Genomic DNA, 72,089 nt, shown 5'->3' on the forward strand with positions numbered 1-72,089 from the left:
ATAATCAAGGTAAGGACAATTATTTCATAATAACATAGATCGCATACTCTTGGGTTTCTACTTTAAGAAACTCGAGTTTAACTACCTGTTCTTGTATTTTATATTTCTGATGTACTACTGTAAGTACAGTAGCACTTCACTTGTTCATTCTTTTTCATTATTCAAATTTATATAAAATGCTTATTACTATATATTGATTAATGATTTGATTATGCTTTTATATTCTTTTCTTTTTTTTGTATGATGAGTTGTTGATTATGTATGTCATGACTGATCTGAGAATGTGTTTGATTAAGTATGGTTTGGGATTGAGAGGTGTCCTTTTGACACTTCTGTCCTTGGACATTATCGAAAATAGTATGGGATGTTTCCGGGGTTGCCCATTGACACTTTCCCGAATCATTGGTTGTCATACCTAGGATTGTCTAGTAGTGTTTGAAAAGGATGTCCCCATTATATCAAACCCGAATCGGAAGGGTATTGAGACCGAACGACCCGTGGCAGCAATGGGGATTCACGGGCGCTCAAGACCGGTAACCAACTTGTGAGAGGACGGGAATCACATTGTGGGGGCCATTTATTGGAGGGTTGCATATGGATAGACTTGGGCTCATGGGGCGCTCAAGACCGGTAACCAACCCGTGAGGGGACATGAGAGCTTCCCGTTTACCATATGTGGATAACCAATAGGGTTAATGAGTCCGTAGTCCGAGTTGGTTGTAGCCATAGGATACGCTGACTCTAGTGGAACCGGAAAGGATTGCCAGGGCAAGGAATGGACGTATCTGGACCTGAGTTGATGTAACTAAGTAGATGACTTGCATTGGGCTAGGCTTAACCCTGACATGCGCCAGTACTTAGACCAATGGTGATGTGAGAGAGCGGTGACTTAACCCCCAACCATGGAATGTCCCGAGGGATGCCGGACCCATTACCAATCGATGATGAGTGATTTGAGACCTTCCCAAAGAAGTATGGTGCTATGAGTTAAAGCATGTCTGCTAATAGAGACCAGCATGCATACATTATCTGTTTCATATTGCATTGCATCTTGTTATGATCTGCTGTATGTTATTCATGTTGTTATGAGTTAACTTGCCTTGCTGAGTTCATTTAAACTCACTCCTTTTTGTCCAATCTTTTTGATAGATTATTCTACAGGTACTAGCTACTATGAAAGACAGTACGATAAAGCACAAACCGATGAAGCGTTCTACACGCAAGGTACTGGCAACTATGAAGATAACCCTGATGATTCCTCGGGCGATCAAGTTGTGTACTATGATTAGGCGTAATGTAGAGTTAGAACATCTCTGTTGGATTGATGAAGTCCATTATTTTGAGGATGTTATCTATAGGATAGAAAACTTGTAGTTCAGTTTGATTTTCTTTCCTTAATTCTTTAGAAACAGTTGTAATTCTTTTTAGACTTACGTACTACATTTCCGCTGTAGCTGTGGAGTGAATTTCCACCTCACTCTACTTCTTTTTTATGTGATTATATCTGATATCATTTTCCACACTCTGATTATATTGATATTCATTTCCTGATTAGATCTTTTGTTTATAATATTATACTTGATTTTATCTGTTCATAATTATGTTATTGCATATGTGGGAGGATGATTTCCTCGATACTTGATCTTCAAGGCTGTGGATCACACACCCGGGTATGCTAGTTAGGGTACCGGCTGAGGGGATGTGGCAGTATGAAACGGACAATGCAGATATGCTTCTAACTCTATGTATGCTGGTCTCTATTGGCAGACATGCATTAAGTTATAACACCATACTCCTCTAGGTAGTCTCAGTCACTCTTCCCTCACAGCTCTGATGCACGTTTGTTGGGTTCTCCGCTGTAATTGGGTCAAGGCATCCATCCCGGACATTCCATGGTTGGGGTTTAGGTCAACACTCTCTCATGCCTCCATTGGTATGAGTACTGGCACGTGTTAGGGTTAAGCCTAGCCAAATGCAAGTCTTCTACTTAATTATATCAACTTAGATCCAGATACTTCCATTCCTCCCATCCCGGGATCCTTTCTAGTATTCTTCTCCCTAGAGTCAGCATATCTTTATGGAATCCACCAAGTCAGACTACGGACTCATCAACCCTATTGGTCAGTTACATCAAGCTAACAGGTATTTCAATTTTCCTCTCACGGATCATTTCACAGGTCTTGATTTCAGGGGCCCACGTTCCACTTCTGCAACCGTACCAATAAATGGCCTCTCACAAGTACCGGTAATGTGATCCAAGTCCTCTCACGGATGTAACTAACCGGTATTCGGAGGGCCCACAAATCCCCATTACTACCACGGGTTGCTCGGTCTCAATTCCCTTCCGATCGGGTCTGATATAACAGGGACATCCTAGCCGAACACTTCTAGACATGCCCTAGGTATGTCAACCAGTAATCGGGGAGAGCGCCAAAGGGCACCATAGGAAAATGTCCCATACCACCTCCATTGGTGTCCCAAGGCAGGAACACCAAAAGGGCATTCCCCAATCCTCAATCACAACCTAGGCAATCACATTCCCAATCAGTCATTCACAAGCACAACCGATAATACAACACATAATCTGTCACATCCACCCAGCCGGTACCCCATCGGGCATACCCGGGTATGTGATCCACAGCCCCAAGGATCAAGTATTGAGCAACCATGCCTCCCACATACGCGATAACACAATCATGAACAATAATAATCAAGGTAAAAGCATATAGTAAAAGAATCATGAATAAGATAAAGCAAGATAATCGAGTGCGGAATAAAGATGATACCAAGATAGATATATATATATATATATATATATATATATATATATATATATATATATATATATATATATATATATATATATATATATATATATATATATATATATATATATATATATATATATAATCCAAAAAGGAGAGAGAGAGAGAGTGATCAAAAGTCACTTCCTCAATGGTAGCGGAAAGTAGTCAAATCTAGCTAAGTTACAAAACCAACTTCTAAAGAGTATATAAGTATATTAAAGAGACTGATGGCACATCCTTCAAGGAAGATCTCGGTGAGGGTACCGTCCTTACCTTAATCGGATCGAAAATAATAGCAAGTACCACTTAGAATAGTCCCCAACTTAGTGCTTAAACCCTAGACAACATACATGCAACATTAGAGAAGGAAACAATCAAATCGGAGACCAAACGGAGCAAAACGAGCAAGTATAGAGTTGATGTCCTCATCTGGTCAACCAGCTGGTTGACTGACTCAGTCAACCAAGCAGTCGACCAAGATAAACAATAAAGGGGTTGAATAGTGAATTTGGCCTGAAACCAATCTTCCGGAGCTCGGATCGATCCGAAACTTGGAGGGAATGATGGTAACAGTATAAGGACACTATACAACAAGTATTATCATGATCCAATGGTCCAATTTTTTTTTTGGTAGAAATCCAATGGTCCAATTAGGAATACCCAAATTGAAACCCTACGCTGTATATGCTAAACATCAAGAATTGAATTGGAAATTGTTGCAATGGCAAGGGATGATGGGGAATTAGCTAAGGAAGTGATAAGAACTAGATTAGAATCATAAACCAATAGTAAATCAGACCTAGCATACATCTACACATCAGTTTAGATCAAAGAATAAGTTGAAATGAAGGGAATCAAGGAAATGCAATGCTAGTCATTGTAATAGAATTATAGCATAGCACGAATGAGAGGAAAACAATGGAAATGAAAGGGGAAACACATGACCAAGTGTTTGCAAGGTTGCAACACTTTAGCCAAGGTCTCAATAGCATGAAAGAGTAGAGGAATGAGTAGAATAGAGGATGAGAGAGAAATCATACCTTGAGTAAACAATGGAGATGGAATGCAATGATTGAGACCAAGAATCTTCACCAACTTCAAGGAAAGGCTTTGGGAAGGTCACTCCTCATTCTCTGGAGTCCCAATGATTAGAATAGGGTTCTATTCACGAGGTCCCAATAAGTAGGCTTAAAATAATAAATAATTTTGTGATTTTCGGATTTAGTAATCTGCTGGTCGACTGGTCAGCCGACCAAGCAGTCGACCAAGCCTGAACAGCAACTTCAGACAGGGAATTGGAAGGCCAAACAGATCCAAATTGAGTTGGGTTTTCTCCTCCAAGTAAATCAACAAGTCTAGATTATAGAATTACCTTCGGAACGAGATCGGAAATGCATCACACACTTCAACTAAGCTTCCCCCTTTCCAGGTGCAGTTTCTCACTGAACACTGACAGTGCATCCAAGTAAGGGGCATCACTGTCAATATCCATAGGCTCTGAGTCATACATCGAATCTTCAACTATGAGGGCCCACAAGTCTCTTCTTCCACAACTCCGGGTCTTCGAACCTACAAACAACAGGGGATCCGGGTCGGGTCAGGGTTAGGAAAGGGCTAGATTTCACATAATCATTCATAATTGAAATAACAATTGAATTATAAGAACAAATACTACTGTAGTTGAAGAACTATAGCAGCAATATAATTATAAGAAACTAATTACAGCAGTGATATGATCATGTAATTCTAAAACAAATACACGTAGACATGCATATTAGGTTATTAGGAATCAACCATCCTTACCTTAAACAAACGTCGAAGAAATTCCGAAGAATAAAGACGAGAGGTCCAAGACTAGCAAATAAACCCTAAACAAGCATATAACAATCATTAGGAATAAGACCTAGAAGTTTAGAAGTCAAACGAAAGCAAACAGAGCAGATTTAAGGCTACTGACTCTATTGGTCGATTGGTTGGTCTACTGGCCCAGTCGACCAATGGAACAATACGGGGTTGCAAACGCTAATTTGGTCATAACTTCTTCGTTTGAAGTTCGATTGGTCCGAAATTCGAAGGGGAGCTTCCTAGAACATATTAGGACTATCTAAGAAGGTCAAAGCATCAAATAATAATCAAAAGATAGGATCTTGATTGAGCATCAAAATTTAGGGTTTCATCATATATAGTCCAAGGCTCTCATGGAGAGGCTAGGGAGAATAAAGATTCACCCTAGGGGAAGAAAATAAGAGTTTATAATCAAAAAAGGTGTTGGGAAGGATCCATCGAAGTAAAAGAGGATTAGGGTATCATTGCATATAGCCCATGGCTCTTATGGAAAGGCTAGGGAGAATAAAGATTCATCCTAGAAAATAAAGAATAATAAATCATAATTAAGAAAGCTTTGGGGATGATCCAACAATTACTAAAGGATTAGGGTTTCCAATTGAATATCATCTCTTGAAGGTTCCCCTATATTGGTTCTCAAAATAACCCAAGGTAGATTCACAGAGGGTAAGGGAAACATAGGTTTAGTAATTCAAAATTAAGAATGGCATTGGGGAGGATCAGAAATAATAGGATTCCCAATTGGTTAACCTTTCTTGAAGATAACCCAAAGTTTCTTTAACAACGTGCACAGGGTAGCTCACAAAAGAGCAAAGGGAAAGATAGGGATCCATCCAACAATCATGGGACACAAGGGGAGGTCATGGTAGTGGTATGAGATGTAAAACCCAGCCCTAACCTTGACCCGGAAACCTTGTTATTTGTAGGTCCGATGACCCGAAGTAAAGTAAGAAGTCAGCTTTGGGCCATCCCAGTGGAGGACTTGGTGTCTGGCTTTGAATCCATGAGAGTTGATGATGAAGTTCTATTTATGGAAACTGAATCTTGATGAAGATCGGATTAGTTGATGGACTTGGAATGCTCTCTATCTTGGTTTGAAGGCATTTCTACCTATTAGGTAAGTCACTTGACATATGTGCAAAACCCCTTTAAGATTGGATTTGATCTGGGTCTTCAATTCCCTGTTTTGGAATTGCTGTCAGCATTGGTCGACTGATTGGTCGACTGGACCAGTCGACCAATCCACTCGACCAATGAGTGTTGTCTTTGGCAATTAGGTTTTTCTTGCTCTATTTAAGTCCAACCTCGAGTCTACTTCGTATTTGCTGCCTCCAAACTCTTTGGAACGAACCAAAGACCTCTGCAAGTCATCTCTCTTGCATCCTTGGTGATTTTCTTGACGGATCTTCGTCAAAACTCTTCCTTTTCATCAAAAGGTATGTCTACACTCTCTTCTTCTCCTCTATCTCTTATTTTCTTTCCTTTTTGAGTTGAGACAGTAGAGGAGATGCTGCATTCTCTGTTGCAAACATCTCTGGACTTGTCTCTCATGATCATCCTAAGGATTAAAGGCTAGAACAATGATCTTAACCATGATCATTGCAAGCTTTTGAAGGAATCATGATCAAACCATGATCTAATCTTTGTTAAACTTCTGATTTGAATTCTGATCTCCTTGGATCTTCTATATTGATCATGTTAGTAGTTAATTGCTGTGTTTTCTTTTCATGATCCATGATCTATCAATCTCTAGTTGTTCTCTTCTACCATACTATGTGTTCTTCATGAATCATGATAGTTACATATATGGTAGGTTTTGTTTCCTTATTTAGATTTATGCTTTTAAGCCTATTTCCTTGAAGATCTAAGTATGTCCATCCTCCTATTGTTCTTGTCTTTGATTTCTATTTTGAATTCATCAAGATCCATGGTTGATCTAATTATGGTAACTTTTTGTTTCCTAATTTGGATCTTGATGTCTTGTTTGGATTAATGTTTTGAGGTCCCCTATATGTTAGGATACTACTGATGTAGTTTACCCCTTGATTAGTACCCTTTTGAACCACCAAATTCGGATTTCATATCTTAAAACTCTGTTTTTTTTTTAGGCTACTGTCTGCATTGGTCGACTGATTGGTCGACTGGACCACTCGACCAATCCACTCGACCAATGAATACAGCAACTCCAGAATTGGTCTGTGTTGGATGTTTTGGTATCTTTTCTGTTAGGGATCTTTCCTAATATGTTGTATACACTTGTTTAGGACCTTCTTCTCAAGTTTGCCAAGATCTTACTTGATTTCTTAGGATTCCTTTGCGAGTTATAAAAGGTAAGGATGGTTACTTCTTTAACAACATAGATAGCATGAATCTAGTTTCTATATTTGAATATCATTGATTTGTTTCCTTAATTAGATTCTTACAATGATATTTTACTGTTGCATAATCTTGATAACAGTAGCATTACTTATTCATATTGAATTGACTCATGTATGATTTACTTACCAATTATATACAAAGTGATTGTAATTATTGATTTCTTTCCATATATGAAGTTACCATATATGTGATGATATGAATTGATGCATGTGTATGCTTAAGTATGGTTTGGAAAGGAGAGGTGTCCTTTTGACACTTCTGTCCTTGGACTACTACGGGAATATTATGGGATGTTTCCGGAGATGCCCTCTAGACACCTTCCTAAACTGTTGGATGACATATCTAGGACTGTCTAGTAGTGTTTGGCTAGGATGTCCCGTTATGTCGGACCCTAATCGGAGGGGTATTGAGACCGAACGACCCGTGGTAGCAATGGGGATTCATGGGCGCTCAAGACCGGTAACCAACCCGTGAGAGGACAGGAATCACATTGTGGGGGCCATTTATTGGTAGGGTTGCATATGGTTAGACTTGGGCTCACGGGCGCTTAAGACCGATAACCAACCCGTGACAGGACGTGAGAGCTTCCCGTTTACCATATGTGGATGATCAATAGGGTTGATGAGTCCGTAGTCAGGGACTATGAGGACTCTAGTGTGAAGGATACCGGAAAGGATCGTCGGGGACGAGGAATGGACGTATCTGGATCTCGACTTGATGTAACTAAGTAGAAGACTTGCATTTGGCTAGGTTTTACCCCGACATGCGCCGGTACTTAGACCAATGGTGATGTGAGAGAGTGGTGACTTAACCCCCAGCCATGGAATGTCCCGAGGGATGCCGGACCCATTACCAACTGATGATGAGTGATTGAGACCTTCCTAAAGAAGTACGGTGCTATGACTTAAAGCATGTCCGCCAATAGAGACCAGCATACATAGAGTTAGATTCATTCATTCATTGCTTGTCTCATATCATATTGCATTTATGTTTGTTCCGAAATCCTGCCATTTATGTTATTATGGATTTAAGCGCCTTCTTGAGTTTCTTTGAAACTCATTCCTTTATTGTACAATGTTTGTTAGACTATTCTCCAGTGCCTGAGTATTATGACGGTCCCTACGAAGAAGCGCAAGGCGAAGAGGCATATCTCCAGGAAGGTGATTGCGGTTACCACAATTACACTGAAGATCCCGCGAGTGGTTATGCTTCGTACGATGCTTAGTCCGACCATTGAGTGGAAGCGTCCTTGTGCCATTTATGAGATTTACACTTATAAGGATGTTGTCTATAAAGTGGAGAACAATTTAGTTACCCATTGTACTTGCTACTGGGATTAGATTTTGTCTAGTTTATTCTCGTTTAGAGCTACTTTTCCGCTGGTTGTAGAGTGGGATTTTTGCCTCACTTTACTTATCTGTTTTGACACTCTGATTATATCTAGTATTCTGATTTATTTATGATTCATTCTTTCCTTATTGGATCTATGGTTTATCTTCCGCACTTTTATTATGATTGTTCATGATTATGTTATTGTTTATGTGGGAGGTTGATTACTCGATACCTGATCTTCGGGCTGTGGATCACACTCTCGGGTATGCCAGATAGGGTACCGGCTGAGGAGGATGTGACATGAGACCTTCCCTACAATCACCAACTTTGGTAGGAAAAACAATAACAAGGGAGTAATCAAGAATTCTGGAAAAATCAAGAAACAAGAACATCACCATATAGTTCAAGAATGCAAAGTGAATGGGGGATTCACTCTAAGAAAGAAAGAATAGTATTTTAAAATCAAGAAAGGTATTTGGTATGGTCTAACAATGAGATAAAACAAGGTTTTACATAAAGTGAAAGGAAACAAATTCTAATCATACAATTAGGGTTTTGACCAACTAGAATCCGTGTATCCCACGGGAAGATTAGGGAGAATAAAGATTTGCCCTAGGCAAAGAGAAGCATAAAATTTACAATAAATAAAGTGTTGGGGAGGATCCAATGAATTAAAAGAGGATTAGGCTTTCCCAATTTGGTTACCTCTCATGAGAGTTACCCAAAATCAACTCTCACAAAATGACCCAATATGGTTCACAGAGGATGGGGCAAAGAGGGAATCAACCTAACAATCATGGGGATAGAAGGAAAGGTTGTAGCACTGATGTGAGTCCTTTCCCCCAATCACCAAGATCAGTAGAAAACAAAGAGGGAGTAATCAAGATCTTAGGTAAAGTCAATTTCAAGAACCATCGCCATATGGCTTCAAGAACATAGAATGAATCGGGGGATTCACTCTAGGGCTAATACAATCAAATAAGATGCCATTACAGTAGTGTAATACCTTTCTCATAATCAGAAGATCAGAAGTATAGAAGAAAGAATGAATCAAATAATAAACGAATCAATTACGAACCTTTTAGAAGAAGAACCGATAAAGAAACTCGAACGGATGCTTGAGGATCATCCTTGGCTTTGGAGGAGAGGTTCAAGGGTTCCTCCCACGTTCTCCAGAGGCTTAGAACTCATTGTGAGTGAAAAACACGGAGTTCCCCCCCTTTAAATAGCATAAAAAGTCTTAAAATCACCAGGATTTCCAATTTTAACCTTGCTGACCCTATTGGTCGATTGGTTGGTCGACTAGCCAGTCAACCAATGAGTCAACCAACCATGACAGTAAGTCCAAAACAGGGATTTAATGGGCCTAACTTTAATATCTTTGGATGGGCTTCTTTCAACACATCTAATCACTTAGCATGGAGGGATGTCTTCAAACCAGTCCAACTAGGCTTTAGGCCCATCAACCAAGTTCTTCTTCATCAATGTGCAATTCAACTCCAAATCAAGCAAGGTTTCCAAGTATAGAGCACCGTCATCAATTTCCATTGGTTTTGGGTTGAGTCTTCAACTGAGATGGCCCATAAAGGTTCCTTCTTTCACTTTGGGTCTTTGGATCTATACTAAGGGAGAGGTCTAACTTGACTTCCTAGGACCTTCCAAGGATAGCAACACTGTATTCAAGGTCCAACTTCAAGGTCAAACATCAAACAAACCCTTCTTCACCCAAAAGAGATAGTGTCACATCCACCCTAAGGGTACCCTATCTGGATTACCCGGTGGAGTGATCCACAGCCCAAAAGATCAAGGTTAGGAACGATCATATCCATTTAGCACAATAATTTAATCAAAAGCAGGAACAAATCAAAATTTTCAATTAACTTAATAATAAAAGTCAAGGAAGAATCTCAGAAGAATCACAAAGAGCATCAAAGTGCGGAAAGATACTAATAAAATAATTAATCAAAATTGAAATGAGGTGGAAACCCATTCTACAATAACAACGAAAGGTAGATCGAGATAAGGTGCAGGTTACAACCAGTTCTTAAAAGAAGGGAAAGGAAAGGTAAACAACTAAATTACAGTTTCTTCTACCTTATACAATAGTTCCTAAATAACAAAATTATAAGAAACTAAGCCAGGCCACATCTGCTCCTGACAAAAATTAGTCTCGGACTACTAATCTTTATCAAAGTATTCACCGCCACCAGTGTGGTACAAGTCACCAACTTGGTCTTCAGAGTGTCGACTGTCATAGTCAACAGTAGTAGTACCTGTAGAAAAGTCTAACAAAATATGTTGCAAAAAGGAGTGAGTTCAAAAGAACTTAGCAAGGTAGTCATTCCATAAAACATAAGTCATATGATACAAGCCATAACATGATGCAATATGATATGAAACACATGATGCAAGTATGGTTCTAACTCTATGAATGCTGGTCTCTAAGGTAGACATGCTTTAAGTCATAGCACCATACTTCTTTGGGTAAGTCTCAATCACTCAAGCCGGTGGGAATTGGGTCCTGAAACCTTCCGGACAACCTTGGCTGGGGTTTCGGTCACCGCTCTCTCACATCACCATTTGGTCTAAGTATTGGCGCATGTCAAGGTAAAGCCTAGCCCAATGCAAGTCATCTACTCAGTCGTATCATGTCAGATCTGGATACTTTCCCTATGGCACCGACCAACTCGGTTCCGTATCCTTCACACTAGAGTCAGTGTATCCTATGGCACCGACCAACTCGGACTACGGACTCATCAACCCTATTGGTCATCCAAAAATGGTAAATGGGAAGCTCTCACGTCCTCTCACGGGTTGGTTACCGGTCTTGAGCGCTCGTGAGCCTAGGTCTATCCATTTGCAACCCTACCAATAAATGGTCCCTTTCGGGTATCCGCAGTATGGTTTAAGTCCTCTCACGGAGTGGTTACCGGTCTTGAGCGCCCATCAACCATACTCTACCACGGGTCGTTCGGTCTCAATACCCTTTCGATTCGGGTCTGATACGACAGGGACATCCTAGCCAAACAACTAGACAATCTTATGTATGTCATCCAATAACTCAAGAAAGTGTCGATGGGCACCTTTGGAGAACATCCCATACTATTCCCTCCGATGCCCAAGGACAAAAGCGTCAATAGAACACTCCCCAATCCCAAGTTATATCTTAAGCAACCACATACTCAAGTCCAACATCTCGCATACATTTGATACATCATCATAATAGAAGTTCAGTCATAATATTGAAATGATTCATCATAAGTATAAGTGACAATAATAATTAAACATTATAACAAGAATATATGGAATCACAATTCTATTGTTCTAAAGCATGTATAACAGTCCTATGATGTTCACAAGTAATAAAGAGACCATGTTCACCAAGTTATGAACATCAAGGCATAAGCATATAGCCTACATATTTATGGCGATAACCATCCTTACCTTAATCGAGTCGAAACTAATCCCAAAGATCGCTTAGAATAGCCCAAAAGTCAGTGTTGGTACCCTAGACAACATACAAGTAACATTAGAGAAGAAAACAATCAAATCGGAGGTCAAACGAATCAATTCGGCTGAGTACAGGGGTGTTACCATCTCTTGGTTGACTGGCTTGGTCGACCAAGACTTGTTAACAATGGGCAGAATTTAAGATTTGGCTCGAGACTGACCTTCTGGTGCTCCGATCAACACGAAATTTGGAGGGCATGTTTATAACAGTATGAGGATACTACACACCAAATTTCATGACGATCCAACGGTCCAATTGAAAACCCCAAATTCGAAGCCCTATGTTCTATATGCTAAATATCAAGAATTGAATTGGAATGGATTGTATTTGCAAGGAATGATGGGGAACCAATTAAGGGAATGTTAAGGATTAAATTATAATCATGAATCCATAGTAAATCAGACCTAGCATACATCTACACATCAGTTTTGAATCAAGGATAGGTTGAAATGAAAGAATTCATAGAATTGCAATGTAAGCAATCATAATGGGAATATATCATAGCAAGAACGTAGTTAGATTAATGGAAATGAAAGGGGAAACTCATGGCCAAGTGTTTGCAAGGTTGCAGCACTTCAGCCATGGTCCCAAGAGTAGAAATTAATAGGAGATTGAGTAGATTAGAAGAAGAAGAAGAGAATCCATACCTTGAGTTGATGATTGAGGTGCAATACAAATGATTGGAGTCAAAGATCTTCAAAAACACCAAGAAAAGCCCAAGAGAGTGTCTAACCTCGTTATTTGGAGTGCCAAAGCTTAGTTTAGGTCCTCATTCACAAGTTCCAAAAAGGTAGGGGCAAAATGGGAAGTGATTTAGTGAATATTAGAATTCCATTACTCTTGGTCGATTGGCTGGTTGACTGTCAGTCAACCAAGCAGTCGACCAAGACATGACAGCAACTTCAGGAGTGGATTTGGGAGGCTATACAAGGTCAAATTGAGTGAGGTTTTCTCCTACAAGTCAATCAAGAAGTCTAGTTTCTAGAAATACCTTCGGATAAAACATTGGAGCTCGTTAGGTACTTCAAATAATTCAATCTTCTTCGATGCGTAGGCAGGATTGGCCAGACATAGTTCAGCAACTTCGGACAGGGATTTGGAGGGCAGTATGGGGTCAAATTGAGTGGGGTTTTCTCCTAAAAGTCCATAAAGAAGTATAGTTTCAGGAAATATATTCGGATTGAGCATAGGAGTTCATTAGGTATTTCAACTAATTCACACCTCTTCGGTGCGCAGATTCAGAACTAACACTGACAACGCTCTCAAGTGAGGGGCATCATCGACAATGTCCAAGGGCTTGGGCTCCGACACCAAATCATTAATAAAAAGGGTCCACAAGTCTCTATTTCCCCTACTTCGGGTCAAACACCATGTCTTCCATAAAGAGGGCCCACAAGGACAACTTCCATCATTTCGGGACATGGATCTACACTAAGGAAAAGGTCGGACATAACCTCCTAAGGCTTTCAAAGCTAAAAACACATAAATCACGGTCTAACATCGAGGTCTAATATTAAACACGTCTTTCTTCACCCAAAACAAATGGGGTGCCCCGGGCTAGGTTTGGGCTGGATTTCACAGATAGGGTGTCCTTAGGTTTGGGCTGGATTTCACAATAGGGGGTTTCATAACCACCACTATCTCAAGTTGTGTAACATCATCTAAAAGAAAAGATTACCAAGGGATGAGTTCCACCAAACTCGTGAGGAGAAAATAATGCAATCCATAATGCATGTGGTGCAAGCCTATATGCCATATGTGTGTGTATATATACATACACACACACATACATGTAGGTGTCTAACAACTATATCACACTTTAAGCAAATATTAGTCCCCTATGGATGGGCCATACTCATCCATATCACTCGATCAACAACCAATGGTTTACGGTAAGGGCCACTCTTCATACCATGACTATGGTTATTCCATCATCATCCTCACCACTTAGCATCATCATTACCATTCACAAAAAAGAATATGCATGACCATTGGTATAGGACTGATGCGTGTCTAGGATTTGCCTAGCCCAATGCAAGGTCCACTATTTAGAGTGCCAATCAGGGTTAAGCACTACCACCCTCAAGCACCCATTTTCTTGGCCTAGTATCCCCCACCATTCTAAGAACATTGATCCTCAAGTACCCATTATCTTAGATGAACACCTCCCATAGGCCTATGCCAATATCTTAATACCAAGGATGCTAGATCTGATCCCAAATCCCAAAAGCTTTCTGATTAACTTCAATTCCTAACTTCAATCAGTTCATTGATACCTTTAATTATACCCAAATTTAACAAAATCTATACATGGATGTAGAGGAGAGAAAGGTTTGCCTTATTTTACTATTTATTAGAGTTCCACCCATTTTTGGATCCCATCTCCTTGGATTTCTCTCTCTTGCCCCTAGCCTCTCTTTCCTTTTCTTTAAACTTCCAAATAGTCATAAAAATGAACAACATTTTAAGTAGGCCTTAGGAAAACCCCCGGGTCATTTAAGTCCTTTTAGGTCAGTTTTTGTCACATCCACCAAGCCGGTATACCCTATCTGGAATACCCAAGTGTGTGATCCACAACCCCGAAGATCAAGCTTAGGAACAATCATATCCATTTAGCACAATAACATAATCAAAAGCAAGAACAAATCATTGTATTCAAGTATTTTACTAATAAAAGTCAATAAAGGATCTCAGAAGCATCACAAAAGAATATTAGAGTGCGGAATAACAAGATATCAAATCAAAAGACAACTGTAGAGTATAGCGGAAATATACCCCACAAACATATGCGGAAGGTAGATCGAAATCTAAAGCAAAGCTCTAAGCTAATACAAGTAAAAGGAAAAGTCTAGAAGAAAAGAGAAATCTAATAAACATCTTCCATCGGCTCTTCTTCTTCTTCAATCTTCATCTTCTTCACCTTTGGGTTATGCTTTTGAAGCTTCAGATCAGCATCTAGCTCACGATCCCATCGGCAAACAAGACGATGCCGACTACCGTCAATAAGAACCATCAATGCAGTCCAAACCTGAGTGTTGGCTGCCTTGCTGGTCATCACCTTGTCCAGAGACTTTCGGAGCTGTACCATGTATGGAAGGGTCCTTCGTACTGTGGCACGGGTTCTCTTCCGGACCTGCAATGTCATCTAAAAACAAGTCCCCCGAAGGGTAAGCTCAAAAGAACTTAGCAAGTAATCCAAACACAATAAGCATCTTCACATGAACTCACAAAAAAACATATATGCAATAATATGAAACAATATATGCAAATATGCTTCTAACTCTATGTATGTATGCTGATCTCTATTGGCAAACATGCTTTAAGTCATAGCACCATACTTCTTTGGGTAGGTCAATCACTATCCCTCAACCATCTTGGTATCTTGGGCTCTGTCGGTGGTAGTTGGGTCTTGCATCCCTCGGGACATTCCATGGCTGGGGTTTAGGTCACCAGTCTCTCACATCACCATTGGTCTAAGTATTGGCGCATGTCAAGGTAAAGCTAGCCAAATGCAAGTCTTCTACTTAGTTATATCAACTTAGATCCAGATACGTCTATTCCTCGCCCCGAGCCATCCTTTCCGGTATCCTTCTCACTAGAGTCAGTGTATCTTATGGCTATAACCAAGTCGGACTACGGACTCATTAACCCTATTGGTCATCCACAGATAATAAATGGGAAGCTCTCATGTCCTCTTATGGGTTGGTTACCGGTCTTAAGCGCCCATGAGCCCAAGTCTACTATTTGCAACCCTACCAATAAATGGCCCCCACAATGTGATTCATGTCCTCTCACGGGTTGGTTACCGGTCTTGAGTGGCCACAAATCCCCATTGCTACCATGGGTTACTCGGTCTCAATACCCTTCCGAATCGGGTCTAATATAACAGGGTATTCCTAGCCAAACATTGCTAGACCAATCCTAGGTATGTCAACCAGTAGTCAGGGAAAGAGTCGAGGGGCACCATAGGAAAGCGTCCCATACCACTTCCACAGGTGTCCAAAGATAGAAATGCCAATAGGGCATTCCCCATTCAACAACTATGACCTAGGCATCCACATCACATCATGATTCCATACAAGTCATATTCACACTCATATCCACATCATAGTCCATATCGCATTCTTATAATCAATAATCAATTCTAAAATGTAATTCACAATATGGACAAGCTACTGTAACTACAGACATATCCTGATGTAAAGATATTGAAACAACAGTAGCTAGGTCATTCATTCATGTCATATTATAATAAGACATGCAAATAGACATATTGTGAGTTGGAATACTCACCTCGTATTCCGAACTTATAGTCTTCAAATAAGAGATTAGATATCAAGACCAAAATCACCTAAACAAGTTTAACAAAACATGTATAGGTCGTAAGAAACAATTCTCAAAAGATTAGAGTCGAAATGGAGCAAAACTGAGAAATTCTGCTGTCAGCAACAGCCTTGGTCGATGTCTTTGGTTGATGGGATCAACCAAGTAGGATCGACCAAGCAGATTCAGTATGGACATAATACAATGTTTTGGTCATAACTTCATCATTTGAAGTCCGATTGATCCAAAATTTGAAGGGGAACTTCACACAAACATACTAAGACTATCTAGCATGGTTTAGACATCATCCATGGTCAAAAATCATAACTTTATAATTTGGAAACATGACTTTCTAAATTGGAAACAACATGGTTTTCATAGCAAACACACTATGGATTCAAAGGAGGGATTAGAGTAAACAAGGTTTCACTCTAATGGAATACCAGTAACAACTCAGAGGTAAGAATTATCATAAGAATGGAATGAATCATGCTAGAGAAATAAGATCAAACATGCATTCATGAAGATATTCATGATCTCTTTTAGAAAATCAAATAGGGGGATCATGGCATCATTGGAATGAATGGAGATTCATTCACAACCTTGAAGATCGTAGAAGAGGTGTTTGCAAGGATGCAATATCACCTTCACAATCACAGCAAGAGTAAATAAAAGAATACTAATCCTAGAATGAGAGGATCCAAAATAGAAATTTGCTAGAATGCTTAAATCAATGATCAACATAGAAAGCTAGAATGGATAGAATGAATGGGGATTCATTCATAGAGATGGGATACATTATATCAACAGTAGAGACTAAGAATAAACATGTCTAACATTGATTAGAAAGGAAAACTACAGTAGGATGATCATGCTATAAAAAACTCAATAAAAAACATGAAGGATTGCATATGGCTTCAAGGAATGCATTGAGTGATTGGGGGTTCACTCTAAGACACAAGGAGATCAGAGAATAGGTAGTTACAGTAGTGTAACACCTTCTCCACAATCAAAACATTAAGTTAGAACAATAAGGAGAAGAGATCAAAGAAGAAGAAGGTAGAATACTAACCTTGTTGAAGATAAATCAAATTAGAAACTAGGAGGAATGCTTGGGGATCTTCCTTGGCTTGAGGAGGAGGCTCTACAGTTCTTCCCACATTCACCAGCAATTAAGAGGCCAAACAATAGGGTTTAACACATTATATAGAGGATCCCAAATTCAAAACATCCAAAAATAAGATATTCTATCCTCACAGCTGCTTTTGTCGATGCCTTAGTTGATGGGATCAACCAAGGAGGATCGACCAAAGGGTCTTCCTTCATCAAATTGTTGAATTTTGGGTCTCCAGGGTTAGCTCCAACACTTGGGCCTATAGCCAACTTAGGGAAAGGTCTGAATTGACTTTCTAGGGTCTTCTAAACCTATCCATACTAAACTCTAGGCCCCACTTACAGGTCAAATATCCACAAATCACTTATTTATCCCAAAACAGATAGGGTGTCCAGGCTAGGTTTAGGGCTAGATTTCACAGTTTTCATGCAAAATCTTTAAGCCAATAACAAGCCGGTCGATGCATGGTAGGCGATTGATACCCATCGACTACCTTCCATAAACCACCTTTTATTTGACATCCATAGAATTTGACCTTTGCTCACTGTTTAGGCCATGACTTCTTCAGTATTGATCCTAGCATTGGTATCTAGACCTAAAGGGCTTCCTTTTATGTGAAGCACACTTGTCAAATTCCCCCTTTAACATTTCCATATGTGGATTGGAAGTTGGTTTTTATGATGTGAGCAAGTTGTTTGGGTGACTAGTGTCAATGGGTTTTCAGGTCAAGACCATAAATTGGACAAAGGATTAGGATTTTAGGTAGGGCATTATAGACAATAAGAACAAAGAGGTCTTGTGTTTGAACCTTCGTGTCTCCACACCTCCCATCCCACCCCCCAGTTTGATGATGGCTAGCAAAAAGAAAATAAGTACGATAAAGACTATTTTGGTGGAAATTATGTTGTATTATTTTTAATATAATAAAATATGTTTCATTTTATTGGATTTGTAAGTGCGGAAAACTTTCCTTTATTTATTTTAGGAAAGTGTATTATTATATAGTCCCACATTAGAAACCGAGGTGTCGGAATCCAGGTTAATTAATAGGTACCACCTATTAACTTTAACTTATAATAATGAGACACGCCAGTGTGTGTGCAGTGTATGAGTGAGGACGGTATACCTTTCGAGCGCGCACGCGTGGCGTGGGCTGTGGGCGTTTGTGGCACACGCACTTTTGCATCGCTTCGAGCGAAATCAAATCTAAACCGTGTGTTATGATCAACGGTAGATCTAGGGCGATGGAAGTAGATCCATAAATATAGTTTTGATGGTTCAATATGGACCGTTAGATCGTGTGGCCGAACGATCCGACGACTCATATCTGAATGTCAGCATTCGTATCCCTAGAGAGGTGCACCCATATGAACAGAGTCATGAACTGTTCAATAAAGGCACCTCAATGCCTATAAATCCGTCTAGCTTCACAACAACAGAACAAGAGAGAAAATCCCGAAGTCTTCTCTGTTCTTGAGTTTTGCGAGTGCTTAGCAAAACTTGAGAGATTCAACTCGAAGTTGAGCTTCTTTGTATCCTGGGAGATGGTTCGCAGTACCTCATAACACCTTGATGTGAGGGCGAATTACGTCTTAAGGAAAGTGACGTTGTAACGCGCCTAGAAGTTCCAGCTCAAATATTGTGACCCCTTTTCCGTTTCTTTAACAAATTATACTCTTGGTTTTGCAAATATCTCACTTAGTTTTTGGAAAATTTGTTGACCCAATATTACGACATTAAAATGTATGCACCTCTTTGTCTTTTCTAGTAGTCTTCTGAAGAACTTAATGAGTAGATAACTTGTTAGAAGAGGAAAGAATGATCGCTCTCAAATGCATTATTGAAGACTCATGTGCAATGAAAATTAGCAACTATGTGTGGATATGACATGAGATTGCAAATGATTTTGTTGTTCATTTTGTGCAAAGGAAAGTAAGGAACTGATTCAACCCCCTTCCAACGAGTTTGACCTGTATCTCCCTCATTGTACATTCTTCTCTTTTATTTTTTTCAATACAAAGCATCCTTCTAGCAAAATGAAATGAATAAATAAACAAATAACTTCGTCATCATGTGAAGGAATAAGCGTCTATACATCCATGACCTAGGTTGTGAGACACTTAGTAGTTTTCTAATTGAATATGCTATTAGTTGAATAAAGAAAATCAAAAAAACATAAAGACATTTTGCTCATATAAATGATGGTGTGGGTTTTCTTAAATACTACAGAGAAGACAAATGCAAAATTTTATTTGTTTAAGATTAAAAATGAAAAGAATCAAACCTCAAGGTCCAAATGAAAATTACCTAAAAGGGCTGTTTGGTTACATGAATCTGAGAATTATACCCATTTAGTTGTAAAAATCTCTAGATTCATGAAATATAAAGATTCACCTTTTTACACTAAAAACGTGAATATGTAGATTTATGGGTAAAGGGTGAAATTTAGAGATTTAAAAAAAACTATACATTTGCACATTCATAAAAATCACGTCGATCAAATAGTTTTTAGGGATGAATCCACAGATTTCATTCCACAACCAAACATCTAATTTCATAAATTATAATTCCATAGATTTGCCAATGGAATAGTAGTAGGATGGTTAGGAACCTAACTTCTCAGTGGAAATGTCATAGATTCAACTCCTTCCGGCGGCATATGTAATATTCCCATCCCTATATATAAAAAAGCGCTTTGTAAAAAAAAAAAAAAAAAAAACCAACAACAACATAGATTTGAAATCTCTACATATTTGAATATGTAATCTCCATTCATGTAACCAAACCGGCCCGAAATTTGTTTCTTCAACCGCCAAAATTTTTAAATATATACCAATACATCAAACGTCCCTCGCATATTTTTACAAATTCACCGAACATCCCATTTGGCGGTCCTTTATAAGGGCATGGTTTACATCCCATTTGGCGGTCCTTTATAAGGGCATGGTTTAAAAGTTTCGTCGATAGTGGAAGGTTGCAAGCATGGCGGGAGCCAAGAGATCTTCGTCTTGTTCACCCATTTCAATCGGTGAGCGGAAAACAAACCCTAAAACTCATTACAGAAAATTGAATATTCCCAACCTCCACTCTTTCGTTCTTTCGTTGTTCGATTGCAATCCTACCTCTTTTGCAGGGAATTGCAAGGTTGATATTGATGGAAACGAGTTCACCTACGAATCCAAGTCAAATAATCTTCAAATTTCGGTGTCAGATGCTGCAAAAATCAAAATCTCTGGTATTAATTTGTTTAATGTGAAGCACAATATTCGATTTTTCTTGAAACTTAAATCGTGTTTTATTCACTTGAAATTTCATGAACAGTGAATAATCCAAGAAAACGCATGACGAAGAAGCAATTCGATGATCTTCAGCGTGAAAAGTTCAGAGAAAGTAGTGGTAAGGCTACTGGTGAGAGAAAAATTAGTGCTTCCTTTGTCATTCAGTATCTGAGTTTTTGGGTGATATAACTTCACGTTTTTCTATTATCAGTGGAAGGGGAGAAAGACTTCTCTTTGCGTGATCAGCTTTTCTTCTTTCTTGTTCATCCTAAAGATATGGATAGCGGTAGCAAATCTTTGCTCCAGGTGCCATCTCTCTCACTCGTTAGCTTGCCAATGTGAAACTTAGGTGTCGATAATGCCTTTTTAATTTGGGCATTCTGCTTTGCCAGATGGTCTGGAAAGTTTTTCTAATTCATGAGGCATTTATCCTCAGATTTGGAGCGAGCAGAACAGAATTGTTGTTTACTTTAAAGGGCATTGAGTGCAACGGCATTGTTTAGTTATTAAAAGAGGATGGAAAAAAATAAAAAAGTAAAATTCCATTTGTTACTTTTGTTTATTGAAATAACAAAGCAATCCGGTTCTCATTGTAGCTCAAAGGTCCAGTCATCTCCTTGCATCATCTGAGTCAGTTAAAGTTTACCAATCTACAGAATTGTACATTAGGAATGATTGACCCTAACAGTTTCTGACCGTCTTCCTGGTCATAAGTTGAGTGTAGTAGAAACATTATGTGCTGTTCAGATTTATATTACGTTAAACTTTCAAATAACTATAAGAAATGCTGCAAATTGTTTATGCTTGCGGATTCTATGTTTCTTCTTCATAATATAAATGCTATTACTCATCTTTCTGTGTTGATGTCTTGAATTTGTATTAAGGGTTGCATAATTCTTTCTTTCTTGGTATCTATTATTTTGACATTCTCACCATCAGCTTTTTATATTTATCTTTTCATATAGAATTTAAACAAGGGAATTTATGGGATTGCAGGAAGTCCTAGCTATTTACATGAAAGAGCTACCTGCAATGAATTATGCAGCTAACACTGGAAAGGAATCACCTTTCCTGCAAAGAAGTGTATTGAATGGGTAAAAAGCATTTTCTGTCCTTTTTCTCTTTTGTTACTGAAAACTAGATATTTACCATTCCTCATACCATTAGGAAGCTGTTAATTGACTTGTACTGATTTTCGATGCATTCGTTGAAATGTATAAACTTTTAATCGTGATTACCTGTTATGCAGTGTTGACTATTTAAACCTTTTTCTGCAGAAAATACTGCACTTTGCTTTTGAAATCAAATCCCACCGAAGGACTTGGAGAGGTAAGCACTGGGTTCAAGTCAACAGTAAGCTTGCTTGCTTTTTCTTCTTCCTTTTTTTTTTTTCAAGTATATTTTTTAAAATTAAATTTTTTTTTTTGGGTACAGAAATAGCTTTTTCAATACACACTGTAGGCCATAATCTAATGGATATTGGATATGTTTAAAAGGTAGTCAGCTTCTGCTGGCTGTTAATTGCATCATTCATACAATTTCTGTGACTAATATTCAACCAAACCAAACCTCTTCTCTGAGCCTGCATAGTATGGAAGATTTAGTCATGCAATTGAGTATTTCTGGGGGTTGTGCATTTTCTATCTCACGGTTCTCACCCAACTCCCATGAACCTGGGACAGCATGTGCTCAAATTTCTCCTTTAGATTGTGTGATGCATTGGATCTGAATTAGGATGTTATAGACTGGGGGGGTTGACTGTGCAGGCAACATGGGGGATTTTTACTGTTGGTCTCTTTTGTATTGGCCAATGAAACTTATTTTTTGGTCAACTGAAAACAAACTATTTTTTTGGGCATATTCATCATTACAGACTGTAACAGAAGCTGCAGAATAGAAAGTCAGAGCAGTAGAGACGATGAAGAGAAGAGTGGAGAAGGATAAGAGAATAAGGAGAATGGGAGAGAGAGTTCGCATGATCCTCTCCTCCCTACACATGCTTTATCTAAAGTCCAGTGTCCAATCTCACTCTAGGAATACTTTCCTAAACAGTGTTACATCAAGGGAAGTGGATGTTACATTCAGAAAATAGAAACTATTCAAAAAATTTCCAGATTAGAGAGGTCTACAAATGACCTCAAATCTGATTACAAAATCTTCATCTATTGTTCTCCTAAAATGGACTTGCTTGAAACCCAATAAGGAAAGGAAACAAACTGAAATAGAAATAAACTAAAGATGGGAGGAATAATGAGCATGTGCATGACCCATGTGCACCCCCACGATATGCAAGGGTTTTGCCCCTTTAGAATAATATCCATTAACACATTATTTTGTCAGTTTGAATGAGTGAATTAACCTTAGATGATCACTTCTGCTGAGGAAGCTGGCCTGCTTATGTGGTGTAGATCTGCTTACATTACCAAATGCAATTGTGTCATGTTAGTCAAGGAAATGTAGGTCTTCCTGGTTCTGAAGGTTGTTTCTGATCCTTTGTCATTTTCTCTTCACAGGTGATAGCTGCAGTAACTTATCAGATAATTCCCACTGACACCCAGTATGCTGAGATTCCTCTTATGGCTGTCAGTTCAGACTGTCAGAACAAGGTTTTGCACTATATAAAAATTATATATATATATATATATATATATATATATATATATATATATATATATATATATATATATATATATATATATATTAATTAATTAATTATATCATATCGCAGAAATGCTTATGCTAATTTGAAATTTTCTTCTTTGTTGGTCTCGTTAATGGGATTGTTTATATCACTGCTAAATTTTATACGGTTAATCTAGTTAATTTCCTTTTATTTAAAGATTCCCCTTTGAATTTTAAATCAAATTGATGTTTTTGGACAAAAATACATGAGAGACAAAAAGCAACTAGAGGTGAAAATGAGAATCTTTTTAAAGCCATATATTCAAATGTTCATATTCTTCCAAACATTTGAACTGAGTCCTAAATGGCTCCAGATTCTCTTTAAGAAACCTTAGTTTTCCCAATAAATAATGAATTTGCATTTTTAAACTGCACCAGATAAGGTTGTTCTCATGTCTGCATTTGATGTGATTAGTACATTAGAGACTAAGTTCATTTTATATATGTGCTCTTTTTGCGCTTGTTTCTTAATGCAGATTTTACTATAATAGCTTCAGATATGCTTGACATTCTTTCTCCCAGTATTTTCATGCATGCAAGTGATTTTCAGGGGATTGGTTGCCTTCTGTACGCGGAGTTGAGAAAGAGACTGCAAAATGTTGGTATTCGTACAATATTATGTTGGGCAGACAAGGAATCGGAGGGATTTTGGCTTAAACAGGTATGTTAATTGGAGCTTGGCAGGACCATAGAAATAATTTATTCGACTATGAGCTTGAGCTTGTTTCCTGAACCTTGGAACTTAACCTGTGTTGATCTTCTTTTTAGCTTTAACCCTTTACAAAACTTAAAATATCATATAATAACATACACAAATTCAAGTGTCAATTAACAGTCAAATGCCCTAACAGGATGTTCAAAACCAAACTGAATGAAACTGAATCAAATAAAGCATTCTTTTTGGATGAATAAATAAATTCATTACCTAAGGAGAACAAAGAGGGAGGGAAAATACAAGGTGAAACAAGGCCAAAGCCCTGCCAAAACAAAGGGATATTGGGCCTCGATAGAGCAATACAGAAAGCTAAAAGGGCGAACTGAAAAGAAAAGAAGCTCCAAAACTAGGCAATAAGGACCAGAAAACCAGGCTAAAAAGCCAAGAGAGACTGAGCCAAAGCCTAGAAAATACCCTATTTCTTCATCTTCTTCTTTCGAGAAGACTTGAAGTTGATAAGGAAGTCTCCATCAATTTGGAAACGCCCCTTGGGAATGTGACTATGTCTACAACCATCATGATCTGAGGCATACGGAGGTGTATAGATTTTGGTCTCTGGGGTGCCCTCAAGGGCTTCCTTATCATTCAAGGCAGAGAGGTCCTTGCTCGGGACACAATCGGAGGGATTATGGGAACACGTTTTGTAGAAGGGGCTGGCCGAGGTCTTAAGGAAATTGGAAATACCCAATTCGGGAGTTGGCACTGCAATGCAAGGAGTAGAGGGAGAGGGAGTCAGCTGAGATTGGGGGAGAGGGGACGGGATTTCATCGTGTCCATTTTCAATTCCATCCATTTCATTACTGATGAACAACAACCCTCCAAATTAAAATCCAATTCTTGAAACTAAATACATATAAAAAGTCCCTAAATCTTTTCTCTCTTCTTTCCTGCTTCTTCACTTCTCTTCTCTCTTTCTCCATTTCTCCACGGAGCATTGTAGCTAGCAACTCACTTCTGCTGTAGTTCAGGATCATTAAAACTCTTGACCTCTTTACCTATCTGGGTTTGATGTGAAGAAGAAGCATAAGAAGTACTCTAAGATCTAAAATCATGCATACTATTAGCAGTGGATCTGCCTCCATGGTAAGTCTCCATTTGCATCCTCCCATCCCTATATGACTTGGATCTGTAATCTACCATGATTACAAACTGAAAGATGAGAAAGTGTTGAGGTTTTTAACGGAGGTGAAGCAAAAGAAAGAGGAGAGGTGGGAAAAACTGTTGAGAAACAAAGACAAATGCGTAGATAATGAGGCGAGGGTACTCAGCAATATGACATCAACTTTGACCTTTTCTGATGGGATTCCTCCGTTTGTTGGAAAAGAGAAGTGAAACGTAGGAAAGAAGAGAAAGGAATTAGGTTTTTTTTTTTTTTATATATATTTATTTTTTAATTTATTGTATTAATTTCAGCTGTTGGATTTTAATTTGGACATGTGTCAATCTTTTTGGATGAAAGAGTTCATTACTAAAAGGAAAGGAAGGGGGAGGGAAAGAGTACATCAAAAAGCGAAGGACCAAGCCCTACTGAAGCGAACAAGGCCCTAAGCAAAGAACAATGCTAAGAAAATGAACAAGGCACTAAAGGCCGAAACTAACAACGAAAAAGCTCAAGGAACTAATTGGTGTTTCCTATTTTTCTTCTTTTTCCTAGAATATGAGCTCGATAATAAAGTTTTCATCAGGGTGTTGAGGCCTTCTAGTAGACCGGCTACTTCTATGACGCTGAAGTAGAAGGGAAGGGGTGTAAGAGTTGATAGAACCTGTAGGCTCAAAATAGCAAAAATCAGCTTGCTTGCAATTGTTGTCATCTGCATCCATCGAAAGAAGGGCTAGGAGAGAGGAGTTAGTTGGTTGGGAGGAGAAGGTAGGGGGTGGGACAAAAGAAAGATGGAGAGAGTGCTTGGGGTGGGAGAAGAGGAAGGAAGTGGATGCTAAGGATTGGGCTAGGCCCAGTATTGTTGGAGGGCCTGGAAAAGACTAGGCCCAGCCTAGAAGAGGTACAATCAAAGGATGGACAAGAAAGAGGCTGAATGGGCCAATAGATGGAGGGGGGGGGGGAAAGGAGGGTGGGGGAGCCCAAGAGAGAAAGGTGGGCCTTAGAAACTAAAGAAGAAAAGAAGTGGGGAAACGGTGGGTGGGCCCCATAAGTGGAGAAAATGGGGAATGAGGACCATTGTCAAGTGAGAGTGAATCGATGGGAGTAGGGAAGGCTCGCGAAGAAGCAAAAACAATAGGGGATAAGAGAAGCGAGGTGACAAGAGGAAGAGGCAAAAGGGGAGAAGAGGTTATGGTGGTCAACATAAGATTCGATGCAATATTGGTTGGGATGCTAACTGTGAGGGTTGTACTGGCAAGGGCAACAGGCACATAGGGTAGTGAAAATAGCTGTAAGAGGTATGACAAACAGAGAGGGCATGGCGGTGGAGGGGAAAATAGGGCTTTAGGTAGACAATGTCGACGGGAGGTGAGACCAAGGCGGGAATTAGTTGCAACAACAAGGGGAGGAGTAGCTTAAGAATAGGGTGATATGGGGAGTCATCACTGGCATATAGCGCTTCAGGGTTCTGTCATGGCTCAAGGAGAAAAGTGATTTGTGGAAAGCTTTGATTGACCTTAGGCGAGAGTGGCGAGCAATTTATTCCTACTGATTTGCCTCTCATTGCCATCGAGGGAGGTCGTAGAAATGATAACGGTGCCAGGGGCCCAAGTAATGTTGTTAGGCTCAAGGATTTAAGGGACTTTCTCTACACATGGATGATGGCCAAAGGTGCTACAAATCAGACAATGGGGTGGCCTCCAATTATACTAAACCTCCTGTTTGAAGGGCAAGTCGGATTCTTCTTTGACAAAGATCTTAGAGGAAAGGGGGTAATTTGCTGAAACCTCAATGAGATGCTAGTGAAAGTCAAAGCTCTTTCATCAAGGTAATGGTGTTTAAGAAAAGAGGAGTACCTAGGGTAAGCAATCCCACCAAACTCAACCACTCAACACATTAGTAATGGAGGGGGAGCCTTAAGAATGAAACCCAGAGAGGTAAGGAAGAGAAGTCTTCTTGGTTGAGCTGTAGTTTGTGGTGCCACAACCGGTGGAAAAGGGGTCTTCATCTCCATCTAAGGCCCTCCTTCAAGATCTCTTCTCTTTTCGGCTTTATTTGAGAATTGAACAATAAGAATCCCCTGATCGAGCATGAAGGTTTCTAGAATGCCTAATGGTTTCCATTGTTTAGACAAAGATGATTTCATGATGTGCAAGGGGGTTTGAGAGCCAATGAAATGGTCTACAATATAGCAGCTTTGGAGAGAACTTTCTTCATCTAGGGTAGTCGCTTGGCAAAAAACTAAGGTCTTGCCATCAACCACAAGGGTGGATATGGCGAAGGGGATAAGCCAGCTTGAGGTTTTTGAACGAAATAGGCAAAGAGAGAGGATGAAGGGAGTGCTTGGGTGGGAAGTGCAAGGTCTGGAAGGGTTGTCAGAGAAGAGGGGTTGACTAGGGGTGGGGGAAGGGAATAATTATTTCTTCGCTTCTCCAATATGTCTTATTTGTTAATAAAGAAATGGATGGAAATGGAGATGATTAAAAAACTGGGGGTGGGGGCGGCCTCGAGAGAATGGCTAGGGGAGAAAAAAGGGGGATCAAAGGTGGAGGATGGCTCGAGGACAAGGACTTAGGGATGGGATCAAGGTTGTCAAGGTAACCAAGGTGATGGAAGGCTTTTGAGGTGACAAGGCGCCCACAAGGCGAGGCATTTTACTATTAATTTTTATGTAGTCAAGGCATTCGAATGTTAATTTTTTGAAATGTAAGCTAAAAGTTACATAATTAATTCCTAGCCCTTTAAGTATGAAATATTTTGCAAACTTGATTAAATATTCATTAACATAATCATTGTATAGCATTGAAGTAAGTTGTAATGCAATTGAAGAAATAGTCACACAATGTGGAGTTACAGAAGAGAAAAAAAAAAACACCAACTGATGCCTGAGAAGAGGAAGCTACCGAAGGGGAAAGAGAAGGAGACTTAACTATAGCTGGAAAGAAGACCACCATAGAGTATGGTTCAGGCAATGCTCTCGCCAAGGATTTTGCCCCTTAAAAAGACCAAGATCTTAACTGAGTTGGTGAGATCCCGGTCAAAATATGGTCTTTTTATGGGCCAACTCGATGGCCCATATTGAGGGGTTGTAAGGTCTAGGTTGGGCTCAAACTTGGTAGTAGCCTAACTAAGGCCTTCTGAACACATTGGTTGCCCTAGATTTATTAGAAAACAACCCTAAGTATGAGTTCTATGTTGACCCTAAGTGTGATACGGAAGTGTTGCAGAATTGGGGAATGCAAGATTATAAAACATGCAATATAGAACCTTTAAGGCATATAAATGAAAAGCAAGTGTATCAAATACTTACAAATAACTTAATTGTCATCAGAATTCTATCCATATGAGTATCACAACCTCGACTCTCGAGACTAAAACTACAAAATTATACTAACATTAGAAGTTCTATACAAGTCTTAACTCATAAGTTCACAAGACAAGCATGGAATGAGATAAAAATTCAATAAAGTCCTAGCTTCATCACTAACTCTAGCATTAGCTCCACCACAAGCTTTAGCAACACCATGATCATGACCACGTTTTATACCAGCGGCTACACATCAGCCCCCCAACTCCATGAGGAGATCTATCATATATTCCCTCACTGGATTAGGGACAACAAGGCACATGGGTGGATCACAGTAGCCACCAGCCCCACCAGCCAATGTCTCTTGAATTGGCATTTGCCTCATTGAGGGCTCTACTATAGTAATTGCATGTGATCCTTTGCCACGTAGATCCACGGGGACTTTTATTGCCAAGCAACATCATTATGCTCCTTGGTTGAAGATCTACTTGAAATGGGCTTGATTGATCTTCCTTTAATGTTGTAGACGTGCTAAGTAGTTGCAAGTGAAAATCCGGTTGAAATCTGGCAAAAATTGAGAGTTTGGCGAAATATGGCAAGATCTGGTAAGATCTGGCGAGATAGGCAAGATTTCGAACGAGTTGTGGGAACTCTTAGACCTCGCCATTCATCTCGTCTCACTTCTCTAAAAAAGTGATATCTCGAGCGAGATCTCAAACCATGCGAGAGAGTGTCTGGAGATGCCGAGGATGACCGCTGTAACTCTTGGAGTATATAGCAGCTTACAAGTAAGTCACAGAGTCTAAAAAAGAGCATTGCCAGAGAAGAAAGAGAAGGAGATTGCCGAACATTATCGCTGGTTCAAGCCACGGTGAGTGTTTCTTTCGTGAGGAGAAATTTGTGTCATTGTGAAGATGAAGAGTTGTCTTGTGATTTAGAAGGGGTAGGTTGTGTTTTCTTTTCTTCTTCTTCTTTTTTTTTTTCAAGTAAGTTGATACTTGATCCTACATAGCACTAGTTAAACTTTCAATGTACTTTCAATCAATAGATTTATCTAGATTAAAGTTAAGTAGGATGATAAATATCAGCCTTCTATTTGGTATATTTATATAAAAAATTAGAAAAAAAGGCGTACACTTGGCTGCCAAGGCATTTGCCTGGCTGCCTACACGATGCGTTGGGCAATAAGGTGCCTGCTTTATTGAACTCTTATAAAGCAAGTGTCACCCAGCACTCTCAAACACAGCTGGATGCCTAGGAGATGCTTAGGTGACGCCTTCACAATATGGATGGGATAAGGGGGAGGCTAGGTTATCTTTCCCTAGAATAGGTGAGGGTAGGATTAGAGGAGGAAGAGGAGGGGGAAGAAGGGAATTGGTGGACCAAGGGAGAGGAGAAGGAAGGAGAGTGAAGGGTAAGGGTGGGTTGGATTAGGGCAGTGGGATGTGTAGGGAAAGGGTTAGTGGTGGGATGGCTAATGGGCTGGTTCATTGGGCTAGGGGAAATAAGAGAAGTGCACTGAGTAAGGTTAGTGGGGCCAGGGAAAGTAAAGTGGGCTGGGCTGGAGAGGTGTTAAAGGGGGGGGGGGAGGATTTGCAAAGAGGGGTGGTAAGTGAGAGTGTGTTAGAATTAGAAGAGGGATTAGAGGGGGGAGAATAGGTGGGGCTCAAGTGGTTCAAAAAACTCGGTGAGAGGGAGGTGCTAAAGAGGAAAGGGAAGGGGCCAAGTTTGGGTTTTGCCACAGGGAGGGGAAGCAAGGAAGGTGAAAGAGCAGGGGCTGCAGGTGAGGTTAGGTCAGCAACTTCATTTTAGTTATGTTTCGATCACCACATCTGTATCTTGACCTAACTGGAAAAAACTGAATAGTGTAACAAAGCTGATTGACTCCCTTGCAGAAAACTGAGCTGTATAATTACCACATGAGATTAATCTTGGGTTTTATCTCAGATCATAAACTGAAAATAAAGCACATACTGAAGTGAGACAAGTTGGATCACCTCATCGAATCATCATCATCATCATCATCATCAAGCCTTGTCCCAACTAAATGGGGTTGGCTACATGGATTCTTGCCTTCCAGTCAGTTCTATTTGAGGCCATGCTAGATACAAGGCCTAAGCTAGGCATATCCTTTCTCACCACTAATCTTAAGCTATAACCTCGTCGAATGTGATTGGTTATAAGCTTGATTATGATAGGTCCCCCTAGCTTTAAAATAATCTGGTTTGTGTGGTATCTTTACTGACTGAAAACTACCAAAAGTAGTTATATCATTTGCCTTTGTATCTTTACCTTAAAATACAATAAGAAATAGCTGTGATACTTATCTTGCAAGATGAAAAGAAGCCTCTTTTTTCGTCAAGATTTTATATTAAGAAAATAAATTAAGCCATATTCTATGCCAAAGCAGCAATTGAATTTGAGTGGGAACTAAGTTCTTGAGATAGTCTCCAATCTTTCAGTGACACTCTGCATATTGTTTCAATTTTCCTGTCAATTTTGTGTTGACTGATTCCTTTACATTATCAACCTTATTAAGAGAATTAGCTTGTTAAATACTGTGAGTTCACTTAATGATCTTGGTCTATTGGTTTATTTTTTTTATTTTTTATTTTCCCAGTAACTCTGCATCTCTGCATTTTAGTAACCAGAGATTTGTAGGATCTTTTGTAAAATTAAGATAGGCTTGTAATTTTGATGTTTGAGAGGTGGACCTTGTGTAGGGTTTTGTAACTGTTGCAGAGGTGGATAACTTGGGTAGAGTTGGCAGACTACCAATTAAAGCCGACATTCGGAGAGCATTATGCTTTCCTGGTGGTTCCACTCTCATGGTTTCTCATCTTTACAAGGATTTCTCATCCATTCCTGCTAAATTGCAAGAGCTGGTTGGTGGGGAGAATTCTTTAAAAGAAGTAGCTGCTGTGGGTCAAATCATCACCCAGTCTGAAATTCGCGAACGTGTAAATGCAGTGAAAGGTGGATGCTCAGATGATAAAGACCTGAATGGTAGGTAGAGTGTAGCTATTGTTCATCATGGTTTCTTTTAGATGAATCCATCTATTGGATCTACTATTACAGGGTGTCATCAGCTTCTTCAATTAGTTCATCCCTATAAGAAAGTTTTCTTTGTTTTTCTTTGATGCAGTGGTAACAAGCTCCACTTTTTTTGTTTTTTCACAGACTTTGAAGGAGTCGAGTGCAAAGTCACAGATACTGGTACAGGAATAATGAAAATAGGGGATGCTTATATGAAGAATTGTTCCTGCTCTGGACAAGGTGCAAGAAAGAGAGACTGGGAAGCTTCATTATCATCTTTGAAGTCAAAAAAGATAAGGGGTAGTCATCATATAGACTGCCACCAAGAGTTTAATTGGGATCCCATTTGTGGACAAGATCAAGGTAATTGTTCTTCGATTAATGATTGCTCGATATCTGCTTCTGAAGGTAAACTTTTAGTGGGGGTTTATGAAGACCATCCAGCTGCTGGTTCCACAGAGATCGGTGCCAAAGAGAGTGGACTATTTGGTCCATCTCATGTTTTGGAAAATGAAGATCCTATCAGAAAGATACTTCCTTCAACAGTAAATTGCCCTAGGATCATCCTGATGAATATGGCTGATGATGTCAAAAAGGAACATCTAACCAAGGTAGGGGTTTATTCTCTATTTGAGGAACATATTTGAAATTGCTGGCAGATAGTTGAAACACTTTTGGCTGATTTTGTATGAAATTCTTGTTTTCCTTCCCAAAGAATTAATTGAAGAGCATAAAGTTGTTATCTTCATGCTACAGATGGGATGTCTTAAGATCATCAGACAGTTGTTTCCTTATTTCTCAGCCAGAGTTGATGCAGATACAGCACTTAATTAGGCCATTTTGCCTTGGAATCAACCTAGGGTAGTGGCGGGCATTTATTTGTAGGTTTATGTAGTATTGGGCCTTAAACGTGATGCTAAGTTAAGTATGAAAGTAGGTTATTTTCTTAGATTTTTCCAGCCTTTTTGTAATTGAAAAGTGGTCCAATTGGTTCAATCAGTAACTAGAATATTATGTTTATTTAAGTTAGGACAGAGAAGTCATTTTATGTCTTATTTAGCTTTTATATTTAACTAGCTTGTAATTAGGAATCATGCCATCCAATGCGAGGTAGTGATTGTTTTATTAGAACACCACCCAACAACCCCAACGGGGCGGCGCCCAAGGGGCGGCCCGCCCCCCGCAAGGCGGCCGCCCCGGCCCCCCGGCCGCCGCGGGTGCCCGCCGGGGGCGCTTTTTATTAGAGTTAACTTTCCTTTTTAATTTACAGCTTCACAATTGGCTAATAGGAACCTTTGTTTGCTGCCACACACGTCCTGCATGGCCCTCTGACTGCGATAGTCGTGTTTTAGAAATCTAAGGGTTGTGATTACAAGGGGGAATTATAGCTGTTGGATCTTGAAAACATCCTGTGTCATATCTAAGGGCCACGAGGGAGAAACCGGTGTGGCAGCAAAGAAAACTTTGGCTAGTTAAAGCCTAGTTTGTAACACCCTATCATGGGAACAGTAGACCATTGTGGCAGGTTTTCACATTAGGTTCTTTTCCATTTTTACAATTTAGGGGTTGTCATTTGGTGTGATGGTAACTTGGCAAGAACTTGGGTTGCCAATGCCATAGTTGTCGATGTGTTGCCTAGGTATCCAGGTGCCCTCTACTAGAATGATGCCATTGTTTTGTTGATGTCACTTCTCTTTTTCCGCTCCAATGCCTAGGATCTCCTAAATGCCATTACATGTATGGCTGTTGTGAAGAGGTGGATTCCAATCTAAGGGTAGTGATTGGTGATTTCATGGTTGCCAAGGTGTTGCTTAGGCACCCAAGGATAATTATAGGGGCCTAGGTGGCTGTTTTCTTATTGTAGGGCACCTTGAACTGGTTAAATTGGTATTAGATCAGGTTTTGGCACATACTTATGCCAAATCTCATTTAAATAAATGTTATTTGCTTTGATATTTTATTTACTTAAGATATTATTCATCAAACTTACCCCAAAAAAGGATGTTCATGAATAAGAAAATATGCCCTCTTTGAATCCAATAAAGGTAGTAAAGAAATAAAATTCCACAAGGTTATAAAAATAATCCACCAACTATGGTATATTTATGTTGGTGAGGGGCCAGAGGGAGGGGGATGTACACTTAGACCACTATAAGCAACTCGACACCTCCTTGGCGGGTAAGTTAATGCTTGAGCACTTCAACTGTCCAAAATGCCTACTTTGGGACCAAGTCCATCCCCAATTCACCCCTCCCAATATCTTGCAGAAGCCGGAGTTTGACAGGGTCATGACCAAGGTTCAAGAGTTCGGCCACCTCGAGACAACGAATTCTCGAGATTCTGGCCAAGTCTCACTGAAATCTGGTACTAATTCTGCCAGGTTTCTGTGGTATGTTTTGGTGAATTTTATGCACTATATGGGTCTGGTGCTCTCTGGGTAACCTATTTAGGGCTTAGAAACACATATCCATAGTTAGTTTGGTTAAAAAACAACCTGCAATGATTTTTCTGATTTGCACTCTTATTTGTGTTGACATGGTCTAATCTGAATGTATTTTCATATATCCAAACATTCTTGGAATATAAACTTACATTCATGAAAACGCTATTGTTGGCTATATTAACACACTTAAATGATAAAATTGCAAAAATACTAACCTAAATAGTTGTTTTATATTCACCCTCGATAATGTACTCTTGAATCCTCATGTATACTCAAGATTTGAACCGGCATTTCCGAGATTTTGAACTGAAATACCGAAATTCCAGATTTCTGACTGAAATTTGCCAGATTTCGAGATTTCGGACCAAAATACCAAAATTTCGAGTCAACCAGTCAATTCCGTTTTGCAGGTACGTTTCGTTTCTGTGACCTCGAAACATCTGAAATCTAGTGAGATTTTAAACCATGGCTCTGACTTCTTTATTGGTAGTTCTGAGATTTTAGTGTGAGGTTACCTTTTGATCTATATTATATTTCTGGTATATTGGTCATTGCTTCAAGCATCTGGTGTGATGCCCGGAAAGTGATGAATAATATTAAAGCTATAAATGAGCATGACATAGACATGTGCTACCTCAGAAATATCATGAGTCTTCTTAAAGCTGGCTTGACCAAATTTCCTTTTCAGTTTTCACATTTAAATTCCCCCCCGCCCCCATTCCTTTTCAGTTTTTCATGCGTTCTGTGATGATTAAGTAGCTTGGTTACTTGATCAGATGATTCTTATTTATTTAATTACCAACCATCCTGTGTAAGTTGTAGTAATATATTTTATTTGCTGCCTGTATATTAAATTCACTGATCTTGGAACTTTTTGGTGCTTAAATCCTTGCATGACCATGTGTGTTTTATTTTGGTTAATTATGGATAGTTTCTCTTATAAATGGATGTTGATAACAGATAATTGAAGACCTCGATGGCATTGTTACATCTGAAGGAAGTGTCAGCACTCACGTTATCACAGGAAAAGTGAGAAGAACTCTAAACCTCTGCATTGCTCTATGTTCAGGGTTAGTTTTACACCTTCGAATACTTCAGTTTTGTTCTCTTTCTCTCTCATTTATACTGATTTTTTTTTTATCTTCATGTTAGAGACTTCTGTTAATATCATAGTAAAGCTTCTAATTAAGTATTCGTCATGGTTTCCTTTCCATATATGATCAAGTTTCTCTAAAAGTTGGTTTTCTCAGAATACATGGTATGATTTTTATATTACAGTCTAACCGTTATTCTGCAATTGCACTAACACTTTGAAGACTCCAATAGCAATCATAGAGCTAACTATGATGTAGAGGTGTCTAACATTACAAGGGACAAAAGGAGAAACCCACAAAAGCCGTAATGTATAGAGAGACGTGGAATAAGACAGTTGCATTATTAACATATTTTACAACCAATTAAAAAATGCTACAAAATATCTTCTATTCTTTTTTGTTTCTAAAACAAATACTGTCTAGGACTCAATCCCCCAAGCTTTATTGAAATACAACAAAAACAACAAGAAGTCATGTCCCAACTAAATGGGGTCAGCTGCATGGATTCTTGCCTATTGATCAACTTTGTTTGTAGCCATACTAGATATAAGGCCTAAACTATAATATCCTTTCTCACCACTTCTCTTAAACTTATCTTAGGTCTGCCCCTAGCTTTTCTAATTCCTTCAATCTGGATTAAACAACTTCTTCGTACAAGGGCATTTACAGGCCTTCATTGAACGTGGCCGTGCCACCACAAACGACTGTCTCGTAGCTTATCACTTATTGGAGCTACTCATAGACCATCTTTAGTATGATCATTCCTTATCTTATCTTTCACAGTTTTGCTACTCGTCCATTTTAACATCTTCATTTCTATTACATTGAGTTTATCTATATGATGTTTCTTAATAATTCAACACTTTGCACCATACATCATAGCTAGTTGTACGGCAGTCCTATAAAATTTTCCTTTGAGCTTTGAAGTCCTCTCCACTTCATCCACCCTATTTTAATTCTTTGGGAAACATCATCCTCCATATGACTTTTTATTTTTATTTTTAATTTTGATTGAGCCAAGGTACCTAAGATAATCGCTTAAGAAATCTCCTTCTCATTGAGTTTCACTACCTCATCATCCACCCATCATGACCAAAGTGACAAACTAAATATTCCATCTTTGTTCTACATAGTTTAAAGCCTGAAGTACATAAGGTATTGGAGGGGGTATAACTTGCCTTACTCCTACTGCCCTTAGGAAACACACTTGTTCGCACAACCATGCTATGCCATTGCACCTCAGTAGTGGCAATAAACAAAACTCAAAATCCAGATCATTAATTTATTTTCTTAGTGGCCCCTATACAACCTTATATAAAAGACTGAAAATTAGACTCTTATATTGAAACGGAAAGGTCGAACTAAGTCCTTTATCTGTTAGAGATAACTTAAGCTAACTAGGAAAGTGGGATAATAAGGAAATAAACTCAAAATAGGACCCTGACTAGACTAATGAAATAAATCTCATTTTCTTACTTTCTACCCATGTTTTATCTTTTAGAATGAAGATAGAATATCCAATATGTAACTTTAGTTGTGATCAGGCAGATGATGGGGTGGTGAAACTTGATGAGAAGTGGATTCCATAAAGTGATTATTTTAGGTACCATGGCTCAATTATAAATAAGAAAGGAGATATAAAGGATAACATTTTCCAAATAACTGAAATAGGTTGGATAAGGTGGAGAGGTGCATCTAGGGTCTTATGTGATCATGTAATCCTTTAAAGCTCAAAGGGAAATTCTATAGGATCGTTGTACGACAAGCTATGTCATATTGTCCAGAGTGTTGGGCTGTTAACAAACATCACATAGATAAATTCAGTGTAGCAGAAGTGAAGATGCTAAGATGGATGAGTGGCAAAACTAGGATGCATGAAGTAAGGAATGATCATATTAGAGCTAGTTTGGGGTAGCTCTGAAAAATGATAACTTGCGAGAAAGTTAGTCAATCTAGGAAGCATTACCACATTCAACGAAGGTCCTTAAATGCCCAAAACAGAGATATAATTAGACCGATTCCCGAAATGCCTTTTTTGGATATTTCTCAATGTCTCGACTATTCATGGAACACTGGAAGTAGGTGAATAATCATTTGCCTCAAGAAGATATCAAAGAATTTCCTGGGGATCCTATAAGATCAATTCATTCTTTTTTCTTTGACAGCTGATTGGAACTTCCATCTAGATTGAAGGAATTAGAAGAACTAGGGGCAGACCGAGGGTAACCTTAAAAGAAGTGATCAGGAAGGATATGCATAGCATAGCCCTTGTATCTAGGATGGCCTCGAAAATAACTGTTTGGAAGGCAAGAATCCATCTAGGCTGCCCCATTTATTTGGGAGAAGGCTTCTTGTTGTTGAAACATAAACCCATGGAATTGAAGGCGAAACACAAATGGTCTAGTCTTAGACTTGTTACTAAGGAAAGAAGCCCAATTTGTGATGAATCTGCATCATTGTATGGCTTTAGCATAACCCAAATAATCTTCGTCTACCTCTGGACTATGCAATAAAAGAGCTTGCCCAAGCCAAGGTTAAGTTTAGTTTTCCGTTCTTCTCAATGAGCTCCCTGGTGACAACTTCTTCAATGTTTCTCCATTGTTCGGGTTAGAAATCAAAACAAATGGTGACATGAGGAATCAGCAGGAGTTTAAGGTCTTGCAAAAGCAGGAAAACCATGGTTGAGAAGTTGATTTGGCAACCCAGGTCATTGGAGGGGCACCTAGCTGAAAAGGCACCCAACTAAGTGTTGCCTACACGACGCTGATTTGGTACATTCATTGGGTTCCAAATTACGTCCACCTTTCTAAGAGGGCCAATTTGGTACCAAAGCCGAAATTGACTATATAATCATACCAAACTGTTTAAAAAAACAGTTTGGTTTTCCAAAATGGTTTTTGTTCCAATGTACAATGTCAGTTTTAGACGTTATTTTGACAGAATGTACCGAATAATAACATTTTCGTACCATAGCCTTATTGTACAGTTTTCATGTCAGTATTATTCTAATACTACACCGATTATCTTCATAACCTTCTTATACTGTTTAAATATTGAAACCGTACCATATCGTTTTCGTACTGAAACCACAAATATGGATACGAAAATGGTACGGTTTCAGTTTTAGGTACCTATTTTCCATACCGTACCGTTTTACACCCTTACACCTTGCCATCTTAGAGGATTACTTAATTCTGATTTCCCAACCTACATTCTATACAAGGATAGTTATTGGTCAGTAGCATTATTTGACTGGGTGTGCAAGCTGCATAAAGCCATCTATGGTCTCAAACAGTTTAAAGTGTGGTTTGAGAAATTCAGTACTGTGGTTACTACTTATAGGCTTAAATTAGTGTTACTTTGACCACTCGGTACTTGCATGCCACAAAAGTACAAGGGTTGTTGTTATGGTTGTATATGTAGATGACAATCATTTCTGGAAATGACAAGGCTAGCATTGAAGAGGTGAAGACCAAACTATAGTCACATTTTCAGGAATAGGACCTAGAGGATCTTTGCTATTTCCTTGGGATAGAGGTGATCTGCAGCAAGAAAGGGATTGGTTTATCTCAACGGAAGTATGTTCTGGACCTTCTAACTGACACAAGAATGCTTGCTTCAAAGCTAGTGGATATTCCATTAGATCCTCCTCAAATGTTTGGAGTTGATGGGGTGTTACTAGATGATCTCCATTGCTGTAGGAGTTTGACTGGAAAGTTGATCTTCCTTATTGCTACCAAGCTAGACATCACCTTTGCTGTTAAGGTCCTTAATCAGTTTATGTCATCTTCTAGAAAAGCTAATTGGGATGCTGCGGTGTGTATACTTCAATGTCTCAAAGGAGCTCCTCATTTCAACTACAGTGAGTTTATCAATATGATATTTCTTAACAGCCCAACACTCTACACCATATATCATAGCTGGTCGTAGCACAGTTCTATAGAATTTTCTTTTGAGCTTTAAAGGAATAAATCGAGGAATACATCGATTGACAAGACCTCAGAATGATCATATTCGAGCTGGTCTAGGAGTAGCTCCAATAGGTGATAAGCTTCGAGAAAGCTGTTTGAGGTGGTGGTTACGTTCAATGGAGGCCTGTAAATGTCCCTATATGGGGAAGTGATTTAATCCAGATTGAAGGAATTAGAAAAGCTCAGGGCAAACATAAGATGACATTAGAAGAAGTGGTGAAAAACGATATGCATGCTTAGGCCTTATGTCTAGTATGGCCTTAAATAGAGCTGATTGGAAGGCAAGAATCCATTTATCCGACTTCATTTAGTTGGGACAAGGCTTGTTGTGGTTGTTGTTGTTGACATCTCAAGGGAGCTCCAGGATCATCCCAATAGACATGGATGTTGTAGCCTTTTCTGATGCTGATTAGGCAAGGTTGGCTAGTGATCAACAATTCCCATACTACTGCTGAACTGATGTGGATTAAATCATTACATCTAGAACAAGGATTTCCTGTAGACTCACCAGTAAAGATGTATTGTGACATCCCTGCCACTATTTACATTGCTGGTAATCGAGTGTTCCATGAAGCCACCAAACATGTAGAAGTGGATCGTCACTTTGTCAGAGACTATGTGATGAAGAAACTGATTGTCTCTCCCTTTGTGCCCTTTTCTGATCAGTTGGCAGACATGTTTACCAAGGGCTGTTCGTTCCTAGTTTTTGTACCAATTGTAACAAGCTGAGCATGGGTGACTTGTATGCTCCAGCTTGAGGGGAAGTGTTGAAGTTAGCAATAGTTAGTTTCTAGGTTCTAATGGTGATTGCAAGGGCAATTCTGTAATTGCCTCTTGCGTGTAAGTTTAGGTTATTTCAGTTTCTATTTTCTTGTAGTGCTGCCGTCACTTAAGTAGGGGCAGTTTAGAACTTTTACATGCTTTAAAAGTTGATCAATATCAGTGACCTGTGATTGGAGAAAACACACAACCGCAGGCTCTTCTTCTTGCTTGCGAGACACCGTTCTCGTCTTCATCTTAGTTTTCTTGTTCTCCCTCTCTGCTCTTGATCTTTCTGTTGGAATCTGAAGTTGAACAAGACCCAATGTGTTTTATAGCAACTTGCAAGAACTGTAATGTTGCAAAAAGTTATTTGAAAAGCTTTGAAAGCATATATTCTTGGATAAGTTGGAGCCACTAAGGAACCGGAACTGATAGTTAATGGTTTTGGATCATGGGTTTGGAAACAGTAAGCTTATTGGTACAGTTCTGTCTTATGTCATAGAACCAGACTGAGAGCCCAGAAAGGGACCAATTGACTCCTCCAAAATAATAATATGTGAGAGGAAAAAGAAAAGGAGGAAATTTTCTCATTATATTTTTCTTTGATGTCAAGAAGTGTATCCAGATAGACTTTCCTCTGATACATTTAACAGCAAGTGATGAATACCAAACTGTTATATTTAGGGATGTTATGGTTGATTTTGAGTAAGCCCATATTTAAGAGTTTTAAAATTCTATTAATTTCATATAAAGAGTAAGATTTGTTTAAGGCACTATTGTGTTCTTTGGTGTAAAAGGATGGATTTCTACCTCAACTGATAACCAGAACATTCCTGGATCATTGATCGACAGGCTGAAACTCATCTCTGTTGATGGCACTGCTGCCTCTCTGTCGTCGCCGGACACCCCTTGCTCCACTACTATCAGGGACCCTGAGGTGGACGACGCCCTAGTAGGTCTTGCTAACCCTACCGTTGGTCTCGTTTCAGATGATACCTCTTCTGTTGCTGCTGCTCAGATCGCCTCTTCTTCTGCTCCAGCTATCGTGTTCTCCCTTGATGAGAGCTCTGAACCTTCTGCCCCCCCAGCCTTACCCTCTGCTTCCCAAATCACTGCCGGTACCGAACACTCTCCTTGCTCTCCCTCTGAAGACTCGCCGCCGGTTGTCTTCACCTACCGGAGGTGTCGATCCAAGAAACCGACGAGTCTTTCTGTGTCCTCCCTGCACTCTGTTCCCACTCCCTGCCATCTTTCTGCTGCTGCGTCACCTGCTACCACTGTCAATGCCTTGGGACCTGTCCTTCCCACCGACTCTGAAGGACCTTTTCCCTTCGTCGAGATCCTCCTTGAGCCGACGACTCTCTCCCCTGCTCTGCAACCTGATCCTTTCCTCTTCCATGATTCCATCACCCCTGAAGTCTCTGAAACTCCCCTCTTGCCTAATGCTCAGCCTATTTCAGTGAATGAAGTTGATTTTCCTTCTCTCACCCCTGATATCCCCCCGCACTCCACCCACGATCACCTCTCCTTTCCCATTTTACCCCCCCTAATAGCCCCTCAATGAACCCCTTGGCCCATGGGCCCGAGCTTCCCACACTCCGCCCTGAATCGCCCATGTGCTCCTTATTGGGCCCCCTACCCCTTGGGCCCTTGCCCTTCAATCCAAACTCCGCCCGAGGCCCTTTCCCTATCGAGCTCGAATCAGATCCTTCTCTCTCCCCCCCCCCCCCACACTGATCAAACCAGATGCAGAAGAAGTAACCGCTCTGTTAAGGGGCACTACCCTTTTGGTGATGATTTCTTGGTCGATCTCAAGTCCACTAAGAAAAGGAAGAGCAAGAAAAAAGCCGTAAAATAGTCTCTTAGGCCACTGATCGGCCCATCTTCTCTGGGCCTTTCCCATGTTGCTTCTAGTGCTTTTAATCTTTGCTTTTTTAATTTGCCTCGTTGTATGCACTTTTCCGTCTTTAATACAATTTTTTATTCATCAAAAAAAAAAAAAAACCAGAATATTCGAGGCATGAAATGTCAGATAATATTGTTTTGGAGGTCGAAAGACCAAAGTTCTGACTCTTTTTGTTGAGTTAAAATGTTGATGGTCACTGATGTCCTAGACTTAATATTTTTATATCCTTTAGCCATTGATATTGAATGTTGTATAAATCAACTTTTATCTAGAACACAAAATTAGACTGTCTTGGTGCCACTATGCAGTGACTTCCTCAGCATTACAATTTTCTGTTCTGATGTTTGCATTCATCTGTCATTTTATTACTTGAATTCTGGTCCTCTAAGGTCCTTGACTCCATATATCATTACCAATGATGCAGTGCTTGGGTAGTCTCCTCCAGTTGGTTAAAAGAAAGCTATAGGAAAGGAAGACTTGTGGGTAAGTGTGGCACTGCCTCTATTACATTTTACTAAATTTCAAGTATTTGATGATGCACCTTTTATTGACTCATTGGCTGACCCACTTATTCTGCAGATGAATTCCCATTTATTTTAAAAGATGAAGAATTTGAGTTGAGATACAAAATGGAATTGAAAGATGTTATCCTGAGGGCAAAAGCAAGGCCCCGAGCTTTGCTTAAAGGGTATGACGTCTGCCTTGCTGTGCATGTCCAGCCTCCAGTTGACATGCTGTCAGCCATCGCAAAGTCCGCTGGTGGAAAGGTAAGTTCATATTTCAAGTTCATCAAGTTTTACATATTATTCACCCAAGAAAAAAGAAGTTTTACATATCAACTCTGCCTTCCAACATGTCAATAAATTCTGGATATATGGACTACGTTGTAGGTCAGGCATTTAATGTGGCATCCTACCAGCAAACATGCTTGAGGGATGTCATGTATACTGTAAAAGACTGACCTGTCTGACTCATTGTATTTCTTCAAATGAGAATACAAGGGGTTCTGTTTTATTTATCTATTTCCCCGTCCATTTCATTCTTTTAAGCTTTCTTGATTAGTAATGGTCGTGTTTTCCTCAACATTGGCCCCTAGTTCCATGGCCATTGTTGGATTCTTTAGGTTTTCTGTAGTTGTAACTCACATAAATTAGTTGGTGTCCTCATTTGCAGGTTCTTAGTGGGCTAGATAAAGTAGTTGAGCCATCAAAAACAATTTTTATTGCATGTGAAGAAGACTTGGAAGATGCACTTGTGGCTACAAATAGAGGGCTATGGACTTTCAATAGTGAATGGTTCATGAACTGTATTATGAGGCAAGAGCTAGATTTGGAGGCTCCAAAATTTGCGGAATCCCTGTAGGACAACTTTCTTTTTATTTGGATATAAATGTCTCTGCAGGTATAAGATTCGTTGTTAATCAGAAGGAAGAGAGCTATTACCATGTAAAAATGTGATTATTGAAATGGCAGATTTTCAATGTCAATATAACATTATCTTTTAGTTATGCACTACTTATGCTGGGCTACTAAACTTATCTTTGCTTCTTCTTAGCAATGATAAGCAAATTAAAGGTCAGGATCTTCTCCTTGAAGGGCAAGAACTCGAGCATTGACAGCTTCTATACCATGCATGGCACGATTGCCATTGGATGTTCATTGAAACCTTGTGTTGCCACCCTACAAGAAGTGGAGATGAAGCCAGGAAGCAGGTGGCAGAGATGAAACTACTATTAAATTTCCTACTTCCTGAGCGGATATATAGCATGGGCTTCAACAGTTGACTCCCTTGTGAGCATAATAAAGGTACCCGCATTAAAGTTGATCCTTCATCGCAAATAATGGAAAAGCCATGGTCGAGTTGAATTCTCATGTTCCACCTCCAAAACAACAGAATTTGTTAAAATCAGTTTTTAATCTTTCGATTTAAAATATTGCCCTGCCTAAAAACCACAGAATTTGTTAAAGAACCCAGTTTTTTTAATCAGTGTGGGGCTGTTTCGATTTTGATAAACTCAGTTTTTTTTTTTTTTTTTTTTTGGGGGGGGGGGTAAAAGAGTAGTTTATTAGAGATTAAAACAACGAATTGTTTACAATTTAAAGCATCAAATGATAAACACCAAGTCAAAAACAAGGGAGGATGAGAATCAGTCCAAAATTTCTATTGGGACTTTGCACCTTCCTTTGCAAGTCGGTTTGCAATGCCATTCCCCTCCCGAAGAGTATGAATAAACTAGATTGAATCAAACTCGTTTTAAAATTTGGCTATTGTGTATAATGGACTTAAGTTTCCAGCATGGTTCTCCTTGAGGATGTAAGAAAAGATTGATGACATCTTAGTTGTCTCCTTCAACAATAATATTGAAGAGCCCCAAATTTTGTCCCCGGATTAGGACTACATTACTGCCAATGCTTTTGCCATAGCTGCCAATTGTGACCCACAACCTTCATAAAAACAAAATAACATCTAGCCCAAATGATCTCTCGTGATGTTGCCATAACTGGCTTGAGTCTTAGAAGCAACATTCAAAAAAGAAGAACCGTCAACATTTATTTTGAGCCAACCTTCTGTGGGTGCTATCCAGTGAATCATTCTATTGTCTTTGGAATTTGTAACTTGTGGTGTAGGCTTGCTCAGATACTCCTCAATTGAAATTGAAGCAGTGCGTGCAATTTCTCGTGGAATCTTTGATCTATGATTATGGATAGCTTGATTGCTATTGTTCCAGATTAATCACAAAGCATTCAGATGAAGATGTAACTTTGTGCTTTCCTATTGTTTTTTTCCGTGATTTAAAATCAATTCTTTTACTTGTGAATGAAGAGGTTCAGTCGCAATCCAAAGAGATGGGACTAAATGTCACCAAACTTGTCTACTGAATCCACAATCTAGAAAAAGATGTTGTGCTTCACTGAGCTCAAACCCATGGAAACAACACATTGTGGATATGCTACATCCTTTGTGTTTGAGCAATGCCGGTGTTAAGACCTTATTATGCAAAATTTTCCAAATAAAATGATGACTTTAGGGGTTAGCTTGAGATGCCAAAGCTTCATCCATGTTGTACTATTATGCTCCAAGGGTTGAGCTATGCTTGATCTATATGTCAATGCCACACTAAACTTTCCAAATGCTGCAAGACTCCGTATAATTTCATTAGGTTATCAAAGAGAGGTAAAGGAATTTGTGAGATTGCTTCCTCCAACTCTGATGGCCACCATGCTTAAGGATCACTTTATTCCATGTGTCTATTTGTTTATTGATGAAGAAAGAGAATTGTTTTGGAAAATTTGGAGCTAGAGGCAGTGGTGCTGGTGCTTGTTGAGGGTACAGAGTAGGTGTCCAATGAACTATCCATGGGCTAATGGCATTACCATCTCCAACCAGGTGAAGCAAACCTGATTTCATAACGTCTCTTGCTTGCAAAATCGTTCGCCAACCCCATGAGGAGGTGTACTGGCCTTTGCCTCTAGGAAGTGTGCATCTTTGAAATATTTATGCTTCATCAATCTTCCCATAATGATTGATTGGGATTGAAGAGCTCCCAAGCCTTTTGAGACAAAAGAGCTAAGTTCATCCATTTCATTTTTTTTTTTAAAGTTGAGGCCTCCAGATCTCTTTGATTGACAAATTGTGTTCCAACAGATTGTGTGAACCAAACTTTTTGCTCCGTTAAACCAATAGAAATTCCTATTTGCTTTGTCCAATTCTTCCGATGTCGACTTTGGTAACTTAAAGCAGGACATGAAATGGGATGGCATGGCTGATGATGTTGCTTGGATAAAAATTGATTTCCTGCCATACTCAAATATTTTGCCTTCTAGCATGTAATCTATTGTTAGCCTATCGTTCACCCATTAGACCAATGTTTCATCGTGTTTTTCTTTAGTTTTCCGCTGATTAAAGGAATACCCAAGTAAATGTCCAATTCGGTTGTGGGTGTGATATGGAATTGAGAAGACATAATTCTTTTCAGACTACTAGAAGTGCATGGGCTATAGTGTGCATGAGTCTTGTCGATATTTAACTGTTGACCTTACCTACTGCAGTAATCTTGAATGATTTTGTGAAAAATCCCTGCTTCCTTCTGAGTGGAATGACCAAATAGGATAATGTCGTCCGTAAAAGCTAAGTGAGATAAGCTCTCTCCTCCCCTTGCAAGTTTGATCCCCTTTAACTTTTTCTAATTCTTGACTCTTCTAAATATGATGAGAGCACTTCTGCACATAGGACAAAAATGTAGGAAGAGAGAGGATCTCCTTGTCTCAATTCCCTTGAAGGTTTGAAAGACTCCTAGGGATTTCCATTGAGCAAAATGGGGTAGTGTGTGGTGGTTATACAAAACATAACCCATTTAATCCATCTTTGGGGGAAATCATAACTTGTCAGGGCCGATTCAATGTAGCTCTATTCGAGCCTATCATAGGCTTTGCTCTTAGATATGGCCATGAGTCCACTCTTAGCTCATTTCCTTCGATTTATCATATGGATCATTTCATGCCCAACTAATATGTTATCTTGAATATGTCTTCCCTTGATGAAGCCATTTTGGTTGAAAGATAAGAGTTTGGGCAAAAGAGGTTTTAGTCTACTAATAAGGGTTTTGGAAATGATTTTATAACATACATTGCACCGACCTATAGGCTAATAATCTCCTACGGATGAAGGTGACTCAACTTTAGGAATTAATGTTCTAAAAGTATGGTTCATGATTGGTTAGAAATAGTCCTCGTGAAAGAAAGCCTTGACAAATTTGAAGATTTCATCTTTTCATGTATCTTAAGTTGCATGATAGAAGATACTTGTACCCACCTGGGCCAGGTGCTTTATAAGCTCCAAAGCCAAAGACAACAGCTTGAATCTCTTCTTCGATCGCAGGGGCTAGTACTGTAGTTTGATCCTCCATGGATACATGACCTTTGATCAGGTCAAAGTACTTTTCATCTTGTGTCGGATTGTTGGAACCAAATATTGATTTAAAGTGTTTGTTAAATACCTCAGCTATTTGATCATGCTCAGTAATAAACATTGCTTCATTATGGATGCCCCGAATTTTATTATGACCTCTCCTTTTCACTATAGTGGGATGAAAAAACTTTGTGTTTCGGTCTCCTTGTGAAATCCAATTTGCTCTAGACTTTTTGAACCATAGAGTTTCTCACTGATTTAGAATCAATTTGAGCTTGGCTTGAAGTTCCTTCTCTTTTATGGGCCAATCAAATGCTCTTCTATGTAATGAGGTAGCCGAATGTTAGCAAATTTTCCTAATTTGATCTTATTTGTTCTTCAAATTGCCGACCACCGTTTTATTCCAATAACTTAGATGCTTGCTCAACTGAGCTAAACTCTATGCAAATACAAAAGAGGGAGATGTAGTGCATGCCCGATTCCAATGTCTCTGAACCACTTCAATGAAACTTGGTTCCAATGTCCAAAATGCTTCAAACCTAAATGGCCGGGTCAGCCTTTACGAAGAAGAATCTATATGTAAAATGATTCCACGATGATCCGAGTGCATGAATCCATATTTAAAGAATGAATCTTTGGCAGCAATCTCAACCAAGTAATGTTGACAAGAAACCTGTCCATTTACCCTCAATTCTTCGTAAACGATGCTGCTTATTTGACCAAGTCATATGGGTTCCACTCATCGCAACTTGGACCGTATTGGCATGATTAAGAATTCCCAAAATGGTCTAATATGATGCCATCACAATGGAAGTCCTCTAGTGTGATCATCTAAGCTAAGGTAGGAGTTCTAGTCGCCTTCGATTGCCCATGCATTGGTGACAAATTTTGCTAATTGCATCAATATATTGCATTGTGAACTTTGCAAATGAGAGTATGGACTCAAGTAGATAAATGACCTACTAACTTGTAAGCAATCCGAAGTTACCAAAACATGAAAACAACAATTTAATTTCCAAAGAACATCCACCAACACATTTGTTGTGGGAAGATTGATCTTCCTCGTACTGGTTCAGGTTCACTTCAGATTCAGTTCTCCTAAAATCAAAAGAGAGGTGAGAGTGGGCCGCCTCTCGGGACGGGAAACCACCTCCAATGATTAAGTCAATCCTTGAAGAAGAAACTGTAAATCACTCTTGGAGAAGTAAATGCTCAAGGAGGATGCTAGAGAGTAATAGAGAGAATGTTCTTGGTGGATTTATGAAGGAGAGTAATGGCTGGAGAACTCTTTTTTACCTGCATAATCACTTGCTATTTATATTGCAAGCCATACCTCTAGAGATCCCAAGATCTGTTATTGGCCCTTCGATTGGGAATGTGCCTGTGATTGGCCGAGATGGCCTTAGGAGGTGGTCAGCGAAGCTATCAGATGATTTGACCCGTCAGAATGCTTCCTCAACGAGGGGTAGGCCTGTCTTATCCTACTGTTGACGTGACAGGAAATCAGCTGAGTCGTCAGCTCTGGGCTCGAGAGAGGCTTTGAGTGTGACAGAAATTTCGGCTATTTGCAGGGGTCTGCAGGGGGATAACGAAGATCTTCAGAGCATTTAATGTTGACCCGCCACGTGAGGAGCCTGCCAAGTCCCACGTTATTAAGAGGGAGCCCAACTCACTTCACCCTTCATGTAGCTTTCCAGAAATAGAGGCCTAGAAAGGCGCTTGAACCGAAAAGTGCCTGTACTGGATATAATCCAAAAGGCTGGCCTAGGAGCCAGCATACTCTGGTCCAAGGATCGTACGTGAAATGTTGATAACAACATTGCTATTCCAAAACAGGAAAATACCTCCAGCATGATCACGTGGTTGCGACACGATGAAGTTATGAAATCCAAGAAATGAACACACAATCGAATACAAACTTTTCTGATTTTATTTCCAAAAGAAAAATTAAACTTGGCCTGATGCTATGTATGAGAGAATGCAATTATTTACGTATTGAGGTATGACCGATACCTCGACAATTCAAACTTAAAGCTTTCATGTTGCACAGGAAGGGTGAGAGCGATCAGCCAGCTGAACCTTAAAGAAGTATTTCATTGACCAGGTATCAAACAAATATATTTGACTACTACTTAGGAGTTGAACTGCTAAATAAACCAATCCTAACCCTTAATATTGATTGTGCATTAGATACTTCTCTTTAGGCTACATTTAATTACAGTCTATCATATAGTTGGAAAACCTGGTTTTATGACTTGATTGAGCTTTCAAGAAATCCGGAATTCATGGTATTGTTAAACTTGGTTAAAGTGGGTTAATTTTTTATTATTGCAGAATTGTAAGTTGTTGGGGTTATTGTATTAAAAATTCTGTAAAACACAAAAAATGAAATTCCAATACAATTGAAAGATGAAGATCCTTAGTATAAACATAAGTAGCATGTTATTTGACTATGATTTTAGTTGTCATACAGTGATCACTAAAAACCTGAAATATAAATTCACTAGCGTATTTATTTTATAATAAAAAAATTGTGCTCTTAATTTAATTATTTGAGCAAGCAATCTCGCAAATATTAAATTACTAATTCATAATGAACATACATGTGACCATTTTATAGATGTATTTACTAAAACCATATATTATACGTATGGTCCACATGATGGGTGAATGAACTTATATATTTTACTCTATATACGCTTAAAAAACGTAAGGGGTTCAATCTCAACTTTAGCTAGTGATAATTTAATAATAGATTTTTCTTGAGAATAAGCAGCACAAGAAAATTCATTAAATTAAAGAATGTTCCAGTTTTTCAATGGATAATCATATGAATTTTCAATAACTTTTCGCATCCTATTTGATCTGGATAGTTCAACTGGTCATGCCAAATAATAAAGCTATTAAAACCAAAATTCTTTTAATTTATCAAAACATGTGTTTCAACTATAAAAATATTTGTATAGTATAAACCAGAAGAAAAGCAAGTAATTTTTTTTCCTTCAATATTTGTAGTCTCAATATGATAACTATTTTGACGAATATCTTTGAAACTTAATAAATTTCTTTAAGGTTTACTATAAAATAATATATCATTTATAGCCAATTTGATCTCTAGGTAATAATAGATAGCTCTTTTAGAGTATTTAATCAATTTTGTACTACTAATTATCATATGAATATTGGCTTCCTCGTCAAATAAAAGATATATTTTTTTATCTCTTAGTATAATATGTGTCATAACATATTAGGAAATATCCATATTTTTCATGAAAATGAAATAAATATATAAAAAGATATTGAAATTTTAATATAAAGAAATGAATAAAATTAGAATAAAAATTTTTAAATAAACAAACTAATTTATATAATATTAGTTTTAGTTTAGTTAAACCCCAATAACATAACCAAATCTTCAATTAATTTCAAAGGAGTTTGCAACATCTAAAAGTATAATATCTGTGAGACCATCAAAATCTTCTTCTTTGTAGACAAAATATGCTTCAGTACCATATTTAGAAAGTCAAGTTCATCTCTGCATTATTTTACTCTTTTAATTAAAGATTGACAAAGCATAACTAAATATTGGGGGAATACAATAGATATGTGTCCAATAACATTTCATACCACACTGATGATATGTATTAGGGTTACTCCTTAAAGAGTTTACATTGAGAATCCTTATTGTTCTCTTATTTATTTTCATTATAGTAACGGTAATTATTCTGTCTTTTGCATCGTCCAAGTCTCAGTTATGCTCATGATTATAATTTTGCTTTCCTTGAGACTTGTCATGAGTTGTTGTATTCACTTCAAGAAATATAACAAAACCAATATGCCAAGCTTTATGATTTTTTCATTAATAATTCATTATTTTACTCAACTATAAAGAGACATGATATCATTCAGAGTATTTCTTAAAATATATATTTTTACAATATTGTTGTAATAACACATTCGAGGTATGAAAAATTGTTGGTAAGTCCTCATCAATAATATTTTTTCTACATAATTTCAATGGAGAACTAATATTAGAAACTGCAAAACTATATTCATTTACATTTTTAAAATTTTGTAACTTCAGGTGCATTCAACAACATTTGTTGTACAAACCTAGTAATTACGATATACAATAAATAAAATCATTATATTTGTTGTACGATTGCATATGTTACTAGGAGTAATATAACATTATAATTTTATATGATTGTACTTACAAGCAATATAAATTTTAGATCAATAAAATACTAAATTATTATACTAATACAAATTCAATATGAGAAAATCAATACATAATAAAATAAACCATGAGAATATGAGATATAAATTATATATCATAATACATACATATATAACTAATAATTATAATAACACCTAATATAATTACCAAAACAAGTATTAGAAATAAAAAATAAAATGTAAAAGAATAATAAGAAACCGTTACTTTCTATAAAAAATAAAAAATAAAAATAAAAACCTTGAATTATAGGCCATAATTTTATTTATAGAAAAAATTATATTTAATGAGTTTAGTATCACATCGAAAATTCTTATACTTTCAGTTTACCACAAAAATAAATTTCTAAACACATTATCAATAAAATTTTAAATCATAAGAAAATAAAAATATTGACAATCATCAATCAACTAACTAATTATAAGGAAAAAAGAAGAATATTCATGTAAGTTTCATAATATTTTATCTTTTAACATATTCAGATATTGATTAAAACTTGCAAAGAAATCTTATTGTACCAATTAAACTTAATTACTTAATATCTTATTATTTGTTTAACTCTAAGATTTAATAAATTACATATGTTGTCAATGCAGGGATGGTAGAGTAGTAAGATCTAGGGGTGCAAGTTTGGCCATAGCGGCCCTGACCCGCCCTAAGCCCGAATAGGGCTTGGGCTGAAGATTTTGGCCCTAAGGGCGGGTTAGGGCCAAAATATTCTGGCCCTGAACTAGGGCCAAGGGCGGGCCTGGGATTACTCTCTCGCCCGCCCAGCCCATCCCGGTCCGTCCTTGATTTTTGGCCTTGACCTAGGCCCTGATTTTGGCCCTGATCTTGGCCCTGATCTTGGCCCTGACCAGGGCCCTGATTTTAGCCCTGACCAGGCCTTGATCCTAGCCCTGATCTTGGCCCTGATCTTGGCCCTGATTTTGGCCCTGATCTTGGCCCTGATCCTGGCCCTGATCCTGGCCCTGATCCTGGCCCTGATTTGAGTCTAAAGACTCTGGACCCTCCACCCACATGGAGAGGAATTAATTGTAATACGTATGGGTGGATACTTGACATGTGCCAAATTTTAGAAACATGATCATTTTTTGTAGAAAATTAATAAAAATAAATTATAACCTCATTACCAATGTAATAAGCATCTATTTGATTTTGGCCCTGATCCTGATCTTAATTTTGGTTCTAATCTTAATATTAATTTGATGATGATCATGTACTACAGTACTAGATTTTTACCCTGATCTTCATACTAACATTGATATGAATCTTGATTTTGACATTTAGTCACTTTGATCATATTAGACTAATAATTCACTTTTTATATTATTTTAAGGTAATTTTTATTTTTCCAACAAAGTCATTTTTAGTTCAATAAAATATTGATTTTGTTTTTTGACTAAGGCGAGATAATATATTATAAATAATAAAAACTATTACATAAGGAATTATTATCTAACAAATCTGTACCCCAACTTCTCATCATGAATATCTAACAAATCTACTGTGATATTTTAAAATTTTTTATTAAAAACATATAGCTATGTTTGTAACTAAAACATCATTTTCTTTAACTATGAAAAATATACTTTTTTTTTAATACTAAATTATCGTCGATTTACTTGTTAACAAAGTTTTGAATATGAATTTTTTTGTATTGAATAAAGATATCAGTACCAACGGGGGTTGGTCCAAGTGGTAAGCACCTTGGTTCGCTTAAGCAAGGTTCCGTATCGAATCCTTGTGGATGCAAAAAATCCTCGCTGGGAGACTCTCCCACCACAGCCAGGTGTGCGACGCGGGTTGAACCACCGGTTTATAAGACCGGGGTTGGCAAACCAAAAAAAAAAAAGATACAATTTATTGAACAGGTGAATGAAAACAACCTACCTACGGCTTAAGTTCTTGATTTTGAAGATAAAATTTTCATTTATCAGATTCCTTTTGAATTCTCTCTAATGGTTCTAAGTTTACAAAAAGATGACATTCTCTATAATTTACTTGACTTTCAAATATGCCTAAATTTAATTACAATCTTCTCTCTACTTATCTATTTCATGAATAATTTTAACCTTCCTGGAGAAAACCAAAGTAAAAACAAAATAAAAAGAGAGAGAAACTTGAGGAAAGACAAATTGGAAATTTGAAATGAAGTTTGACCATTGTCTTAGAAGTTAGAAATTAATTGAGAATTGAGATAAATCTTTTCTTTTTCCCTTCGAGCTTACATATAATAACCATAATTTTCATCGAATAACAAATTAAAAACCCTAGAAATTTAGATTTTCTATTTCTCTAAAATCTAAATGGATATAAATAGTTAAATACATATTGAATATAAGTTTTGGATTATTTGTTGACATCTTTACTATTTTATTTTCGACCGAGTTTGGAATTTAAGAATTTAATTACTTTAATATGTATTTTAATTACTACTATCTTACATTTGATATTTACAACCAAAGATATGGCCAATTAAAGCAGGGACGGCCAATAGGGCGGGCCAATTAGGGGGGGGGGAGGGCCATGGGCGGGCTAATCGGGGCTGGGACGGGGCCTTGGGCCGGAGGCCAATCGGCCGGGCAGGGCCAATCAAGGGTAGGGTCGTGGACGGGGCCAATAGGGGTAATTAGGGCCAATCGAGGCCAATTCCGAATGGGCCATTTTAGGCGGGAATGGGCTTGGCTTGTTTGTAGGGCTTAGGGCAGGGACCACATGGCCCGGACCGGGCGGGAATGGGCTCAAATTATACCAAGTGGGCTTGGGATTGCTAAACCTCTAGTAAGATCCATACTTAGTGAAGAGGTCATGGGTTTGACCCTGAACGACAAACTCCGGTCCGAAGTTCATCGATAAACCTCGTACAAAAAATAAATTACATATGCTAATTACGATGCAGTTACATTGTAAGATGAATAAGAAAAACTCTATTATTTAAAGAAAGCAAGTGTAAGGAGGTCTACATTGGAATTGAAAACATAATGGTATATAGTCTGTCATATATTATCTATTGAGTTGTGTGCATTATATATTTATAGTAGAAGTAACAACTCCTCTGATATAAAAAATGTCATAGTCTATAAAGAAATACAAAATATGATTCTTGTATAGAATAAAATGCTCTTGATATTAAATGATAGATTGCTCTCATCTTCAGTTAATATGGGAATGTAAATCGCTATACTTGCACATTGAGGTGGTTGACACCTTCTTGTGAAAGTTTTAGCTTTTGATATTATCCCTTTGGGGAAAATAGACATTACAATGACTATTATTAATAATAAAATGAAATCTCTCTCTCGATGTAAAAAATTTGAAATATTTGGTTGCAAATTGCAATTAATATAATTCCTAGGTGGAATAATTTGCAGCTTTCAAATAAAAATGTAAACCTAATTTACTGACTAAAAACCTTGTAATCGTGGCAAAATCGCTCGACTTCTCTTTCTTCCTCTTCACTCTCAGGTTCTTCCTTCCTTTTATCGATTACGAGCAGGCTCTCTCTGTGGATGTTCTCAACCATTGCAACCGAATATACTCTCAGGTTCTCCTCTCTCTCGATCTCTTTCTGAGCCTCCTTACAAGCGGAAGCGGGGGAGGCTGAAGGGTTCAGGCAAGAAACAGCAGCTGGAAACACTGGGTAAGATAGCATTCTTCTTATTATTTATTCGTTTACTATCAATTTTACGAATTAAAAGTTTCCCCTGGTTTTCAAGTTGAAATCCCGAGTTCTGCTGTCATCGAGGATTTTGAGACTTGGTTACCTATAAGTCGAATGGGTTGCTGCTAACAAAAAATGTTTTTTGTTAAATTCTCATTTTGTTTTCTGTTTCTGTCAAAGGCTGCAGAATTGGGTCCTTCGCTGTTGTTTCTTATACTGTTTGTTGCTGCTGTCTCTCTTTTCATGAATGCTACTTGCTGCTAAGTCAAATACATCTCTTGTGTTGTGATTGGTGTTGATTTATGCTGATTGAATGTTTTTGTAAAGTGAGTAATAGCTTGCTTATCAAGGAAATACTGGTTGTCACTGGTTATTTTTTACTGCAACTTCTATCTTCAGTTGTACTGTTAAATTCTGTAGCCTTTGACAGAGACATAAAACAAGTATGTCTATAAATAAGGATAGCAATATTTTCATTTTTAAAGTTCTATTCCTTGCCCTTTATTTTGGATAATTTTACCTTTTCTCTAGTTTTCATAATACCCAAGTGTTTCCCGTATCAAAAATTTCCCGGCCCTGAGCTTACTATGGATGTGACTAATGACATTTTCAGTTTTAACATTCATCTTATGTTATGGTCTAACCTGAAAGTACTGAAAGTTGGATTTGGTTTCATTTGATATTAACTTTCTTGGGCTTCTTTGAACTCTTTATTTCAAATTTTCACTTTGTTTTAATCACTGACTCTTCCTTCACCAGGTACAGATGCATCGGCACCTTGCAGCATTTGGTCGTCGGTTTCTCATCACTTCAACTCTAACCAATGGTGTATTTCTGTCCTACAAATTGATAAATTCCCCATGGCCTAGAAACAGGGCACTTCGGTATTTTAGGTTCCTCTCAACAATGGCACTACAGCGTCAACATCCTGACCCTGATGACCCATCCAACTTAATGAAGGAAGATGGTGTAGCAGTCTGCTCTTCAATGTGGATAGAGAATTTTCGAGAACCAGATAAGACGGTGACAAATCTGACAAACTACCTTCGTCGGTTTGAGCTATGGGTGTTGGCTTACCAAAAGGTTTGTGCTGATGAAACAGGTTCTTTCATGCCCCGCAGCGCTGTACAGAAATCAGCATTGGAGGATTTGTTGGCCCTTAGGAATGCTGTTCTAGATGGTAGGTTTAAATGGGGAGCCAGGTTAGACTTTGTCATTCGATCTCCAAAGGACAAAACTGACCTTGAATCGCTCTCAAAACGGAAAATCAGAGCTCTTCTGACTACCACCCAACCCACTGCATTCCAAGATCGAATTGTCCAAGAAGTTCTGTTCATGATATTGGAGCCCATTTATGAGGCTCGTTTCTCACAGAAGTCATATGGTTTCAGGCCTGACAGGACTGCACACACTGTTTTACGGGTTATACGACGAAATTTTGCTGGATATCTTTGGTACATAAAGGGGGATCTTAGCACTATCTTAGATGGTTTGAAGGTTGGCTTGGTGATAAATGCTCTGATGAGAGATGTGAGGGACAAGAAAGTAATTGATCTAATCAAAGCTGCACTTGTGACTCCAGTCATCACAAGCCGAGTTGAAGAAGGGGAGAAGAAAAAGAAGAAGAGGAAGTATCAGAAGAAGAAAGTTTTAGCAGAGGATGAGCCAAAGCCTGACCCATATTGGTTGCAGACCTTCTTCGGTTTTGCGCCGGAGGAGGCAGAGAAGGTTCCTTCTTGGGGGCATTGCGGTATTCTTAGTCCTCTCCTTGCAAACATATGCTTTGATGAGTTGGATCACTGGATGGAGGATAAGATCAAAGAGTTCTACCGTCCTTCAAAGAGTGATGTCATTTGGAATAGTCAGGATGGGGAAGTGGATCAAGGTAATACATCATGGCCTGAATTTGTGCCCACAAGTGGGCCTGACAAGACTCGGAAGATGGATTACATCCGTTATGGAGGTCACATCTTGATTGGAGTCCGTGGCCCAAGGGCAGACGCAGCAATTCTAAGGAAACAGTTGATTGAATATTGTGATCAGAAGTATCTACTTAAGCTTGACAATGATGACCTTCCTATTGAACACATTACTAAGGGTATAATGTTTCTTGACCATGTCCTGTGCCGGAGGGTTGTGTATCCTACACTTAGATATACTGCAACTGGTGGAAAGATTATTAGTGAGAAGGGAGTAGGTACCCTTCTTTCAGTGACAGCAAGTTTGAAGCAATGCATCAAGCAATTCAGGAAGTTGGACTTCCTCAAGGGGGACAGAGATCCAGATCCGCAGCCTTGTTTCAGAATGTTTCATGCCACTCAATCTCACACAAATGCACAAATGAATAAGTTCCTATCAACAATGGTAGAATGGTATAGGTATGCAGACAATCGTAAGAAGGTTGTGAACTTTTGCTCTTACATCATTAGAGGATCTTTGGCAAAGCTTTATGCTGCAAAATACAAGCTTCGTTCACGAGCAAAGGTGTACAAGATTGGTTCCCGAAATCTTAGCCGTCCATTGAAGGAGAGAAAAGGGCAGTCTCCAGAGTATCATAATTTGCTCAGAATGGGTCTGGTGGATTCAGTTGAAGGGCTTCAGTATACCCGGATGTCTCTAGTACCTGAGACTGATTATACCCCTTTTCCTAGCGGTTGGCGACCTGATCATGAGAAGGTCTTGCTAGAGTATATAAAACTTGAGGATCCTATGACTGTTGAAGCACAGCGCAATTGCCTTAGAGAAGAGGGTCTTATTTCACCACAGGAATTCATCTCAATGCTTGTATGGAACTACAAAAGGAATTCTAATATTGGGGATCACCTTCCTGTGGTTGAGAGCAGAGATAGTAATGTCCAAAGAGAAAAAGAAATGCTGTTGAGTTCAAACTTGAAAAGTTCCTGTGGCAGGACCACAGATGAGGAAGAAAATAGGGAAAGTTTCCAGGTTGCCTCAATATAAGGAACATTTATCTCGATTTTTCTTGCTTGTAATTTAAAGTCAGATTTGAGCTCATAGGGTTTTAATTGATCTGCTTCCAAGAAATAATTGGGTCAGCTGATCGATATCTAACTATGATTTCTGAAAACTTGGTATTACGTCTGCAATCCACGTAAGAGGACTGAAGTAGACAACCCAAGATAATCAGAAGCTGGCTTTCAGATCATCAATGCTGGAGATCCAACTAAGGTCTGTTACTATACTTGTAAAAGTGGGAGACTATATCTGATCTGAATATGCCTTTTGTGAGGTCTCATTTTTGCCTAAATTACCATGACATGCATTATCAGTTCTACCCTGTGCCAGTATTTAATTTGTTCTTGAATTTTGTCTTGTATACCATTTACATAGGGAAAGTTTGACATGCATCCTCAGTTCTGCTATGAAGAAAATAGGGAAAGTTTCAGGGGTGCTTCAATATAAAAAGAACATGCATGCTTATTTTTCTTCCTTCTTTGACTCCTTAAAATTTGATACCTGAATGGAATAAATTTTTTGTTCTACAGTAAGATGGATTTTTACCTTTGCTTTATGCTTCCCTTGAGAACCTCTCGATTTGGCTGATGACTTTCTTCCTATTTTTGGGCTTTCTTTCGGGGATAGATTTGCAATCCATTCATCATTCTTTTTATTGAGAATTTCCGCGCCATGGCTTGTACTATAGAGTAGACCTGAACCTGAATCTGTATCTATCCCTACTGTTCTTTCACTCCTTTCTTCTTTGCAAACTGAAACCAATGCATTCACTTCATTTTTGATGACTCTTCTCCACCACTGACTGAGAAATTGGCCAAAAATTTTGTCCCCATCTCCAAATCTGGCAGTACATCTCCATCCTCAATGCAAACTAAAATTTCGATACCTTCAAAAAGGGTTTCACCAGAGAAAAGATCCGAGAAGTCATCTACCCCAAGTTGAAAATTTCGATCTCTCCCTGTCTTTCATTGTTGGAGCTTGTCAAGGTTGGCACTGCAAGCTTTCCAAATAATCAATAATGAAAATTGCAACGTAGGCAGAAAATATCATTCACTACTGTCACAGAACAGCAGGTCTAGTAAACCACAACAGTGGGGAGCGATAGCAATGAAATGCAATCTCATTGAAAAGTAATAGAAGCCTGAGTTAAAGCCTGATTCAAAATATACATACAAAAATATAAACAATATGTTTGTAATCAGAATTGTAGAAAGCTGAAACAAACAGTTAAGCCAGTTAGTATTATAGTTGACTCTGTGATTGATGGGAAGAACTTATCAGTTGATTCCAGGGAACCAATCAGATCTGTACATATCCTCACAAACCAGCATTAACATCCATCTTCTTTGACTAGGTAAGTGTGTACAAAATAGAGAACTAAGAGAACCCCTGGGGCTGAAATAACGCCTCTGCACTTGAATTCACTTTCAGTTCTGTCCACTCAGAAGCTGAACCCCCTTCACTTCGATAGTCACGAGCTAAATATATTTTTGATCAGCCTGCAAAGGGTGAAAAATTGGTCACTAATATCTAATTCAGAAAACGAGAGCTTCATATTGGGGAAGAGGTAAAACTAGGGGTGCAAGTTTGGCCTTGACCCGCCCTAAGCCCGCCCTGAGCCCTAATAGGGCTTCAGCTTAAGATTCTGGCCTTGAGGGCAGGTTAGGGCCAAGGGCAGGCTTAGGATTACTCTTTGGCTCGCCGGGCCTGTCCCGACCCGTCTCTAATTTTTGGCCCTGACCCTGACCCTGACCCTGATTTTGTCCTTGATTCTGGCCCTAATCATGACCCTAATGTTGTCCTTAATGCTTGATCTCAATGAATTAGGAACAGGGACAAGGATAGGGCAAGTATAGGGTCAATCAGGGCCTAGGCCAGGGATAGGGCTAGAGACAGGGCCAAGTATAGGGCCAATTAGGGCTAGGGCCAAGAATAGAACCAGTTAGGGCTAGGGCCAAGAATAGAACCAGTTAGGGCTAGGGCCAAGAATAGGGCCAATCAGGGCAGGAATGGGCTTGGCTTGGCCCTGAATTAGGGTCAGGGCAGGAATGGGCTTAGATTAGAATATATAGGGCTGGGCTTGAGATTGCAAAAGCCCGGCCCTGTTGCAGCCCTAGGTAAAACTATTCATATCAATAATCTGGGAGTAAGTCAGAGTAACAGAGAGTGAAAGAACTAATATATTGAGTAAAAATAACCCCAAAAGGACAAGGGAGAGACATTTGAATATGATACAGAAGTGCAAGAGAGCTGGAGACCTCGTAAGTGATGCCAACCTAAGAGTGTTGCAAGATGCCTATGACTTGACGGTGTTCTGTTCTTTGAATCAGAATGACAACAGCCGACTTCAGTCTTCACTCAATAATTACAAGAAAGACCAAATTGGATAATTTTAAGGTGCAAGATTAAATTATGGCTGTCTTAATTCGGTAGTAAGCTTTGCCAAATCTGGGAAGAGAGAATAATTGTTCAAACAACATAACATCTCAAAATCCTGTTTTGTTTCAAATAGTACCTTGGGTCATATTTTTCCAACTGATTAGTTCCCACAAAATAATGTGAAGCAAAGAGCATCAGATGAATGAAGTGTCACTCTTTAAGTTAGATCGTCAAAATACCAAGTCTTCTTCATGGTAGAGGTCAACCAAGTACATTTGCATGATTTTTCAGAAAAAAAATTGGAGAAATAGAGAGGAAAAACATCTCCCTTTTCAGCAAGGATAGAGCATATGAAAAGCCCAAAAGGTATGTTCTGATAGGATTATGCAATAAATGACACATAAAATTTTCTCCCCCTTTCAATTACTAGTATTCTTGTTGGTTAGAATAATATGGATGGTATTTGAATGTTTCGAACTTTTGGACGTTACAGTGAAATTGGGCAGTAAGCATCAGAAACTGTGAAGGGGAAGTTAAGATTAGGCATAAGATGGTAGATGTACCTGCCAAGTTGTAGTTGTGTTCCTCAGACCAATGGTAGATGAAATCAATACAGCAACAGGGTGAAGAGACTACAAACTGAACCAAGGTACATATGTTGAGTCAAACAGATCAATCCCTGCAGCAACTCCCTGCAAGATCTCCTTTGACATGAAAGATCCTAAAAAGTACTTGATCATAAATGGTGCAGCAACAAGTGATGTAATAGAGCAAGTCTGATTTTCCACAGCATATTTAGTTACATTCTTGTAATAAACTGGCTCAGGTGAAGAGGTTAGAACTGGAATCTTATGTACAACTTCTCCATCCATGATGTCGTAGTGTAGTATTTTTCTGAATTTCACTGTTTATATTGGTGGTCATGAAATTTCATTTTCTAAGACAGAACTGTGAATATCAAAGACTATTCAGCAGTCTATCTTCGGGTTTATCTTTGCTTGAGCTGTCGAAACAATCTGAGAGCAACCCATACGTCTGATGCACAATTTAGTCATGTGATCTTAACTTGGCCTAGTCATTGAAGGGTGTCAAGTGATTAGTAACCTTGAATGACTTTCAAATGCTTTCTTGAAGGATTTGGTAAAACAAACACTGGGTCTACACAGAATTGAGATCAGAATAGAGGAATCATGAATGAACAACATATTACAGTAGTCAGTTCTGAACTATTTCCTGTTTTGAGTGACTGTAAATCAGGGGCCAGCCCCTACTCAAGTCTGCACAACTACCAGAAAATGACCTAGCAACAAATTAGTGCCTCCTTGCTGTGTTCAAAGCAGTTCAACAGTGATAGAATTGAAGCAGGACACTATCAAATTCCTAGAGATCAACCCCGAGAGGTGGCTCGGTAAAAAACCAATACCTCCAAGTAGGAGGTCAGAGTTTGAATCCCCTTGGGGCCAGGGGCAAAGCCTCGCCTTATATTATGTAATACCCCCATCACGATATATAAAAGCGCATGTTCCAAAAAAAAAAAAAGAAAAAAAATTCCTAGAGATCTTGTACTGAACCAATGACCTTAATAATTGCATACAATAGCTTCTGAAGCTTGATCCTAACCAAGTTTGAGACACCTGACTAGATAACACTAACAGATCCTTCCAATTCATACAAATCAATATTTCTCTCACCAATTGATGGATTTGAGGTCCATGCTAACAAAAACAACTGACTAGGAAAAGAATAGCACAAAGAAACATTTATAGGTACCAAAATAACTGGGCTTGTATTGTGTCCTTACTCCTCAAAGTATGAGGAGAGACAAGGGTTGGGAGAAAACAATAATTAAATCAAATTTTATCCAACCAATACATCAATAGAGTGCCAGAGCAGATGGAAGTATGGTACACAATAATTAAATCCAACCCTCTGCCCATTCATACCAATCAAAGGCCCATTTGGCATAGAACCAAAACATGTATACAACTAAATAAAATTTTAGGGTTGCACACTTGCACTAAGTATTGCTTAACCTGCAACTTAGCCAGTGAACTGAGATGGCAACACCCTCTTTAGAAAATTTAAATTACAAGTATACAGCAAACAAGGAACGTAGCAAATCAACTCTCCGTTTGGTTATACAGCCAAAACTGACCAAGTAACCAACTGCATTGTTTATACAGAGACACATTTGAGGTAGTGATAATATGACAATGGGGGGGGGGGAATTAAGACATTCCGGAAACTGAAGTATAATAATATATAATTAATAAATGTAGAGTATAGAAGAAGAAGATACTGAATCTTAAGACGGCAATTTTCAAAGCAATAGTTCCATGGAAAGAAAATCCACTCAAATGCAACTAAGCATCAAAAAGGAGGAATCTCCAAACCTGATTTAAGCAAGCATCAATTTACTAGTCAATATGTTCAAGTCAATGAATCAATATGATAACCACTAGGCAAGTGAAGAGCCACAGAGAGATTTGATGTGACGGAGACTATGGTAAGCTTGAGACGAATTGTGGTAGACTCCAGATCAATCTGAAATAATCAGATCTACATCAATTCCAGTTGGCTGATTCCAGTTGTGGGAAGCTTCGAAAGAGTAGATCACAGGAACTGAGCCTTGAATCTAGGGTTTTGGGAGACTGAAAAAGTGATATTGAAATTGGGGATTTTAAAGAAACTGAGAAATTGAAAGAACTCGTGGGATAGAAAGGAACACCTTGTACTGTGAAAATAAAATACTGTGGTATAAAACCAAACTTATATGATGGAAAAAGAAAATCATAGTATAAACTATAAAGTAAAACATTTAGAAAAAAACCCTAAACTAATGCCACAGTAATGGATACCTGTAGCAAAAAAGCAAAACTAATACCACGGATGCTAACAACCATAGCAAATAGCGAACAAGTAGTTTAGACAATTTGACTATTGGCAACGGTTGTAGAAAACATTCGCCTAATAGTCCAAAGAACTCATTACACGACTTCGCTATTTATGACGGTAGTCAATAACCATAGCCAATTGCCTAGACTAGTCAAATTAAGTGTAGAAAATATAAAGAACACGTTTCTTTATTTTACTTGCTTGTAATGTAAAGTCAGATCTGAGCCTTTAGCGTTCTAATTGATCTGCTTCCAAGAAGTAATGGTGTCTGCTGATCGATACCTAAAGATGATTACCGAAAACTTGGTATTATGTCTGCAGTCCATGTACGAGGACTGAACTAGAAAACCCAAGATAATTAGAAGCTGGCTTTTGGATATCACCATCAATGCTGGAGATCCAACTAAGGTCTGTTTCTGTACTGGAAGACTATGAGACTATATCTGATCCAAGTATGCCTTGTGAGAGGTCTGATTTGTGCATAAATTAGCATTTGACATGCATCCTCAGTAGAACTATGTGCCAGCTTTAATTTGTTCTTGAATTTTGTCTAATTTTGTGGCACTCCTATCAAGAAGCTTAGTGAAAATAAATGTAGATGGAGCTAGCTAGCATTGAAGCAGTCAGTTTTTTGAAACCAAATTTTCACATCCTGTTTGGTCTCGCTTCTACCATTGGGCACACATGGTTCGTTGCATTTCATCTTGATTTTGCAGATGATTAGACCTATCAGCTATGAATATTTAAAATTGCTTCTCTGAATGTTGCTTTAGATCTATAGGCACAGGCAACTGTTTTGCTGTAAAAAGTTCCCCCTCGTCAGTGAGCCTAGTATTTTCTTTCTATCACCGAACCTTAATTGCAACTCAACTGTCCTTTCTGAGGGCGCGTTTGGTAACATTCTTGAAGAATGTTTCGGTGTTCTTCTATTTATGAGAATGGAAGAACGGGTTAGAGGTGTTTGTTAAAACAGTTCGTTCTTCTGGTATTTAAGAACGAGCCGATAAGAAAAATGGTCCGAAGAACCCTTTTGCAGAACATTTAAGATATGTTTTTACCCAAGAACAGAAACAAAACTGAAAAAATTGTTCCTGATCGAATCCTTACACCTAGCTCTACCTTAGCCATAGCACCAAGAGAAGCTCGGCAACTATTGCATCTCCTCTATTGTGTACTTCCGGCAGCGGTTAGTTTTCCTTTTTAGCTCTGTAAAACCCTAGTTTGCTGTCTTCTTTTCTTCCATTTCTTTTGTTTTGTCCTTCAGCTCCTCTGTTTCCCTTCTCGCATCTCCCCCAACCCTGAAGGGTTTTGTCTTCAGCTGGAAAGCAATGCTTCAGAAGGTCTCTTCTTCACCACTTGTAACTTGTCGTTTATGAACTATTAGGTAGGCACAGTGAAATTAATACTGTCAACACATCTCAAATTCTTACTCTAGCTAAACCCTATTCCTATTAATTCTTGTAAAATCAAAATCTCTAAAAACTGGAAGTTGTTTTGCTTGTCAATTAGTTTACAGTCTTTCTTATTTGTGTTGCATATACTATGTCTCTTAAGAGATTCTTTTCATGCCTATTAATCCATCCATCAACACACACAGAAACATAGATTTGGAGCTTATAACACTAAATATGGAAATTCAATTATGATAGATGGAATTTTTGTGTAGCTTTGTCCAAGAATTTAAGCAGGTAATTCCTCTTTAGTGAGTTGAATCAGATTGAAAAATTGGTCCTATACAGTCAAAGAATTAGCTGCACAGAACTTAGTGGGTTTGTTCAAACATAATTATGACCTTATAGTGATAGTTTTAGATACTGGAAGAACATAGAGGAGGGAATATGAAAACAATCTTTGAAAGTCACAGACATGGTTTTCAGTAAAAGATAAAATTGTGTGAAGTTGGAGGTTTCTGATTTACTCTCTTATCTCTTCAATCAGTGTGTTCAAGGTACAGGATGTGCTTTCTGAAGTTTTGAGCTTCAGAATAAAGTTTGCTTGCTCCGTAGCTTTTCATGTCTGATAGTTTTGTTGATTGAATTTGAATCATCAATATGGGATAACTGGTTTAATATACATGATACCGTAGAAGAGATACAGGTTTAATCGGGGTATGGCAAGAATCACACTAAGAGGGGAAATGGAAAATGTGGATTATAAGTCTATGCAGGTTTGCCATTCATCTTTTGACTTGCGTTTTTATTTTTGTTAGATTTTTCTCCCATTATTATTTATTTCTATTTCTGGTATGCTTATCACCCTCACGAATAAGAAATGAAAAAACTTTTCAAATAAACTTTCATTGCTTTAAATGGCTTCTATTCCAAGTGGCCCAGATGCCGAGGAAATAACATTGAAAATGAGTTTAATGCATGGGGAAGGGTAATTTTAGTTGGACATTATCGGATTTAGAACCCGGAGGATGGTTAATGGAGATATTTATCTCTTACTAGGAAAGCTAGAGTTTCATCTTCGGATGAGAGTTCATCTTTACTTGGTGAAGAGTGGAAAACTCAATGGACTAGCTAGCTTTAGGGGTCTCTTTATTTATTAATTTTGGAGGGTGTAGGGCTTTTTTTTTTTTTTTTTTTTGGGGGGGGGGGGGTTGTGTTGGTCAAGCACTCCTTGAACTTGTGTTGGTCAAGCACTCCTTGAACTTGTGAACCTGTTTATGTCAGGCAAAATCAACTTCTATTGTTATACTCTTCATTCGCCTTGTTCAGCTTGTTTCAAGCAATGTAAGTTTTTATTTATCAATTTGATGTCCGAGACTAAATCTACTATTGAAGTAAAATTGTGATAGTAATGCACGACCGAAAACAGGGAAGGAGATAGACCTCTATGGAATCAGATCCTTTCTGCAAATTATGAAGGGATAGGCGAAGTTGCATAACGCGCGCCTGAGAATGAGACGCATATGTGGTTTCAAGAAATTTCCAAACCTTAGAAGCCAAAGACAAACCAACCACTTGAGCGTGAACATCCTCTGTTAAAGACGACAGAATCCAACTCAAGAGAGTTTGATCATTATGATGCCAAGCAACAAAAGCAGAATTAACGAGGGGAAAATCACAAGAAGAGTCTGAGAGAAACTCTGGTGGTTTAGGGGAAGATCCATCGATTAAACACATTAAACCAGAACTATGCAAGAGAGGAATAAATTGTGACCTCCAAACAAGATAGTTCGAAGAAGAGAGTTTAATCGGTAAAAAATGGTGGACAGATGATGCCAGCAAAGGAGAAGAAGAAACATTGGTTGAAGAAGAAGTAGACGCCATTCACGACGTTGAATCTGCAGATAGATCTTGCCGAAAAACAGCGAACACCACTTCGATAAAGTTCAAATCTCTAGTAAGAATCGCTGATGCACTCATCGGAAAAACCTCTGTTACAGACTTCGAGTTCAAGAAAACAGAGAAACAAAGCAAGAGAGAAAGAGAAAGTTCAAGAACCTTCAAGAATAGGGCTGAAGAACAGAACCAACGAAGAAAAAGAAAACTCAAAAAAGACCCAATGAACCGAACCGACTCGATGATACCATGTTAGAATCTTCAGATCATTAATAAATCTGAAGAAGTTTAATCTTATTTATAGATCAAGATAAAACATAATCATCCAATAATAAATTGCCAAGTGGCATACAACTATTACAAGGATATTCCCTTAACACACCTACAAGGTAATTTGAATGCTATTGGTTGCTTTGAATTTAGTTTTTCCATGATATTAGAGTTTGTATTTCCCAATCTGGTTTGTGTCTCTTTATCTTCAATTCTAAGCAGGTGATGAAATCCCTTATAATTGATTATATCATGTGAAGTGACAAATTTCGAGCTTTTGAATACTGATGCTCAGTCAACCCCTCTCAGAAAATTGTTTATTGGGAATAAATGGGAAAGAGAATAATTCAGATCGTCTCATTTATATAAGCTATTTATTTTTATTTTTTATGATAAAGATAAAATTTTATAGTTATCAAGGCTGGTGACTACATCCGGAATTAGACATGGTCTCATTGCAAAATAGTCCTATATGGGCATTTGACAAACTAAGGAGTCAGTTTTTAGCTGTATCCTATTTTAAGTTACGCACTTCTAATTTGAATGTGATTGGTATCATCATGGCCAAAATTGGGAAAATAGTAGGAGATAAATGAGTGGTTCTGTTTGCCTGTGGTAAGAATTTCTCCTAATAAGGCATCACACCAAATATGCTTTTGCTGGACATCCTTTTTCTGTGCTTCTTGTATCACTACCCAAGTGACTTCCAGTAGATTCTTCAGCAGTTGTCTTGTTGTGGCGTATCTTTTTTGTACATCTTTGATTTTTCCATCCCTTATCAATCCCACACTCCATCTATCTCTCTTAAGTTCATCAGATATATCTGCACACATTAATATTGGTGAGTTCCCAAAGTTATTGTTAGAATAAGAAAATTTAAGACAAGTATTTTGGGGTGTTATTTCATTATTTTTCCTTTCAGTATTTTTGGTATCAACTTTTGTCTCATTTATGCTTGAAAGGCACAGAACAGAAGAAAAAAGTTAACTAGTGAATCACAATTTTAGTGATTCTGTATAAACATTTAGATTTCTGGATTTATTTGGTTGCTGCTTATTTGAAGAAGCAAATTTTGCTGCCATAAAACTTTCAAACCAGTTCGATTGAAGCTTAAGCTTATTTGAAGTGGAGAGACGAGACTGAAGATGATCTGGGTTTCGGTAAAACCCTTCAAAGGAAATGGATTCCAATTTACAATTGGCTGCCATAGCCATGCTTCCGTTTCCAGTTCTGGCGGCCATCCTCATTCCTCAATCAAAGCTTTTCTTCGGAAAACCTCAACTGTCAAATTTCGCTGGTGAATTAATGATTAACCCCCTTTTGGAATCTCAGTTAAGCACACGGCCAGTTCAAGCTTTATTCCTGCCTTAGAAGTGTGCTTCCAGAGTTCCAAGTAAGCGAGAACTAGTTGAAAATGCTCTGGTGCCATTAATCTTGCTGCATAGGTTTTCTTCTTGGTCGTATGAGTGGGATGGCCCTATTGGGCCAAGCTAGAAAAGCCTTAACCCGGACCTAACCTTGCAGGGACAAGCTTTGCCTTGACACACCCTTATTGGACTTGATAAGGCTAGGCAAGGTCGGTCTGAGTTGGCCCTAATTGACCTTGACCCTACTTTACAATTAAAGGCTCTAACCTTGACCACAAAGTAATAAAGCAACCCAAGAAACAAATGATAATATAATCACCAAGATAAATTGATAATTGACCTAGTAATGTAATTCCAATTACTCAAATTATGAATATGATGTCAATTTAGGCCTAATATGTTGCATATACTACAATTCTAGGGGTGGCTAATCTGGCAAAGGACCAACATTTTCAAGTATGAAGCAAAGTTTGAACATGCCTGGGGCTAGGGGCGAAGCCCTACCTCATATTTAAATTATATGTAACAGTTATTCCCCCCCCGCTTTCCAAGGAGTACTCAAGGCACATATAAGCTAACCCGAGCAAACCTCAGTTCCAAAACAGATGTTGCACATACTAGTAAACCACATTATTATAGTCAGTAGATTGTTGAGTTGCATATCTTTGATAGGGGAACTCTAGTGGTGATCAAAGTTAAAATCAAGTTAAAGAGCAAGGCAATTTCAAAATTTAAGATTAGGGTTGGGTTAAGGGTTAGGATCAAGGCCATGGCCAGGATAAATATCAGAATCAAGGTTGGGCCACATCAAACACTAAACCTTGACCCTGTCTAGACCTTGATTTTGGTCCATCCTTAAACCACCTTCCAAAACCAAACACTATTTAGACTCATGATAGATAAGGTGGATTCATGCCATCACATCAATGCACCCCTACCAATGGCCTTGACCAAAAGAGAAATAAGAGTTTGGGAATGCAATATTTAATACAAAAATGCTAATATAAGTTCACAAAAGTAGCATTAAGGGATCATAATTACATTTTTGAGATTGATATATTGCACTAAATTTTCAAAATCCTCAACAAAGTTAACCCAACATATTCCAGCTATCTTTGCCCCCAGCTTTTACAGTTAAAAAAAATTGTTACATGTATTGGAGGAAATCTAAAATTTCCAATTCATGCAAAAGCATTTTCATGAATTCATCACATACTATACCGCTTAAACAACAAATGAACTCCTTCCATTTACTTGAATCCCATAAGCAGCATCTTAGATGTGCCTTGACAGATGAACTGCTACCTTGCATGGTTATATGATTAGCATATCATGTAAGGAGACCATTTCAGAAAAGCCCTCATCAGCATTTTTAATCGTCTCCCTTCCCTGTGAGCTTGTGACAAAAGAAGTATTTATTATTTGTTATTCCGAGGTTGAATGATAAACATAAAATTCAGGCAAACTGTCCAGGATAGGCAATAAACACTAGATGGTTGAAGCAACTTCATTTGGCTGACTTTATACTAATTCACCCAGATTGGCCGGTGGATATTGGATACCCAATTTGCAGTAAAATGTTTTGCTATAGATTACACACACTAAGCATACACAACTTGGCTCAACTGAGCCTTTTCCAAAAATTGTGGTTTCAGCAACAAAGTAGAAGTTAGGCAGCCAAGAGCAACTTTCTATTATCATCAGTCAAAAGGCAAGGTGGACCTGATCAGCCAATGAGTGAAAAAACACAAGAAATAGTATAGATCACAGAAATATTCCCCTCTTTGAAACATTTAGGTTGCCTTGATTACTAGTATGAAAGGGTTTTCAAGATAATCTAAAAGTGAAATTTAATTTCTCAAATATTTTCGTTGTGGCACATATTTTTTGAGCACACATATGAAAGGAAAGCGTTATGCTCATTAGGGGAAAACATTTTATGCAAAAGGCACAGAAAGGTAAATTTATGAAACGTTTGACGCCTTAAAGGGGTGTCAACAAGAAGATCCCATATATACATCACAAGCACAAAAGTAGAAACTTTTTCTCTCTAGTAGTTTATGTAACTTGTTTGCAATAAAGATATTACAAACAAAACCTAACCTTTGGGCAAATACTTCTAAATATTATTGTACAAGATACACACTGTTAACTTGGTCTTGCATCTACTTCTATTACAAACTTAATTCAAACTTTGCCACCACAAAGTATAGATCATTAGCATAGGACAACTATCATTCAGATATTGAATAAACATCTAGGCCAAGAACTTGTTCTTACAACAAGTGGTTTAAAGTTTTAGTGGTTTTTCATTTTAATTTTCCTATCCAATCACTTACCTGTTATCCATGATAGAGATTTTTGAAAATAACAAGAAGAATGTGAATGATATAGCAAATGCATGTCAGTCACATTTCTTTGAACCGTTAGGAGATTCAACACAAAATAATGTGAATCGTTCTTCTTTATGCGATAAAGATGTTCCCTCTAGACCAGCACCCATTTGCTCATCCTTGAGCCTTCCTCTCCTTCCCCCTTCCACAACCCTCCACCCCACCCCATCTTCTTAACAAGTCTCTTCTCCCTCTTCTCCATCCTTCCCAGTGTGGCCTTTGGATCTATGGATATCCAATTACCCTAAGAGTTTGGCTGGCCCCTTCTCCATCTTCCCCTATTCGCACCTCCGTCTATGACGAGTCTAATGTGAATTGTTCTTCTTTGTGTGATAAAGACGTCTCAAAGGATGTTCTCGACCCTGAAACCCTTTCCCCGTCAGATGACTTTGATCAGGAGGCTTGTCGAAGAAGCAACTGCATCACCAAGGGGTGCTTCCAAGAGGATGGACAATTTGTAGTTCATTTAAAGTCTCCTAGAAAAAGAATAAAGAGAGAAATTAGGATCACCTAGTCTAGCTTGGTCTATTGGTCTCATTGCTTGTCTTTGCTCAATGCATAATCGAGCCTCTATTTGCCTCACTTTTGTCTGGGGCATCCGGGGTTTGCCCCTAGTTCGTCCATACTCTCTCCTTCCCCTTTCTCTCTTTGGTTAAGAATTCAATTACTCATCCCAAAAAAGGAATTACATAGAGAAGACTATAGTTTATTGTCATCTTGGGTTAAACTTGGTTCAGAAGATTCTGCAAGTCATGCCCCTTGGATTGTAGGTTGAGACCCACCACTGCATGGGCCATCATGACAGTTTACACTACAATGCTAAATTTGTTCCCTACTGCATTATTGAAGGTAACCCTGTCATGCAAAAGCTTGGAAAACCAATCATCAAAACTTAATTATGCTGGCACAATCACAATTCCCTATGTTGCTTCATGAAACCTTTGACAGTTCTCCATACCCCATCCCTCTCATTTGTGAATGTAACTAGGACCATTAGTGATGCAGTACAAAAGGTCAACTGATAGTGAACAATATGATCCAGCCCCAATTGAATAAAAAAAGTCACTAAGAATTTGTCAACACCATCAGGTTAGTCTCTATTTATAGAGAGAAAAAAAGGGCATACCTAGAGCATGGAGGACCTGCCACTGTGGGCCTTTTGGGGGGGGGGGGGGGCATCATGCAAGCAGCCTTACCCTTGTTTTTCGAGAGAGAGAGTTTCCAAAATCAAACTCTTGGTCACTTGATCAAAATGGAGAAACCTTACCACTGCACTAAGGCCAACCCTCAAAAGGAAGGTACAAGACAAAACCTATAGAACAGAGAGAGAGAGAGAGAGAGAGAGAGAGAGAGAGAGAGAGAGAGAGAGAGAGGACATGAAAAGAGTGTGTGTGTGTGTTGAACCATGATAGATTCAGCTTAGCCCATTAAAGTGACCCTCAGTTAATCTATATCTTAGCAATTAGACCGTTACAAAAGGTAAAGAAGTAAAACTAACAGAAGTGAAAATTCAAATGTGTTCCATGTTTATGGTAACAATGTTTAGGGATTTTTTTCCATTAAAATGGAGCGATTATTTGATAGAACCATAGGCGACCAGTTTGGATACTACATACCCTAGTCTATACCTTCCTCTCCTCTTAAAGAGGGGAAATATACTATTATGTATTTATTTATTATGGACATTTTTTTCTTTTATTAATCTAATTTTATTATTTGTTTCATGGATATTTTGATTTTGAATCCATATTATGTGCTTGTAGCATGATTTAAGTGATAATTTCAGTGAGTGGTAAATTCTTATCACATGAACATATTTTTCGTAACATATTTATCAAACACCAACTTGTTCTAATAGTGTTCCAGAATGAATTTATCAAACACTCATTTTCAAACAAAAAGCAATCTCTCAGCACAAAAACATGTAAATGGTTTTACACAAAAACAAATCCCTCAAAATGGAAACGTTACCAAACACATACTTAGTATCCTCTTCCCAACTGTTTCCTTTTCCGAAAGGGAAACACAGATATCCTAGTTCTGATATTACTTGAACTCTCGGCATTCAGATTTTTCCTATAAATATATGACTTGCAAATTCATTATTTG

General features: G+C 38.4%; 2 protein-coding genes and 1 non-coding gene across 7 annotated transcripts; all 3 read left to right on the forward strand.

Moving 5' to 3' along the window:
• The first annotated feature begins 20,197 nt into the window (after positions 1-20,197).
• Positions 20,198-43,196, forward strand: LOC149007768 (N-acetyltransferase). 2 transcript variants are annotated; one of them, XM_089165857.1, is made up of 14 exons: positions 20,198-20,339; positions 20,445-20,546; positions 20,633-20,719; positions 20,801-20,895; positions 21,586-21,683; positions 21,867-21,918; positions 23,103-23,195; positions 23,822-23,932; positions 31,116-31,398; positions 31,573-32,039; positions 34,832-34,941; positions 42,029-42,087; positions 42,184-42,371; positions 42,778-43,196. In XM_089165857.1, the coding sequence occupies exons 1-14, from the start codon at positions 20,294-20,296 to the stop codon at positions 42,964-42,966; spliced, it is 1,980 nt and encodes a 659-aa protein (XP_089021983.1). In that variant the 5' UTR covers positions 20,198-20,293; the 3' UTR covers positions 42,967-43,196. The 2 variants fall into 2 exon arrangements, with proteins under 2 accessions (XP_089021983.1, XP_089021984.1); XM_089165858.1 differs by having other exon boundaries at positions 20,633-20,707.
• Positions 43,197-54,150: 10,954 nt separating this feature from the next.
• Positions 54,151-65,152, forward strand: LOC149007769 (Intron maturase, type II family protein). Of its 4 annotated transcripts, none has more exons than XR_016175056.1 (3): positions 54,151-54,392; positions 55,173-60,134; positions 60,262-65,152. XR_016175056.1 is itself a non-coding variant. In XM_089165581.1 (2 exons), the coding sequence occupies exon 2, from the start codon at positions 55,179-55,181 to the stop codon at positions 57,372-57,374; it is 2,196 nt and encodes a 731-aa protein (XP_089021707.1). In that variant the 5' UTR covers positions 54,151-54,392; positions 55,173-55,178; the 3' UTR covers positions 57,375-60,246. The 4 variants fall into 4 exon arrangements, 2 of the variants coding, with proteins under 2 accessions (XP_089021707.1, XP_089021709.1); XR_016175057.1 differs by having other exon boundaries at positions 55,173-57,602; XM_089165581.1 differs by lacking the exon at positions 60,262-65,152 and having other exon boundaries at positions 55,173-60,246.
• A 1,284-nt stretch (positions 65,153-66,436) lies between these two features.
• On the forward strand, positions 66,437-66,514 carry LOC149007770 (small nucleolar RNA SNORD36). The gene has a single exon (XR_016175407.1). It is a non-coding gene; the product is annotated as a small nucleolar RNA SNORD36 (small nucleolar RNA).
• The last annotated feature ends 5,575 nt before the right edge of the window (positions 66,515-72,089 follow it).

This window comes from Hakea prostrata, chromosome 8 (assembly GCF_041222555.1).
Source record: "Hakea prostrata isolate BN-2017 chromosome 8, UWA_Hpros_2, whole genome shotgun sequence".
NCBI lineage: Eukaryota > Viridiplantae > Streptophyta > Magnoliopsida > Proteales > Proteaceae > Hakea > Hakea prostrata.

Coding starts and splice junctions, on each gene's coding strand:
- LOC149007768 (XM_089165857.1), top strand. CDS start 20,294: ATGGCGGGAGCCAAGAGATCTTCGTCTTGTTCACCCATTTCAATCG. Junction 20,340..20,444: donor TTGTTCACCCATTTCAATCG/GTGAGCGGAAAA, acceptor CCTCTTTTGCAG/GGAATTGCAAGGTTGATATT. Junction 42,088..42,183: donor TAGGAAAGGAAGACTTGTGG/GTAAGTGTGGCA, acceptor CTTATTCTGCAG/ATGAATTCCCATTTATTTTA.
- LOC149007769 (XM_089165581.1), top strand. CDS start 55,179: ATGCATCGGCACCTTGCAGCATTTGGTCGTCGGTTTCTCATCACTTCA.